The sequence below is a fragment of the Rhinolophus ferrumequinum genome, chromosome 18 (genome assembly GCF_004115265.2).
Source record: "Rhinolophus ferrumequinum isolate MPI-CBG mRhiFer1 chromosome 18, mRhiFer1_v1.p, whole genome shotgun sequence".
Lineage (NCBI taxonomy): Eukaryota > Metazoa > Chordata > Mammalia > Chiroptera > Rhinolophidae > Rhinolophus > Rhinolophus ferrumequinum.
In genome coordinates this window covers 55,956,458-56,028,546 of record NC_046301.1, presented here as the reverse complement: position 1 = coordinate 56,028,546, position 72,089 = coordinate 55,956,458, and the positions used below count along the sequence as shown (strand labels likewise).

Here is a 72,089-nt window from a genome sequence, read left to right as displayed (position 1 = left end):
TTATCACTACTTTCTAATTACTGACTGATTTGCCTAGTGTCTGTCCCTGTCACTAGAATGCCAGGCACAGACAGCACCCCTCTGTATCTCCAGTGCCTAGGACAGCACCTGGCACACAGTAGGTGCTTAATACCTATTTGTTGAGTGAATGAAAGAATGTGAACAATGTTGTTTAATTCTCACAACTTCCCTGAGAGGCAGGTTCTCCACGTATTGCCACAGAGACTCAGTGGTACAGTGTCCGGCCCAGGGTCACACAGCTGGTCTGGGTGGGTTTGGAGCCTGGGCAGCTGGACCTCAGGGCACAGTCTCTCGAGCCCTGAGATGTGGCCAGAGGTGTGGCAGGTCCTAACGGCACCTTGAGGCCAGGACACAGCTCCTGGCTCAAGACTCAGTGCCCATGGAGCTCCAGGGTCTCAGTCTCCCCCCCAGTGAAATGGGCCCAGGAGTGGGCTAAGAGAAGCAGCTTCTGGCCCTGGGAGCCCTGCGCCCCAGCCCAGGGGTGGCTGTCCCTCCCCATGTCCAAAACTGCACTCAAAGCTGGGGCACCCCACTTTCCCAGCCCCCACCACAAACCTGGAATGTGCCATGGTTCTTGGAGACGTCATGGGGCAGGGACTGAACCCTGTGACTTCTCTGGGTTCCCAAAATACACACTGTGTCATCAGAACCCTTTCTGGGTACCTGGCTCTGCCTGTGCTAAGCACTTTACAAACACTATCTGCTGGAGGGATCTTTTCACCACAAACTACGCCACTTACAGCTTAAAATCCTCACCAGACCAAGACCACATTCCTGCCCCACCCACAGGGCCCCACTTGGTCCGTATGGAGCTGGTCCCCTCCATGTTCCAGCCACCCGGGCCTTCCGACTGCGCAGACTCACCACGCAGCCTTTGCATGTGCAGTAATTTTACATTCACTGTGTATTAATGGACTAATATCTCTGTTACCCAGTGAGGCCAGGACGGTGTTTCTTCTCCCCCGTGAATCCCCACTGCAGGGCCTGGCACATAGTAGGTGCTTGATAAATCGTTGAATAAACAAGTGAGGGCACTGAATCCTGTCATCACCCCCAGGCCCCATTCTACAGGTGGGGAGACTGAGGCTAGCTCACCTGAGGGGCACAGGCTCCTGACTCCTGTGCACAGCCTGCCCCCACCACACTGCCCCAGGCTGCTCCCACCCACCCTCCAGCTTTAGGGCAGTGGTTCCAAATCCAGGGACGTTTGGTTGTCATAATGAGGGGAGGGTGGTCCTGGCATCTCGTGGGTAGAGGCCGGGGATGCTGCTCAGCCTCCTCCAGCGCCCAGGACACTGGGTCATCCAGCCCCAAATGTCGCTAGTGTGTGCCGGAGACACCGTGCTTTAGGGGAAGTGCCCACATCCCAGCCTGATTTGCAAAGACGTGCCCCACAGGTAGGCCTGCACCCAGCGGCTACTTGATCAGAAATGGTGGTGCTTGGAACCCTGGATCCCCAGGGCAGATCTCACCTGGACCCAGCTGCTGCTGTGTTAGCTGTAAAAAAAGGGGTGCCATCAAAATACACTATGCACAGAGTGAAAAGGCCCCCCACACAATGGGAGGAAATATGTGCAAATTGTATATCGGATAAGAGATTAACATCCAGAATATAGAGAGAATTTCTAAACCCAACAACAAAATGTGATTTAAAAATGGACACAGAATGCAAATAAAAACCACAATGAGATACCACCTCACCCCAGTCAGAATGGCTATCATCAACAAATCAACAAACAACAAGTGCTGGCGCGGATGTGGAGAAAAGGGAACGCTTGTGCACTGTTGGTGGGATTGCAGACTGGTGCAGCCGCTATGGAAAACAGTATGGAGGTATCTCAAAATTCTGAAAATGGAACTACCTTATGATCCAGTAATTCCACTCCTAGGTATTTATTCAGAGAAATCCAAAACTCCAATTCCAAAATCTTTATGCACTCCTATGTTTATTGCAGCAGTATACACAGTAGCTAAGACATGGAAACAACCAAAATGCCCATCGGTAGACGACTGGATTAAGAAACTGTGGTACATTTATACAATGGAGTATTATGCAGCCATAAAGAAGAAAGAAATCTTACCATTTGCAACAACATGGATGGACCTAGAGAACATTATGTTAAGTGAAATAAGTCAGACAGAGAAAGACAAATACCATATGATCTCACTTATATGTGGAATCTGAAGAAGAGAATAAGTGAATGAACTAATCAGAAACAGTTTTGGAGACATAGAGGAAAAACTGAGGGTTGGCTAGATGGGCGGGGGGGTGGGGGTGAAGGGGAAGGTGAGGGGATTAGAAAACAATCAGTAACCACAAGATGGCCACGGGGTTTTGAAAATTAATTTGGGGAACGTAATCAATAATGTTGTAAAGATTTTGTAGGGTATCCGATAGACACGTGTCCCATTTGGGAGACCATCTCAGGGAAGATGTAGATGCCTGATCACTGCACTGTACACCTGAAGCTGAACAATAATGAATGCCAACTGTAATATTTTATATATATATATATATATATGTATATATAGGTATGTATACATTTACAAGAGGCAGAGTACAACATTGGGAGTGGAGATAGTGGAAATGGGATGGCTCGGTGCGATGTCAGAGAGATAGTGGATGGGGGGTGGGCGGCCCACAGTGTGAGGGATATAAATGATAAACGTCTAAGTTAAAAAAAAAATTCATAGACACAGACAATAGTTTAGTGGTTACCAGAGGGTAAGGGGGGTGCAGGGGTGGGAGATGAGGGTAAAGGGGATCAAATATATGGTGATGGAAGGAGAACTGACTCTGGGTGGTGAGCACACAATGTAATTTATAGATGATGTGATACAGAATCGTACACCTGAAATCTATGTAATTTTACTAACAATTGTCACCCCAATAAATTAATAAAAAAAAATGGACACAGGACTTGAATAGACATTTCTCCAAAGAAAATATATGAATGGCCAGTAAGCACATGGAAAGACGCTCAATGTCACTAATCATTAGGGAAATGCAAATCAATACTACAAAGAGATACCACCTCACACTAGTGAGAATGACTAACAACAACAACAGCAAACGAAACAAAACACAACAAAAAACAGAAAATAACAAGTGCTGGCCAGGACGTGAGGAAGTTAGAACCCTATGAATTGCTAACGGGCACGTAGAATGGTGCAGCTGCTGTGGAAAACAGTCTGGCGTTTCCTCAAAAATTAAAAATGCAGCTAACGTATGATCCAGCAATCCCACTTCTGGGTGTGTACCCAAAAGAGTTGAAAGCAGGGCCTTATAAACCTATTTGTACACCTGTGTTCACAGCACCATGATTCACAATAGCCAGAACATGGACACAAACCAAGTGTCTATTGACAGATGAATGGACTAACACAGTGTGGTCCATCCACACAATGTAATATTACTCAGCCTTAAAAAGGAAGGGCATCCTGACACACACTGCACCGTGGATGAACCCTGAGGACATGATGCTCGGTGAGATAAGTCAGACACAAAAAGATTAATACTGTGTGATTCCCCTTATATGAGGTCCCCAGGGAGTCAGAGTCATAGAGACAGGAAGTAGGTGGTGGGGCCAGGGCCTGGGGGAGGGGAGGGGAGTGAGTGTTTCATGGGGACAGAGTGTCAGTTTGGGAAGACGGGAAAGTTCTGGAGATGATGGTGGGGATGGCGGCACAATGTGAGTCCACTTAATGCCACTGAGCTGCACACTTAAAAGTGGTTAAGATGGCAAATTTCATGTTGTATTTTATGACAATTTAAAAAATTGGATAAAAAAGAATGGTGGGACACCGTGTTGGTGGCCATGTCTGGAACATGGGCTAGCATTTAAGCAGAGCCCCACACAGTGTCCAGCCCCAGTGGCTCCCACCCACCCTCGGGGTAAAAGCCCAAGTCCTCCCCGCGGCCCACAAGGCCCTGTACACCCTGCCCCACCACCTCCCTGCCCTCGCCTCCTCCCTCTCTCCCCCAGTTCACTCTGCGCCAGCCACCTGGGCCTCCTCAATGTTCCTCCAACACACCAGGCCCAGTCCTGCCCCAGGGCCTTTGCACGCGCTGTTCCCTCTGCCTGAAATGCCTCCCATTTCAATATCTACATGACTGCTTCCCTCCCTTGAGGCCCAGAACTCTCTCTGCTCCCCCAGGAGAGAGGCCCTGCACCCACCCAAGCCCCTCAGCCTGGCCTCAGAATTGAAGTTTGGGGAACAAAGCCTGGCTGAGGCAGAGGGAATGGTCTTCGAGACACAAATCTCCAGCCTGTTGGCTCCCTGTGAACCAGTGATTCCCACCTCCATGCCCACCTTGGGTGGACGGGGGTGTCCCACCTCCTCTCACCTGAGCAGGGCCCAGAGGCCCCAGGCACCTGCTGCAGCCAGATGGCGGGCACAAAGTAAACGTCCGAATGAAAGTGCACTAAAGTGGGGACAAAGAGAGGTTGAGATGGAGAGAGACAGACAGGAGAGAAACGGACGGACAGAGAAAGAAACAGAGAAAGCAGGAAGGGCAGAGAGGGGAGGAGGGGAGAGAGAAAGAGAGAGAGAGAGAGAGAGAGAGAGAGAGAGAACGAGCTGATGGCCACTAATCCAGGAACTACAACCCCAGCAAACAACAGTGGAGGTCTGTCATCACTCATTGTAACAACCACTCACTTCCATCCTCCACGGCTGCTGGAACCTCACGGTGGTTATGCTGCACCCCAACCATCCCCAAATCTTCATGATAGCTGGACTCCCGCAACAGTCAGACCCCACAACAGATGGACCACAGGCCTGCACAGCATCTGGACCAGCTTCACCACCGGGTGGGTCCCAGAGCACAGCTGGGCTCCTTGGTGACAAATACAACAGAAAGCCCCCTAGAAGACCACACAACAGCCAGTCCTTCCTGGGTACCTAAACATTATCTTCTGAGACCCCCACCCTCAACCCCGTGCTCCACCTACACACCCATACCCACGCATCATGCACACACACACACACACACACACACACACTAATGTGTAGAGTCACACATAAGGGCCGACACTATTAGGTCGTTTTGGAGCTGCATGACGTCCCTGCTTTTTCATTCCATTAGTGCTGACAAGGTGACAACTGGCTAGAAGTCAGCCATCAGCAGCTATGTCATGTGGCAAAGAGGAACCAGTGTGGGGGAACACCCACAGAAAACGCAAAGACATAAGAGGTCAGGAGCCGGTGATGAGAGAGCAGGGAGCGAAGAGGAGAAGGCGGGCTGCGGGGAGAAGGTGGGCTGCGGGGAGAAGGCGGGCTGCGGGGAGAAGGTGGGCTGCGGGGAGAAGGCGGGCTGCGGGGAGAAGGTGGGCTGCGGGGAGAAGGTGGGCTGCGGGGAGAAGGCGGGCTGCGGGGAGAAGGCGGGCTGCAGAGGGAAGATAGGCTGTGGAGAGCAAGTAGGTGGCAGTGGTAAATGTGAGTGGTGGAGAGAGAAGGTGGCTGAAGGAGGGCCCCCCAAAATGGAAGTCAGCACTGGGGTTTGAAGCCTGATGCTCCCACAGATGGCTCTAGGGAGCCTGGACCTGAACGCTCTTCCCCACAGCCAGCCCTCCATGTCCCTTCCCCAGGGCAACGCCCTCTCCTCCTTCTCCCTCTTAGGGCAATGGTGTCAGAGGAGGCAGAACTCAAGGAGAGAGGGGGCCCTGGGGGGCCGAGAGAGGGGGAGAAGCCTGTATCCCCCACCCACTGTAGGGGTTGGATGGCGCAACAGAGATAGTGGCAGACAGAGACAAAGAGAGACACATAGGTAGGGAGACACAGAGCGAGAAACTCAGAGAGAGCCAGAGACCAACAGAGCCAGAGACACAGGGAGGGAGAGAGCTAAGACAGGGAGAGAGACACCGAGGCATAGACAGGGTGGGGAAGCTGTGAGAGAGCAAACACTCATGTGGGAGAGGGAAGGGACACTGTCCAGAGAGACAGAGAGTGGCTGGGATGGGCAGGGGGAGGCGGTCTGGGTGCGGGGTTCCCAAGGCCCCCCCAGTCCCCTGGAGCTTGGCCAGCCCAGCTGGGCCTCTACCTGCACGCGGGGCTCACCTCTGGGCCCCTGTTCCCCCAGCGAGTCCTGTGTGAGCCACATCAGCCTCTGTGTCTGGCCTCCAAGTCCTCTGCGGCAGAGGGAGTCACCACGCTTCTGTAAAGGTGACACCCTGGCCCCCAGCCTGTGGCTTTCCCTGCAGGGCTGTCCCCTCAGCTGGTGTCTGCTCAGGGAACAGGTGGTGTGGACTGGCCCAGGCTCGGGGGGTCACTGGGGAACAGAGAGCCTCACCAGGAAGGCACACAGGGAGGGGGATGTGTCACCCCTAGGGACCCAAGGAGGGGGTCTGGGCTGGTCAAAGCTACAGCCTCTCATTCCAACCCCAAAGCCCTTCTAGAAAGATCAAAGGGGCCCTTTCTCTCTGTACATGTGAGGTCACTCTCCTGCTCAAACACCCTCTGTGGCTCCCCACTCCCTCTCAGATTTCCTGACATCCCCTCTGTCCAACCTGCCCCTCAAAGGAAACTGAGGCACAAAGGAATTAAGTGGGCCGGCCCGCAGGCTCAGGCGGTTGGAGCTCCGTGCTCCTGACTCTGAAGGCTGCCGGTTCGATTCCCACATGGGTCAGTGGGCTCTCAACCACAATGTTGCTGGTTCAACTCCTTGACTCCCGCAAGGGATGGTGGGCTCTGCCCCCTGCTACTAAGATTGAACACGGCACCTTGAGCTGAAGCCCCAGATGGCTCAGTTGGCTGGAGCGCAGGCTCTCAACCACAAGTTTGCCGGTTCGATTCCTCGACTCCCACAAGGGATGGTGGGCTGCGCCCCCTGCAACTAGCAACAGCAACTGGACCTGGAGCTAAGCTGCGCCCTCCACAACTAAGACTGAAAGGACAACAACTTGACTTGGAAAAAAAGTCCTGGAAGTACACACTGTTCCCCAATAAAAAGTCCTGTTCCCCTTCCCCAACAAAATCTTTAATCTTTAAAAAAAAAAAAGAAAGAAAGAAATTAAGTAACGTGCCCTCAGGGGAAGGTGGGGCCAATCTTTTACTACAGGATGAGTTTTCTGAGTGGACATCAGTAAACTGGGGATGGAAGTTATTCCAGGCAGAGGGAACAGCATATGCAATGGCCCAGAGGTAAGGATAAGCATGGATCTGTTGAGGAAACCCTGGAAGGGGGTGTGGTTAGAGATGCTTGTAGGAAAGATGGTGCACGTGGCCCCGGGGTGAACAGACTGCAGGGGCAGGATGGGGGGGGGCCTGGAGGTGGGGAAGAGCCTGAGACCCGCACCCCATCCTGGAGGGGAGGGCTGAGGCCAGACCAGATTTGAGAAAGATTCACCCCTTGGTGGGACTAAGAGGACCTTGGTTTGGGAACAGCGTCCCCTGGTGGCCACATTGTGGAACTGTACCCTCCCTCATTCAACAGATACGCCATCCCAGCTGTGTCCCTGGTGTATTGAAATATTTTTAAAATTAATCTTCAGTAATAATCATGAAATTAAACAAATAATATTAATAGCCACAAAAGAAATGCAGATGGTTAAATTTTTATTAATATCTGATATAATATTTTATGTAAATAATTGTTCAGTAACTACGTGAATTTTAATAAAACTGAAATATCTGCAAATAGTAAACTTTGGGAAGCCACTAAGTTGTACCACTGATGGAACATCTTATTTTCTTGATTCACTCTTTAATGTTTAAACAAGGAACAATTTGAAAAGAATAAGTTTCGTACATTTTAAACACCTTACAATGTTATTTCTCAATTACAGCTCAATAAAACTGAAAAATAAAATAAAAAGAATGTTTTCATTTTAATGATTTTCAAATTTAGCACTATAGTTCACATATGAACTGATATTTACACTTGCCATTGAAAATTATTGTATCTCATGGTTTGCAGCACTTCATAGTTTTAATAAACACAAATAAAATCTCCAAGTGGCCACAGAAAAGCACAGAATAATAAAAATTATTATTATTTGCTGCCCACGTGACTACTAAGTGTCTGGCACTGTTCTAATCAATTTAGACATAATAACTTCCTTTATTCCTCACTGAAACCTGTGGGGCAGGTACTATTATTAATTACCTTATTTCACAGATGAGGAATTTGAAGCACAGAGGGACTAAGAAAATGGCCCAAGGTCACACAGCAAGGAAGTGATGGAACTGCATTTGGACCCAGGCCATCTGCTTGCAGGGCACATGTTCTTGATGTCTGGGCTCTACTGGCCTGGCCTCGGGTCAGAAAGAAGTTGATCAGGGACCACTGCCCAGAGCACATGGCGAGGTTACCCAGGAGGAGTAGAGGAAGGGCGTTTTAGGCAGAGGGAACAGCAGGAGCAAAGGCCCTGAGGTAGGAATAATTTTGACAAGTTGTAGGAATGGAGTGGAGGCCTGTGAAGTTGGAGCGAATGAGGAGTTGGAGGGGACAGCAGTGGGAGAGGAGGTGGGAGATGACAGCAAGGACTGCATTGTGCAGGGCTTCAGTGAGCCACTAAAGTTTCTAAGCAAGGGAGGAGTGACTCTAATTTTTTCTCTTCTGTTGTGTAGCCTCTGGTATCATCTGGAATCAGTCAGGTCCCCTTTGTATGTAAATGACAGAAGTAGGAGGTGGGATCTCACACAGAATGAGGGGTCCAGGCATCCTGACTCTGCCCACACCAGCTGTGTGGCCTTGGGCAGATTACTTTACCTCTCTGTGCCTCAGTTTCCTTATCTGTGCAGTGAGGATAATAACAGGTGTGCCTCAGAGGGTTGTTGGGAGAATTAAATAGGTTAACACATATCAAGTGATTAGAATAGGGTCTGGCAGATGGTAAAACTATGTAATATCACATATCATTATCTTCATTATTACAATAAATGTGGGCTCACATAGCTGAAAGCTGGACAGCTTCAGGTGAGGTTTGATCCAGGTGCTCACATGCTATCACAGAGGCTCTGGTGTCTTCCCTCTGTCATCACAGGTTTCCTGGGCTTTATGTTCTGGCTCCACACAGCAGATAAAGTCTCAGTCCCAACCCTGTGATCCACAAAACGGCCATTGCCATTTCTCTCATCCTTAAACCACAGCATCTAGGGCCAGGTTGAGGTGAGGAAGGGTCTCTTTCAGTTGCCCCAAAGGAAAATGTGCTGTCCAAGAATCCCCAGCAAGTCTCCTCTCATTGGCTCTGAGTGAGTTACATGCCCCCTCCTTAGCCAATGGCTGTGGCCCAAAAGATAAGGTAGTAGTTGGGAGTTGGTGCTGGGGCCAATCACAGCTGAGGATGGGGCAGCACCATCAGGAAAGACATGCAGGGATGTAGTTCCACTTTGCCTGGCCTCTTGGGTTCTGTACTGGAGTCACAAAGAGCCACCCACCTTGCTTCATTTTCCCCATTCTGCCCCAGTCCTTACACTCCACGTTAAGTTGATTCCAGAGTGGAGATGTGGGGAAACCAGCCTCACCTTCCCAGGGGTCACTGTTGTTGGGCCTTTATTCTCACTGACGCCCCCCACCCCCAATGACCCACCTGCCCTTTCCCGGCTCCCACCTCACCCCTTGCTCCTATTCCCAGGACAGATGAGGCAGCGCGCCAATATGACACCATACATAGTTATTACATTATTGACTATATTCCTTATGCTGTACCCTAATCCCCATGATTACTACGTAACAAGCAATCTGTACTTCTTAGTCTCTTCCCCTCCTTCACTCATCCCCAACCCCCCACCCCATCTGGCAACCATCAACATGTTCTCTGTATATATGAGTTTGTTTCTGTTTTGTTTGTTTATTTTGTTCTTCAGATTTCACGCATAAGCAAAATCGTATTGCATCTGTCTTCCTCTGTCTGACTCTCCACTCAGCAAAATTCCCTCCAGGTCCATCCATGCCACCACAGATGGCAAGAACCCATTCCCTTCCACAGCTGAGCAATATTCCATTGTATATATGTACCACCTCCTCTTTATCCATTCATTCATCGATGGACACCAAGGCTGCCTCCACATCTTGGCCATTGTAAACAATGCTGCAATGAACATACGGATGCACACATCTTCTTGAAGTAGCGTTTTGGGTTTCTTCAGATATATACCCAGAAGTGGGATTCCTGGGTCCTTCTTTGTCTTTTGTTATAGCCTTTATTTTAGAATCTATTTTGTCTGGTATAAGTATTGCTACCACAGCTTTTTTTTTTTTTCCCCATGAAATACCCTTTTCCATCCCTTTACTTTCCGTCTGTGTGTGTCTTTCAATCTGAAGTGAGTCTTTTGTAGGCAATATATGTAAGGGTCTTGTTTTCTGACCCATTCAGCCTTCCTCTGTCATTTGAGTGAAGCATTTAATTCATTCACATTGAAAGTAATTGTTGATAGATATATATAATAGCTACTGCCATTTTATTATTCATAATTTTGATTTTTTTTTTCCAGAGGGACCTCAAAAAGTCCCTCTGACCTTCCTTGTAATACTGCTTTGTTGATGATAAACTCCTTTAGATTTTTGTTGTCTGGGAAGCTCTTTATTTGTCCTTCAATTCTAAATGATAGCTTTACTGGGTAGAGCAATATTGGTTGTAGGTCCTTGCTTTTCATCACGTTGAATATTTTGTGCCAATCCCTTTTGGCCTGCAAAGTTTCTGTTGAGAAGTCAGCTGACAATCTTATGAGAGCTCCTTTATAAGGTACTAGCCTTTCTCTTACTGCTTTTAGGAGTCTCTCTTTGTCTTTAACCTTTGCCATTCTAAGTATAATGTGTCTTGGTGTGGACCTGTTTGGGTTCATCTTGTTTGGGACTCTCTGAGCTTCCTGGACTTGTATATCTAGTTCCTTCACCAAGTTAGGAAAGTTTTCAGTCATTATTTCTTCAAATAGGTTCTCAATCCCTTGCTTTCTCTCTTCTCATTCTGGCACCCCAACGATGTGAATCTTGTTAGGCTTGATGTTGTCCCAGAGGTCTCTTAAACTATCCTCACTTTTTTGGATTTTTTTTTTTTCTTTTTGCTGTTCTGATTGGGCATTTTCTGCTACCTTGTCTTCCACAATGTTGATCTGATCCTCTGCTTCATCTAGTCTGCTTGTGATTCCTTCTAGTTCATTCTTCATTTCAGTTACTGTGTTCTTCATTCCTGACTAGTTATTTTGCATGGTTTCTATGTCCTTTTTTATGCTTGCTATCTCTTTGTTAAAGTTCTTACTAAGTTTCTTAAGCATTCTTATAACTGTTGTTTTGAACTCTGTATCTGGTAGGTTGCTTGCCTCCATTTTGTTTAGCTCTTTTTCTGGAGTTTTCTCCTGTTCTTTCATTTGGAATGCATTTCTTTGTTTTCTCATTTTGGCTGCCTTTCTGTTTCTATGTATCAGGTAGATCTGCTATGTCCCATAGCCTTGGCCAAGTGGCCTTATATAGTAGGTGTCCTGTGGGGCCCAGTAGCACAGTCTCCCTGGTCACCTGAGCCAGGTGCTCCAGGAGTGCCCCTTGTGTGTGTTGTGTGTGCCCTCCCATTATAGCTGAACCTTGGTTGCTATTGGCAGATCAGTAGGTGGGATTGACCCTCAGACTGGTTGGCTGTGGGGTTTGGCCACATCTACAGCTTGTGGCTGCTGTGTGGGAGGCTTACTGTGTGATTCGTTCCAGTGGACTCTGGTGCCTATTGAGACCACCCTTTGTGTGTGCCACTTGTGGGGCTAATTAGGTGGTGCTCTTCTGTGGTCTGAAGCCGACCTTCAGGTATGTTCATTCTGGAGCCTCTTGTGAGGGGCTTCAGTGCAGGCCCAGGTCTCCCACTGCCTGTGACCAGCTGGGGACTACCTGGTAGGAGCTACAAAGCAATCCACAGTTGTTCGCTGCCTGGAGACACATTGGAGAGGCCACGCTGCAAACTGAGGATGTCTGTCACCAGTACTGGGCCTGAGGGAACTCTACAAAATGCTAGGACACCCCAAGGCCTGCTGCCACCTTCCAGCTCCCTTAAGGTTTAGCCTCGTGTGGTACACAAGTTGAGTGAGGCGAGGTCTCAGGAAGTCACTAGAGTGGGAAGAATTATGGTCAACAGGTTAATGTAGACTCTGGTTTGGTGCTGGTGCTGAGCCTGGAGCTACTCAACAAAAGTCTCAGAGCCCACCAAGGCTAGTCACTGCCCATGTGGGGCCCGTGGACTCCAATAGTTTTCCAAGAAAGAATGCAATTCGGGCAGAGCTGGCTACTCATGGAGAAAGTGTCTCCAGTGTTGGAGGAGTTGGGTGGGGCAGGTTCTCAATGGATCAGCAGGGTGGAGCATCGGCACTCACCAGGCCAGTCAAATTCAAATTTGGTCTGTGAGGGAGGGCTCAACACAGGAAAGATGGTGCCAGCCTGCCAGCTGCATGGGAGAAGGACCCCTCACAGAGAAAATGGCCACTGTCCTCCAGCCCTCTCTGAGAAGCCACAGCTGTATGTCTCCAACCCCACCCCCACCCCAAGTCACTGTCCCTCTGCTGGAGCCCAAGGTGAGTGCCTGCAAGTGAGAGAATCTGTGGCTGGGCTGTTTAAGAGGATATCTGGGTTTCCCACAGCCTTTCGTCCCACCCAGATGATTGGAATCCTCACTGTTTATCACAGTCAGATGTGAGGGCTCTTCTTCCCAGCACCAGTACTCCAGGCTGTGGTTCCTCGCTCCTCCAGGGGGAACCTCTGCAGCTGAGCTATCCCTCCCGGTTCTCAACTGCCACATGGAGATTTTGGGCTAGCCCATTTCGCGTCTACACCCCTCCTACCAATCTCCACATGGCTTCTTTATATTCTTAGTTATAAAACTCCTGTTCAGCTAGACTTCAGATGGTTCTCTAGGTTGATTGTTCTATAGTTTAGTTGTAATTTTAATGTGTTCACAGAAGGAAGCATGTACAATGTTTACCTACTCCGCCATCTTGGATCGCCTCTGTTGTTGTTTTTAATCATGGATATAGCTCTTCCTCTGTCTCCCCTGCCACCTCTCTCTCTCTCTGTCCTCATCTCTGAGAGATTAACGTCCTCATGGACCTTCCCCATCTGGACACCCCTGAGTTCTGGGTGGGGTAAGAAGGGATGGGCACAGATTCAGTAAGTCCTAGGGGTGAGATGGATGGAAAATTTGGAACACTGAAGGCCACTTTCCTAATGTGCCCCAACTAAGGACACCCTTGGGAAGCTGTGGGTTTGTGATTCTTTTGTGGTGAAGGGGCTGAGGTGGGGTGGGGTAAGGAATCAAGATTAGCAAAAGTTCTATATCTGGTACAGGGAGGCTCTCTGTAAACTTTTATTCAAAGAATGTGAGGGCATGAGACATCCTAACTACGTGTTTCTGCTGCCCCTGCATGTCTCGGCTCGGAACTGCATGAATTCAGCATGTCCAGATCAGCACCAATGTCCAGCTCTGAGAATGCCCTCAACATCCTGTGACACCTTGAGTCCATCTGCCTAAAAATATGGCAGCTAGGAGGTTGTCGGTGTGTCAGGCAGCCTCTAAGATGGCTAAGATCCCAAATGTTTACTCTTGTGTAATCCTCTCTCTTCAAATGTGGGCTGGACATGTGACTTGCTTACAATAAATGGAATACAACAAAAATGATAAGAAGACATTTTGATATTAGGTTGTAAAGACTGTGGCTTCCATCTTGTTTGCACCCTCCTCTCTAATTCCTTCCTCCTTCCCCTCTTCTCTCTTTTCCTCCTTGCCTGCTTCTCTCTCCCTCTCCCAAAGATTGACTTTGGTCAATCTTGCTCAAGCAGCAGTTCGCCGTAATCAGATGTGTCTGGATGCCGATGGTAACCACTTTGAGCACCTCCTGTAATTGCAGAAGTCAAACATGACTTGTATTCATATTTTGTTATCATATTTTGTATTCATATTTTGCTATATATAAAGTATTACAATTTTAATACAGTTTTTTTCCTTCCTTAAAATGTGTGTACATTTTTTTGTCACCCTCTGCATGTACCACATCTGTATCCAACTGTCCACTGAAAGATACTTAGATTGTTTCCATATCTTGGCTGTTGTGAACATAGGAGTACACATATTTTTACAAATAAGTGTTTTCAAAAATTTTAAGTAGATACCCAGGAAAGAGATTGCTGGGCAGTACTACTTTTCTTAATTTTTTGAGGAACCTCCATACTATTTTCCATAGCAATTGCACCAATTTACCTTCCCACCAACAATGTGCGAGGGTCCCTTTTTATCCACATCCTCTCCAACACTTGTTATTACTTGTTTTGTTGATAATAGCATTCTATCAGGTGTGAAGTGGTATCTGAGTTGTGGTTTTAATGTGCATTTTCTTTTGCTATTGAAGTTGAGCATCTTTTCATATATCTGTTGGCCATTTGTATGTCTTCTTGGAAAAACTGTTCAGGTCCTCTGCCCATTTTTTTAAGCTGGATTGTTTGTCTTTTCATTGTTGAGTTGTATGAACTCTTTCTATATTTTGGACATTAGCCCCTATTGGTGGTGTTGTTTGCAAATATCTTCTCCCATTCAGTTGTTTGCCTTTTTGCTTTGTTGATGGTTCCTTTTGCTGTACTGATCATTGTTTTAACGTGACTTATCTGTTAGATTTATAATGTTTGCAGGATTTTGTTCCAAGATTGAGAAAGGAACAAATACATAATAGATAGATAGATAGATAGATAGATAGATAGATAGATAGATAGATAGACGTGGAAAACTCTTTAGATAGATATGGAAAACTCTTTAAAACTTATTTAAATACTGACTTGTTCCTGACTTTGCATGTGCAGTTCCTTTCTTCTGGCACCCGGTTCCCATCTTCTTCACAAATACTTCCTTCTAGGCCTGATTCAGAGCTCAGCTCAGAAGTCACCTTAACAGAGACTGTTGCCCTTAGTCCCCAGATTGAAATACCTCCCTTCTGTCCCTGTCACATCACCCTTCAGTATGTCTTTGAAGTCCTTACCATTAGTCCTTCTTAGCATTACTATCTGACGCATTATTTCTTTTTTTTAATTGTTGTTTTCCCTGATGGATTGAAAATGGTTGCTTTGTTTTCTATTGTTAAATTTTAATATTTAAATTCATAGCAGTGAACTTAACTTTTTTTGTGTGGTATATGGTATTTAGAATTTTATCCCATGTATAGATTTGTGGGATCCGGGGAGGAAGCTCACTATTTAAATTTCTGGCACCTTCAATATCATTGCTCTGATATCAGGACAGAACAAATCCACCCAAAAAAACCTCCCTCGTACGTAAAACTTTGTGCACAGAAAAGGACTTTTATTCCTCAATTGCTGACTGCCCTATTGCCAGTGCTTAGCTACCATAGAGTAGGCACTTGGTAAATATTTGTTGAATGAATGATTGAATGAATGAAACATAGATAGGTGCCAACGAATATTGAAAGTTGATATTGTAAAGGCTACCAGAACAAATCGCTCCTGGAGTTGTGGCCTTAACTTTTTAACACAAAACAAGACAGAGATAGTTCAGCTGACAGAATCTTAAAAAATTTTTATTGGTGCGAGGCATCGCTCATTGCATAGGGGAGGAGGGGAACTCAATAAGTGCTTCAGCCCAAGTTGGACACAGAGAGAAAGGCTTTCACAAAATTCTATGAGGCCCCAAGTTCTATTACCTTCCCAAGTCTCTGGCCATCCCAACCCTTTGCCATCATCACAGTAACTACTTGCACGCATATGGATGGAGAATGAAGGGAACTTATCAGGAGAGAGAGCTGTGGTTCAGCCTTCACCTGATTTTTGGTTATTCCAAAAAAGTCCTGACCAAACTCATGTGTGTTTCCCATGGCAAACTCCAACCTTCTTAAATTATGGGTTTTAGTCACCAGAATATTCCCCAGAAAGCATCATCTTTTCAACCAACAACAGGGCCAGGCCTGGAGGTCTTTTTGTTCAACTGAGAAATTCCAATTTACTTCTCTGAGAAGGAAAGTAACATAAGCAAATTAGATGGATTCAAAGCCTTCTTGCTTAAGATGATGCCAACTCCTTAGCACCATTTGAAAAATTTTGGGCCCCATTGCAAGTCCCTGGGCATTCCATCTTAGTTGTAAATTTCCATAGGAGTATGAGGATTACTCCACAACAGACATAAGTATAATCTGTTGCCTTCATAGGGACTTTAGAATGATGAAATGAAACAGTGCAAGGAGATGTAGTGTGGTGTGTGGCATGAGACAGACTCATAACTAAGAGGTCTCATTTCTGTTATAAAAAGTGTTACTACCTAAATGCATCCCATAGACATATATGGCAAGTGGGATAGGCCTCACTTCTGATTTAGAGTCATGGTCCAGTTGATTGGTGTTACCCTGCATAACCTTTGGCTATGAAGATACATGCCATCCCGTGGTGAGTCCTCACTTTCTTTCTGCCTGCGTTGAGTCTCTTTCTCCCTGTGCTTTCCACACTTTTTCCCCTGCACACTCCATCTCACCTCCTGAGAAGATAGGATAGGAGTGAGGGTAGAGGGGGCATGCATGACATCCACATGCTCCCTGACTTTGGTCCCTGGAAGTCACATTAACTGCCCAGTTCTCAGGAGAAAGGCCGAACTCTTGGATTGATCCGAAAGCGCTTTTGGACGTGGCATTTGCCAAATCATTCATCATGGCTGGATTTTCCACTTCAGAAATGCATTCTTCTCTCTCTTTCTCTTGCTCTCTCACATTTCACATACTATTTTCTTTGTCCAAGGCACTCTTTACTTACTCCTCCTACTTGCCTCAACATCCTTTGGGATAAGATGCTACACTCCAGACTCTGTCAGGTATTCCTGCTGTATCCTATTCTTCCCCATAGGTATATATTCCATTCTGGTGTAATTACATGTCCAGTGTCTTCTCCCACCCTCAATTATAGGGATCTTCCAAACTAAATGTATTGTGTCTCTCCTGCTCACCAGGCTATGACCAGCACCTACGTCAAGCCCAGAATACACGTGTTCGTTGAGTGCTAAATGGATTCTGAGCCACGGTAAACCCAATCTGGTAAGACTAGACTGGTTTTTCTAGGAATACAGCATAAGACATACACAAAAGGACTCTTAGTGGTCCCAGTCATTGAGAAAATAGTGACACGGTCATCTTGAGGTTTCCTTTTAAACTTCTGCAATTCCAAGTTCAAAGTGGTGACTCTCCCAGCTGTGCAATTCCAGATGTTTTGCCCAAGAACCCAGATATTTACATCTTATTCCCTGGGAACTCCCAGGTGTCCGGCTGGTCAGGAAGATGGGGTGTTTTTTCTATTGATGAGCTTCCTCAGGGCTCCCTGCAGGTCTTTGTTTCTCAGGCTATAGATAAAGGGATTCAGCATGGGCGTGACTGCAGTGTACATGACAGCAGAGGCTTTCTCCTTCACGGCTGTGCGGACAGATGAGGGACACAGATAAACCCCAATGGTGGTCCCATAAAAGAGGGCAACCACAGAGAGGTGGGAGCTACAGGTCGAAAAAGCTTTCTTCCTGCCACCTGCCGAGGGGACCTGCATGACGGCCACGATGATGCGAGCATAGGAGGCCAGGATGCAGATGAAAGGTGTGGCTATCACCATCCCGGCCACAATGAGCACAAAGATCTTGTTCACAGAGGTGTCCGTGCAAGAAAGCCTGAGAAGGGGAGTGAGGTCGCAGAAGTAGTGAGGAATCTGGTTGCCACAGAAAACCAGGCGCGCCATCAGGAGGGTGTGTGTGAGGGAAATGAAGCAGGAAAACCCCCATGGACCACCAGCCAGCAAGCCACAAAGGCGTGGGCTCATGATGGTGGTATAGTGTAAGGGGTGGCATATAGCCACAAACCTGTCATAAGCCATCACAGCTATTAAGACACTGTCAACGATGCCAAAAAAATGGAAAAAGTACATTTGGGTCAGGCAGCAAGGATAAGAGATGGACTTGCTCTTCGTTTGGATGTTCACCAGCATCTTGGGGACAGTGTTGGTGGCCAGGCAGAAATCAACCAAGGACAAGTTGGCCAGGAAGAAGTACATGGGCGTGTGCAGGTGGGAGTCAGAGCTGATGGCCAGGACGATGAGCAGGTTCCCCAGCACAGTGACCAGGTACATGCCAAGGAACAGAGCAAAGAGAAGAGTCTCCTGCTCCGGTTTTTCTGAAAGTCCCAGGAGGATGAATTCGGAGGCACTGGTTTCATTCCTTCCTTCCATGGGTATAATTCCTCTGGAAGTATTGAAAGGGGAAGTTATATGAATGCTATGGAGATGATTCTGGAAGTTTAGATGAGTTTAATCCCAATTTCTTACCTGTGCTAATTACAACATTAGCTTTATATATGTTGTGCACCTTGAACTGGTGGTAAAGTGCAGTGCCACAGATTTCAAGACTCATTTCAAGGGACCTTGACTGAATATTCCCATTTCAGGGCAAGATTGAGAGAGTATACTGTGCATGGATCTTTGCTGAAAGAACCACAAGAAGATATACTTTAGGCTGAAATACACTGAATCCAGACAGAGTGAGTGATATCCGAGAAGCAATGATTAAGTAAGAAACTGATATATGTGTAGGAAAAATTTTAACAAAACACTGTCTGTAAAAAGTAAAACTGCAAAATGTGGGTAAACAAGGTGGATTAAAATACTAGGTAGCAATAACAGAGAATAAAAGAAAGGTAATCAGAATTTAAAGAAATAAGGTTCTTGTATTGATTTGCAGAATAGATATATGGAGTATTTTGGACCTTCGATGTCAAGCATATATGATAAAAGATTATGTGTAACCACTAAAATAATGGACATTGAATATATAACGTCTAAACGGTGCTATAGGTACACTAGAAATAACACAATTTTGATCATACCACTTGGAACAATAAAGGTGTGTTAAAGTTGGCTCATGTTAACTCACAAGAACAGATTCTTAAACTTTCATAAATTTTGTGTAAATGTTGGTAGTTTGAAACTGATCATTATGAGAAGACTTACACCATGGAATTCAGCAACTGGTATTAGCCAGGGTGTAAAAGCTGGCCCACTACAGAGTTAGAAGGAACACAGCCCACAAGACTGTCTTTACGTTTGACACCAACTGCACATTTGGGGGGATCTCATAACAACTCATGATTTGAGAATTCACTAGAAAGAGACACAGCGGTTATACTCACAGTTAAAGCTGTTATACTCATGGTCAAAGTTTATTACAACTAAAGGGTACAAACTAAAATCAGCCCACAGAAGAAGCACATAGAGCAAAGCCCAAGAAGGTACCCAGTGTGACGCCTCTGTTGTCATCTCTCCCTGGAGTCATAGACAGAATTACTGTCAATACACAGAGTATTGTCATCCAGGGAAACTCTCCTACACCTCAGTGTCCAGAATTTTTACGGAGGTTTGATCATATGGGCATCATTGATTGCCCACATCACACATATCCGTTTCCAAGCTCCAGTCCTAAAGGTCCACTGATACCATGTGACCCAAACCTCTCACCTGAAATCACATTATTACTATCTGTTGTGGCCATTTCCTTCCTACGATAATGTGGCATGACCAATATCCACCCCAGGACGCACCTAGTGAGACGCATGGCCTCCAGGCAAACGTTCTTATCAAGCATGATATTCCAGAGGCTTAGAGATCACCTCCTAGAAGCTTTTTGAGTAAGGATAAGTTGTTTATCACGGAGGCTGTCTTAGAATAAAATGATCGTATGGTGCTACCAGTGTGCATTAGGGATAGATACAAAGAAGCAATTAACTTATACCATAAAGCCATTACATCTATTTTTGTATTTTTGTCCTTTGATTTACTTCTACTTATATATTAGGATAAATGTGTACAGAATTATTTAGCATAGAAAGTAACTGATGGTTAGCTAAATTCAGCTCTTCCTCAGGCCAATCATTTTCCGTTGGTGTTACATAATGAGGAGATTTCAGCTCCATTTCCCAACACATTAGACCATCATTGTCGGTATTATAATCTCACCAACAATGCCAGTGTTATACCATATTGCAGTGTGGACGTAGATGTAACCTGAAAAACGAGTCAAAGACACTGGAAACATTATTAGAGTCCCACTCAGTCATTATCATATCGTATGACCAAAATGTCACCCAGGGCAATGCCACTCAGAGTTGCAGGCTTCCATTTAACTTGGTCAGGTTCCAAAAGCAGGGTGGTCTCAGTAGCCCATGCTTTTACTCTTTCAGGCAACGGGTTTCACTGAGCTAAGAGACAACGTCATCCTTCGCTCACCGCCTCTCTTGAGGCACCAGTGTAATATTGGGTTCCCTCACGGCCTGATCTATTTATTTGTTCCTTTACCCTCAACTACTATGCCTCCTTTTCTCCGTTTATTATTTCTTTTCACTCGATCTTTTATTTGTTTGTTTGTTTGTTTATTTATGGTAAGTGTGTTTTTCCAGGACCCATCAGCTCCAAGTCAAGTAGTTGTTTTTCAATTTAGTTGTGCAGGGCGCAGCTCACACTGACCCATGCGGGGATTGAACCGGCAACCCTGGTGTTACGAGCACCGCGCTCTAACCAACTGAGCTAACCGGCCGCCCCTTCACTCGATCTTTTATGCCTTTGTTCTGTCACGCGGATGGTCAAGGTGGTGGGCAGAAATTGTAAGCAATTAAGTGCTTTCCTCTCAGACTGCTTCCATTTGTATATCTCGACTAGTGGCTATCTCGACTACTGGGGGATAGAACTGCACTCACTGTTAACCCCAACTTTGCTGGATGGGGTGAAGGCAAAATCCAAGTCACCAGGCTCTTAGGAATTCTGACATAAAGTTTTAAAAGTATAGTTACAAATTCTTGATTGGGGACCATTCGTACACCCAGCACCCACAGTTGCAGCACTGGTCCTGGGACCATTGCATTGGGCAAGAAAAAATAACGTTTAACTGATGTGAGGAAGACTTGGATAGTCATACCACCATCCTCCCCAAAACTCCCATCCCCAGATCCCCCAGAAAGTGGAAGAATCTAGCTAGTGGAGACATTCCCTGAGGCCCCTCGTGTTGAGTATGAATTCACACCTGTGAGGGTGTGTAAGCCAGCACTTCATGCCTTTATATCCCCACCGTTTTAGACAACAACTGTTCCAATGCTCTTCCTAGTGTGTTTCTCAGTCTTCCGTGACTCAGTGGTCCCCATGGGTAAGACATCTTCTGGTTCAGTCCTTCTCTAGTATTTTGAGCAATTTTATCTGTCACCAAGTATGGAAAGCCCAGTCCAGAGTGAGTGTCTCTTCCCATCGGAACCTATTTAGAGCCTCTATCTGCTTTGCCAGCTCTGAGTGCAGATTTCGCTCCAGCCAGATCCAAGCTTGAGCCCTATACTGCTCCAATATGTCCTTCACCTACACTTTAGCAGTTACAGACAACAACAGCTAAGTGATTGCATTGAAACCCTCAGGAGTTGGATTTTAAATTTCTCAATTCTGTTGATAATTTTCACCTCCCGTAAAAGTTGCAATTCCTTACCATGCGTGACCCTGAGGCCAACCAGGAACCAAAGGTTCACCATACTGCACCTGTTCCTTCTTCCACTTCCCAAGCCACATTTTTAAGTGATTTGGGGGTCCTCCTAGTGAACCTTACTTCTGACACCAACTATAGAGAACTGGCTCACTACAAAATTAAGGGAGGACACAGTTCATAAGATCATCACCACTTCTGACACCAACTGTAAGTTTTGGGAGGTCCCCAAACCCCCTGAGGCTCAATAATTTGCTAGAAAGAATCAGAGAACTTACTGAAAGCTTTTATATTCATGGTCATGGTTCATTATAACTATAAGATATTTTTAAATCATCCAGGTTTGATTATAATCAGCTAAGAAGCGTAAGAGTCCAAAACTGCAATGCAGGAGACCCCAGTCTCTCTATCCCCCATGAAGATCAACAATTAGATACTACGTACAAAGAAAAACAGCTCTGGCAGAGCTCTAGTGTCCACTTAAGAAATTTTAGCAACACAGTGCAACACAAAACCTGAGAATAATCACCCGAGAAGAGAAGAAAGACAGCTTCATTTTGCCTGCATCCTCTTATCCCTCGAGCCAGCATAGTTGAGCACCAAGAGGGAAGTTCCCAGCTAGAAAGACTTCCTCTTGCCAGGAAAGGAGGAGTGGGGTGAGCGACTAGCTTTCCCAGTCTCTCAGGGCACCGCATGAAGGACCCTCTTAGGTTTTACCGCACGCCGACTGGCAGAGGTGAGATGTATAGAGACAGCTAAAGTCAAGGAAGAAAAGCAAGTACGATGTCCAGTGGTCTGCTCTGCAGACAAACCCAGCAGATTTCACCACTGAGGAAAGAACCAGGGTCAGCACAGCTGCCAGGACCACCTGCAGATTTCACCAGCTTTGCCTCACAGGTATTCCCATTCATGGAAGCCAGATGCCTGAGTCCCTCCCTGCCCCAGCAAGAGCCCAGGGAACCTCAGTGGCAGCCAGGTAAGGCCTCTAGAGCTGTGAGTGCAAGATGCCAGCCCAGACCCTCCCAGCACACCCCCACAATCATGCACACGCTCAGGGCTAGGTACTCCAGCTGTGCACCTGCATGCTTCCGCCCCCCCGCCCCACCCTTACACAACGGTCTCCCCTGCAGTGTGCATGCCTGGGAGGAGAGTGAGCAGCCACAAAAGGACATACCACGAGCAAGGGCCAGGGCCCCTGCAGCTGCTTGTGGACCCAGATCAGGCCCTGTTTTCTGTCACTGGCCAGCACCGCTATGCTCACCTGGAGTGAGCACATCCAGCTGCGCACCTGCCCGCTCCTGGCCAGACCCGTGTCACTGGCCTCCACTGCAGTGCACGTGCTCGGAGAGAGAATAAGCAACCACAGGTGAGCACACCTATAGTGGCCAGTGAGGCCATAGCTGGCCCAGCCCTCGCTGCCTGCCCTGGCCCCCAACACTACATGAGTATTTGCAACCAGCCCCTGCCACTATGTAGGCGCCTGCAGCTGTTCCCCGTGGCCAAGTGTGTGCACACCCCTGGCCCCAGCCACCACTGCTGCCAGCCCTGGTCCCCAGCCGATGGACCTGGAGGCACCACTAATGACCCCAACAATCTTTGCAGCCACTGTGAACCCCCTGAAGTGCTCACCAAAAACCGCACGGTTATCGATGCTGTGGATCCCAGCAGCCTGAGCCTAAGAAACCTTACACTTCCCCGGGCCAGGTGCCACCACAAGCCCCCGCACCTGGAGTTCTGCACCACGAGGCCCAGGCTCACAGCATGCTCCAGGGTGCCCCTACCCGTGAGTGAAATCTCCACTTACCAAACTCAGTCCATCAAGTCTAGAAGAGGCGACTGCTTTTTCAAAAGCACAGACTCATGCTAATCTATACTTCTTGCTTTATTTACTACTGCCCTCCTAAAATTATGTTTTATACCTACTTTTGGGGAGCAATATGCCAATCCCCCTTACAACCCACCTTTCCCAGTCATTTCCTGTCTCCATGCTTCCTCATATTTCATATTATTTACTAAATTCCTAATATGTGCCAAGCACTGAAGTAGGCACTTTACATATATGACATATTCTAACAACAAACTATGAGGCAGGGATTTTGATCCCCTTTCAACGGATGAGATGACTGAGGCTCAAAGAAGAGTAAGGAGGTGCAGCTCCCACAGCTATTAAGTGGTCAGCATGTGGTGGTTATGTATGGACCCAGTTTAGTACATAGTCCTTCATTGTGACCTTGAGTTTACTGGAAGAAGAAAAGGATAAAAATTATTGAGAAATACCCTGGCTATATTAAAAACATATGTAAGGAATTAAAATTATGGGAAGATATTGGCAAAAAGAATGCAGTGAAAAGATCTCCCAGGTTTCTACAGGAAATAAGGCCAAACACCAACAACGTCCGCCATGGCACTCCCAGGCTGTATGAGTATGACGTCATGAAGAAGCAAAAGCCCACTTTAAGAGACAATTTGATGGAAATAAGAAGTCCTTTGCCCAGAGTCAAAACGAATATACCTAGATTTAAACAATGACAAAGAGATGGTTTGTTAAGGAAGAAAAGCTAAGGAGAGAAGATAATGAATTTGGGTGCTAGTTGCTAAGAAAGTTAATTTCACCTTTCTCCACCTTTCATTTTCCCCCCCTATTCCATTTAAACATGGATGTTACAACTTCCAGCTTTACCAGCAGATTTCAGAATTTCTGCAGGGCAAGACCTCTGAATTTGAATTACTCAAGGCTATTCAAAGACAAACTCAGGGTCTCAAATCTCCCTTCATTACATTCAGAAGATGAGGTTTATTCAGAAGTCCAATAACAGAGTACCATGAAATTAGATCCTGTACTCTAGAAACTCAGGACGTTTTATTACCAGGTTAAAATTGGAAAGAGTTAGCTCCTGAGTACCAGATAAAAAGTGAATCTCCACATCGTAACTCAGTTTGTATAGTCAATTTCTACAGTCTGATTGTCCCATCCCATAAGTCCTTTTACCTCCATAAAATGTAACCATTCCATCTCCCCAGGACCTTGCTCTCTCAAGAAATCTAACAGCACTTACCATATGGAAATCATTTCGAATATACTCTTAATCTTGCTTCTATCATTTTGTACTTACTGTTGTTTCATATGTAACAAATTAATTTCAAGTAGGGTAGAATCCATCATTTACATTTTGGGGACTTGTTTTTGCCTATTAAAAAGGTAGATTTATTTTTGACCCAATTTTTGAAATATAAATAGGAGTTCATTTACTGTTACAAAGCTAACCCACTTCATTTCTCCAGTTTAACTTGAATCTCTTAAAATTGTGTTAGCACTTTTCATCTGATTTATAAAATACTTGTATTAAGATCTGATTTAATGTAATATAAGCGTGGTAGATTGCTTGTCACAACCATCGATCGATCAATTTTATAATTATATAAATAAAGACATATTTATGTCTTCACATAAAAGAAAATGGTGAGCTTGGTTGCAAACGTGTGTCTGCCTGAGTCCAAAGCTCACAGCCTCTCCACTGAGCCACACTGCCCTCTGCATTTCTCTTACTGGAGTTCCTTGGACTCCTTACCACCTCCCACCAGATTCTACCTCTACGGATCCCACATGTCAAAGGAGTTTTCTTATTCTGTGTCCTGACATCAGGTTAGATACCACTTAGCGGTACTGACAACATTCTACCTCCTAGTTTCATCATTTGACTAAAAGACTTAGATTTTTCTTAATCCAAAAAGTGCCTATGAGTACCTCGTTGACTAAATTACTAACGGAATCGATGAGCTCATTTCAAACATCATCCTGCCCTGAACACCTAAACTTCCACCCGCGTGCTCTCTCACCCCTCATGCTCCCACTGTTCTTGGGAAAATTTACATCCCAGTAAATGGGAGACTCCTGTGAAGCTCAACTCAAGGAGGTACCTCTCCTACCCCAGATGAATCCCTGGACTCTGTTCCCAGGCTCACTCAGCCTGGGAAGATCAGGAAGTCCAAGGACTTTAGAGACTCGGTGATGGGAATAACACAAACTTCTGCCTACAGAGGTTTTGTGGGAACATCTCTGTTCTTCCAGGTGCTCGAGTGGGCTGGGAAAAGCAGGTCCAGATACCAAGAACTGGCTTACAAATCACGAGCTTTAGAAAGGGCTTGCGAGCCTCACAGCTGGACAAGGTTGAACTGGGTGGATGTGCGATTATTGGATTCTGGGCTGGGCCCTGGGTGCTGAATGGAGCCAAGTAGTTCTCTGAGAACACAGAAGTCTGCCACCTCCTTGTTCTGCCAACATTTGTCCATTCAGTCTCAACCTCTCTCTCTCTCTCTCTCTCTCTCTCTCTCTCTCTCTCTCTCTCTCTCTCTCTCCCCGCCCCCCATATTTAAACAATGACAAGGAGATGGTTGTTTAAGGAAGCAAAGCTGAGGAGATAAGATAATGAATTTGGATGCTAGTTACTAAGAAAGTTAATTTCACCTTTCTCCACCTTCCATTTTTTCCCTTCTTTCCTCTCCCCCACCCACCTTCCTCCCTCTCGCCCTGTCCCTTACTCTCTCTTTCAAATTACATACTGGGCTGTCTCTCCTCTTCTTGACATCATCACTGAGGCATGAGACAAATTTGACTCAGTTCCCTCCCTGGTAATGAACAATAAGATGCTCACTCTGCTTCCAGGAAAGAACAAGGGTGATGAGGTGAGATCTCGGAGACAGAAAGATGTCTCGTGCAGGCACAGGTAGATGTCCTCCCGGCCCAAAGAAGAAAAACTGGGGTGAAGGATAAATTGTAGGACCTCAGGGAATAGTTACAATTTCTGGGCGAATGAGAAGTCAATTCTCAAAGCTCCTTGTTAGACAAATTGTCCAATTTTACCTCTATTCCCTAAATAGTTCAGATTCCTATGGGGCTGGGACATAGCAGTAAGAAGCTTAGACTAACCATTTTGGGTCTTCGGAGGCAACTTGGGACAAGCTGTGTGTTTCCCAACTTGCTCTGCACCCTCTTCTCAGGGAAAATGCTCTCCTAGTCTCCTGAACTCTGTCTTTCCAAGGTCCATAGCTTCTCATACAGAAAGTTTCCATTCTTCTTCCACACAGTGTCCTCATCACTGGAAGAACCAAGAAATAATTTCCTACTTTCACCCTGTGACGTCACACCAAGGAGCAGGACTGCTTCCAACCCACTTCCCCTCAAGAGGGCAACTAAGTAAAGACATCACGGCTTCCTTTCAGTTCTGCTAATGGAGCGAGTAGAAGCTAACCTGATGGGCTTACACAAAGAGAGGCTGGCCGAGTGGGTCTGCAGCCCGGCCCTCACTCTGAGTATTGGTCCTGGGGTGGCAGCGGTGATAGCCGCTACCTTTGCAGTTTTAAGAATTCAGTTTTATGAGGTCACTGCTAGATTATCAGGGCATGTGTCCACTCAGTAAACACCCATGGAACTGATCGATGCATTAAGTTCCAGCCTGTAAAAACCTTCAGTTATGGAAATATCCAACCATAGACAAAAGGAGAGAATATAGTCTGAGTTATATGAAACTACCAATATTCTACTATTTTTAACCAACTAAACTGGCAACTTTTCAACTGGCAACATGCTTGTTGCTCGAGTGGTTGGGCAGGTAGGTCTGGGGCCTGGGGGTCACAGGTAGGCAGGTTTGGTGTTTGGGTACATGGAGACCTAAGCCTGCTGTGGAGGGCCTGGGACCTGGGTCTACATGAGTGGGCCTGTGTCCATGGGGGCCAACCAGGCACCCTGGCGTTTGGCGTGGCGTTTGGGCTTAGGGTAGCTGAACTGGAGCCCAGGACTGCAGGCGTGGACCTGGCTCTGGGAACCCACCTGGAAGCTGGGTCCACAGGAGCCCACCTGGAGCCTACGCCCACAGGCGTCAGCCTGGTTCTGGGGCAGACTTGGAGCCTGGGGCCATGGGGGCCAGTCCAGTGCCAGAATGGCCTGGGAGTCTGGCTCCTTGGCAGCTGGTGTAGATTCTAGATCCACAGAAGCAGGCCTGGCCCTCGGGTAGGTCAGGAGTCTGGGCCATAAGATTCAGCCCAGTGTTGGGCGAGCCAGAGTCCTGGGGTCCTGAGCCAGCCTGGTCCTGAGGTGAGCAGGAACCTGTGTCTGCTGTCACTGGCCTGGTGCTGAGCCTGGCCAGGAGCTTGGATCTGTGGGAGCCAGACTGGTGATGGATAGGCCAGGAGCCTGGGACCACGAGGGCATACCAGGAGCTGGTGTAGCCAGTGCTGGCATCTACAATGAAGTCCCATGCTCACCTCCCCCCAACCTCTACCCTGGCTCCTTGGACTGGGCTGCCTTGGCTTGGTGCAAAGTTGAAAGGGATAGCACAAAACCATCTTGCCTTCCTTCTCAGAGGCATCTTTTCTGATTTCTGTGCTCCACTCTGGTGCTGTAATCCCTCACCTGGAATACCTTAACTCTGGTGAAGGTATTTTTTGTGCCTGAGAAGCTGTTTAATTGAATGTGTCTGGGAGGAAAGAAGCTCAGGAAACTCCTGTACTTCTGTTACTGGAACCCCAGTAACCCCAGTGTTTCTCCTTGGGTCTGTCTGTCTGCTCACATTGGCCCAAAGAAATACATGAGCTTGCAACATAGAAAGAAAAAATAGTTTAATATTGAATTGGTAAAGGTAAAGCTGACCAAATCCCTTCCCCATGACTGCCACATGAATTTAGGTAAATGTCAGAAAATTTTTTTAACAGTCATCATGTTTGGGAAGGGGCAGATTTCTGTTCAGGAGAAAAATAAGTTCTGTTATTTTTTAGACAGATTAGGAGAACAGCAGAGTGAGAAAAAAATGAGTATCGATACAAACATACATGGGAAGTTGTTAACAAGAATACAGTTAGGCAGAGTCCCTGGAACACTTGGTTCTGATCATTTTATGTATGTGTGATCAAAAAATATGGTGAATACTGCTGCCACGTGCCACCCAACGGAAAGGCAGGGATCTTCAATATTGAAGCAGCGCGTCGAACCTTAGGAATAGTGTGTGACAAGTTTCAACTTGTTCAGTGCAGTCAGTTGGGTGTGAGCCACGGTTGAGAGAAGCTGTGTTTTAAAGTGTGCCACAAATCATCCTCCATCATGACAACACTCCATGTCACACATCACATCTAGTATATGGCAATTTACATCAAATAAAAACTTTACGGTGTATACTCATCCACCTTATTCACCAGATCTGGCACCATGTGACTTCTGACTCTTCCCCAAAGTCAAAATGATTCAGGACATCGAGGCAGCCATGACAGCACAGCTAAAGACACGAAAGAGGACTTCCAGCACTGCTTCAGAAAGTGGCAAGAATGATGGGATAAGTGTGTTTGAAATGAGGGGGAGTATTTTGAGGGGGATTAATGGCAATGTGTCTTCTACTGTAATAAAATTTTTTTAAACATTCACCATATTGTTTGATCACAACTTGTACTTTCCTCAATGCTTCTCCTGGATGAAACTGTATACTTGAATATTACTAAGAGAGTAGGTTTTAAATGTTCTCACCACAAAAAGAAATGACAATTCTGTGGCAGGATGGAGCTTTAACTATGCTATGGTGATAATCATTTTGCAATATACAAGTATATAAAATTAACACATCGTACACCTTAATCTTACACAATATTATGTACAATTATATCTCAAAAAAGCTGGAAATATTGATCAAATACTAGAAATCAAACACTGGCTGCATCAAGCCAATTTCTGTTGCCATGGTTACATTACCTCCTACTTTTCTCTGTCATTTCCATGTCTGTCTATCTTCTATAAGTATACACATAATTATATTTAGGGCCTATGCAGATAACCTGGGATAGCTCCTCCTCTGCAAAGACCCTAATTCTAAGTAACTAAAATTCACCTTTTTCTCATATAATAAGTTAGGAGACATAGGCTGTAGACGTATCATTTTAAGGGCCATTGTTGAGCCCACTACAGAAATATCTTTGGTTGACCATGGAAAATTCTATACAAGTATTCAAATCAAAGAAGGACAGTCAGAATTATATCTCTGGGAATCATGTTGTAATGACATCTTCATCTGCTGCCACCCCCTGGTGACTCTGCAGAGAACCACTTCCAAGACTAGACAACACATGAAGGATGGAATGAATCCTTCCTCCCCTGTCCCTATGCATTTCCTACCTCTAAAGTCCTTGTGATGAAAGCTAACTCTCTTTATTGTTTGGGCACATTCGAGTTCGAGATTCTTTTCTTTTCAGGACTGAAGGCTTCACACTGTTGAGGTTCAAACACTTCACAGTCCTCTCAAACCACTCAGATAATCTAACCATGCAAATGTCATAGATAATGAATCCACGTATAGTAGACGCTAATGTTCCTCCGAAAATGTGGTTTACCAGTGAACAATCGTATTAATTACTAAATAGGTGTGTGGAAGGTCAGTTCCCTTATTGCACTACAGGTCTAATGTCAGGGAGCAATTGGTATGACCCGACCATGGGATCAGGTGGAAGCGTGTCTCCAGGAATGACCACAGTCTTGCTTCAATACTTTCCATCCCATCCACCTCCTGAAACTTTTGTTTTTTTGAGATTGATTTAAAAAAAAACAACAACACTAAAACTACAACTAGAATCCTTGCCAAAGGCTCTGTTTCTGTAGAACCTGAGCAAAGAAATTAAATTTAGAAAACTGAAATCAAGTGTCAAACATCATAGAGCTAGACAATGAGTAAAATCAAGTTTCAGCCCCAAGTTAAAATTAACTTGGTCATTATGGCATTATGTTGTCTAGCCATTTTAGAAAAATTTGGTGATGGAAGAATCAAGCACTGTGGCTCACCCAGGATTCCTAACAGTTTGCTTCATTCTAGAAACCACAGCCCAAAGTAAATGGCACAAAATCAGAAAAGAAAATACGTATTCTACCAATTAGTTTTCCTAAGGCTTCTTTCATGTCCCTGTTCCTCAAGCTGTAGATAAAAGGGTTCATCATTTGAGGAACCACAATGTACATCACTGAAGCCACTGCAGTCTTCCTGGGAGAGTCAGTCACTGTAGATGTAATATACACCCCAAAAGCGGTTCCATAGAACAAGGACACAACTGACAGGTGCGACCCACAGGTGGAAAAAGCTTTGACCTTCCCCGCAACTGACGGCATTCTCAAAATGGAGGAGACAATTTGAGTATAAGAGAAAATGATTCCACACAGAGGAATACCACCAAATAGGCTAGCCACAAAATATATCAGGAAGTTATGGATGAAGATATCAGAACAGGCGAGCTTGATGATGTGCGCAAGTTCACAGAAGAAGTGGGGGATTTCCAGGTCCCCGCAGAAGGACAGCTGCAGTGCCATCAGACTGTGCAGCAGGGCGACCACAGTGCTAAGGAGCAGGGAGAGTACAATCAGCAGAACACAGAGGCGGACGGTCATGACAACCATGTACTGTAAGGGGTGACAAATGGCCACATAGCGGTCATAGGCCATTGCTGCAAGGAGGAAATTCTCAAATCCACCCCAAAACAGGACAAAGCCAATCTGGGTGAGGCAGCCGACAAAAGTGATGCTCTGATTCTGTGTCTGGATGTTCACCAGCATCTTTGGGATGGTGGTTGTGCTTATACAGATGTCAGTGAAGGACAGGTGGGAGAGGAAGAAGTACATGGGCGTGTGCAGGTGGGAGTCTGAGCTGATGGCCAGGATGATGAGCAGGTTCCCCAGCACGGTGACCAGGTACATGGACAGGAAGAGCCCAAAGAGGAGGGGCTGCAGGTCTGGGTCATCTGTCAATCCCAGGAGTAGCAATTCTGAAACATCTGTTTGGTTTCTAGGTTCCATGTTGTTGATGAACCTGGTGGAAAGATGGGATGAAAATAAAATAAAATGAATGGTCCCCAGGCATCGAACGGGAACGTGACACAAATGTAAACTCTTGGTACCACTTCAGACTTACGGCTGGTACCCTCTGGGGGTGACCACCAGCAATCTATGTTTTATCAAGCCCTCCAGATGAATGTCATATATGCTAAAGTTTCAGAACCTGTGCTTAAATAAAAACAAAAAAATAACTCTATGTATATTGTGAAACCTAGAGACTATTCAAATCTTTCCCTCTGCTAATTTGTCCTGCCATCATCATCTCTCAGTCTTTCTCTTCCCTCTACTCCCTTTACTGGTCCAAATATTTATTGGTCGCCAGCTCTGTTTCCCACCATGTGTCCAGTGCTGAGACTGAAATGAAGAATAAGACATGGTACTTCCTTCATGAACAATCAGAATTGTGAGAACGGAGTTATAAATCTGTCTTGTAGAGAACCAAACTTTGATATACTCAGTCAGAATCATTGGATGGGCTTGTCAAATTATGGATGAGTTAGATCATACGATCAGCCGTTTCCCCACGGGGACACTTAGATAGAGTGAGGTTACGTTACGGACACAAAGAACACAGTAGGAGGCAAAGACAAGGTCTCAGTGCATGTTGTCTGCTTGCCCAATCATCGCTAATGCCTCTGGATAACAGAGAACGTGCATTCCTCAGTCATCACTCACATTTCATAAGCTCCCTTACAATTTTTAATATATTCATCTTGAACAATAATCCAAGTCTTTTCTTTTCCCTACAAGGTACATTCACCTCAAAGTAAGGTATGCAGATCATGTATTTATCTAAGTATGTGCTCTGGACCTGAGCATAGATTTAAAACAGTTGCCTATAAATTTGAAGCTCATCAAACTCTCCCATGGAAACGCTACTCATCTGCATCAGTTATTAATTCTAAGAGGCTGGGCAAACATCAATGGCATTCTCTGTCTTATCCTAAAGGGATTTCGCCACCTAAGATGATAGGTAGCCTATTATTTAATAATAAAAAAATCAACAGCTAGATAATGAAAGAAAGAATAGGCTCCCCCAAAATCGATGAAAATAACAACAATTCTTGGTACTTGGAAGACAGACATATGATACTTATAAAATAATTAAGCATCCCAACACAGTGTCCCCATGAAGGTAGTGGCTTTCCGTGCCTTAGGGAGACAGAAGTGGCCGTGACAGCCTTCATCACTTGGTGTATCACTTAGAATCAAACGAGGAATTCAACCCAGAGAGGCACTGTCGTTGTGAGACGGGGCACGTCGTTGACCTTCATGAAAAGCCTGGTATTCTTATTTGTATAATGGGAAGTATCATAAAATCTTATGGGGATGTGGCAATAATGAGAAATGAATGGAAGAAAAGCATCTAACACAGCACTCAGCGTATGATACCCTTGTATGGACGTTTCTTATTGTATTATTGTTTCTCTGCCATGAACAATGAATGGCACCTTGCACATTTCACTCCTCGCAAGGAAGTACGTGGTTGAGGCAAGTTAAAGTAAGACAAGCGTAAGACAGAATATCCCTAGCATGATAACTACAAATTTCAGGGAGAGGACTGTGAACTGAAACTCCAGCTGGGAACATGTATCCTGCACAAAAGGAGTCAAGGTATCATCAGTGACACCAATATTCATTTGATATGGACATATGATAAAATTTGCAGCAATTCAAATGAATTAAGTAATAAAGTGAAGTAGACATACCAAGAATGAAAACCCCTAAGAAATACTTTTGAAAGACATCAAGTGTATATCATTAGAAAATGTTAGATACATTTTGAACCTTCATAAGCAATGGTCCATAATAAAAATAAAACCGTGTAGGTTTAATTTACCATGAATTATTCAAGCAAAAAAAAAAAAAACATGCAGAGATAACAATGAAAGACCGGGTACCCACCAATCAAGTATCAGATGCACACACTTCATCCTCTTCATTGTAGGTGTTTTGATTGCAACAAATAATACAGGTACAGGTGAGGTCCCCACATCATGTATTGGCACAATGTGGATTCTTTTCCTTCCTCAGGAGAACCAAGACATGAACTTCTTATATGTCATCCACCTGCAGTTTTTACTCTAATTAGTACTATCGTTCTATAACTTATTGCACTATTTTGCATTTTGAAAGCTTTATATAAAAGAACTATGCAGTACTTGCCACTTACGTTTGGCGTTCTTATTTAACGTATATTTTCTTTATGTTGATATACTTATCCCACTTCATTAATTTTAATTATGGGAGAATATTCCAATATATTGTTTCATCATGGTTTATTTCTCCATTCCCTAACTGATATACCTGTGGTGTATACCTTATGGTTACTGCCTTTTATCTTACCTATGTTTATGAGTACATAGATAATATAAAGCAATGTAGGGGGGTATTATCACATTCTCGAAGATGTTGTCTCTAGGAAAGGGAGAGAAAGAACTGAAGGGGATACAAAAGAGATGCCTCCTGTATGAGTATTATTTTTTTACTTTATAAAAAAGACCTGAAGGTGACGTAGCAGAATGTCAGCATTTGTTAATCCTGGAATGAGTTGATGGTGGTCATATATTTTTTGATTTACTGTACTATCTCTGCTGTTCTTATGTAAAATACTTAATTTTATAAAAAGAAACAGGTGTACTAGGAAGGCAGCTGGCTTTCTCTGTGTCTCCACTCCCCCTGCCCCCTGAGTTTTTACAGCCCAGCTTCAGAGGTAACACAAACACTTTTCTGTACAATGGTGTATCATAAAACCAGGAATGGAAATCAAAGGTAAACATGACACCTTCCCCATGACCACCACCACAATTCAAGTCAATGTCGGAAAGTTTTCTAACAGTCATTATGTTTTAGAAGGGGCAGATTTCTGTTCAGGAGGATGATGGGTTTTTCCACTTTATAGAGAAAATGGGAGAACAGCAGATTGAGAACTGGCTGAGTATCAGTACACAGGTACATGGGAACTTGTTAACAAGAAGATAGCTGGGCCGGAAGCTCATGAGACACTGTGTTCTGATCATTTCTTGCATATACTCTCCTAAAATGCTTCCCCTGGATGACACTGTAGTAAACCACCTGCGCCCTCATTTCCAAATCATTAACTGAGGGAGTTTAATTACCTGGCTGGCATCGGTGTGGAATAATGCTTGACCTGACATCTGGGTATTCTGATGAGCTCTGTCCACAGGAAAGGCAGAGAGACCAAGTGCGGTAATGGGTGCCGGGTCAAGACGGATCGTGTCTGGGAGGAAGCTCAGGGGTGCTGCTTCCTGACTAGGAACGGGCTGTTGAGTGAGGTGGTCACAGGCTGCCTCTTTACAGTTTTTATATCCCGAGGGATCAATATCCAAAGCTCCTCATTAGACAAACATTTTTAGTGTCATTCTGATCCCTGGGCACTGCAAATCCTTGAAGACCGACACAACGAGAGAAAGAACTTCATGATAGCTAATCCCTGACCCTGTTGGGCCAGGTTTTCTCCCCACCTGTTCATGCCCACCTCCACTTCACATACCTTGGGCACAAGTACACACACTTCTTTGCTGATAAATTCTAGGCTTTCTTTTTTTTTTTTAAGTTACATACAAAGGCATCTCTTTCTAGTTAACGGTATCAGGAAGTTTGATTCCAATTTGAAGTGTGAAAACATAGTGTATGTATTGGGTATGAATAATATTTTATAAATATAGCTAAATATTGCAAAATTCAAGCACTTAGGGGTATTTTGTCTTTAGAGTCATTGACTGTGTCCTGTACTTTAATTTCTGTTCTCCATATCTTATACAACAGAATCTAATCTAGTCTCTGTGATTAGTTGTGACTATGATCACTATAGAGAGAGTTCATAGTCCTTTTCTAGACTTTCATAACCATACTTTCCAATTTCCATAAAATAGATTCAGGGCATATTTTGTTTCACTTTGGGGAACTATTGATTGTATTGTGATTCTTCATTTTGTTTATTTATTTATTTCTAATTGTTTTTTTTCCAGTTACAGTTGACAATCAATATTATTTTATATTAGTTTCAAGTGTTCAGCATAGTGGTTAGACATTTATATAATTTATGCAGTGATCCCCCAATTCATCTAGTACCCATCTGGCACTATAAATAGTTGTTGCAACATTATTGACTGTTTTCTCTATGCTGTACTTTACATCCCTGTGACTATTTTCTAACTACCTATTTGTATTTCTTAATCTCTTCACCTTTCTCACCCAGCCCTCAACCCCGGCCCCTTTGGAAACCATCAGTTAGTTCTCTGTATCTATGAGTCTCTTTCTGTTTTGTTTGTTTATTTTGTTTATTAGGTTCAACATAAAAGTGAGATCATATGATGTTTGTCTTTCTCAGTCTGACTTATTTCACTCAGCATAATAATCTCTAGGTCCATCCATGTTGTTGTAAATGGTAAGATTTCATTCTTTTTTTATGGCAGAGTAATACTCCATTGTATAAATATACACAATTTCTTTATCCAATCATGTATTGATCGGCATTTTAGTTGTTTTCATATCTTGGCTATTGTGAATAGTGCTGCAGTAAACACAGGGGTGCATATGTCTTTTCAAATTAGTATTTTGGATTTTGTTAGATAGATACCAGGGGGTGGAATTGCTGGGTCATAAGGTAGTTGCTTTTTTAATATTTTAAGAAACCTCCATACTGTTTTCCATAGTGGCTGCACCATTTTGTTTTTTGTTTGTTTGCTTGTTTTATTAGTTTCAGGTGTACAAAACAATGTGATAGTTAAGATATTTATCATTTATATCCCTCACACAGTGATAGTCCCCCTCGCCCCATCTACTACCCCTCTGACATCGCACACAGCCATTACATTTCCACTATCTCTATTCCTAATGCTCTACTCCACTTCTTGTAACTATATATATATATATATATATATATATATATATATATATATATATAATTAAAATTGTAGCTGACATTCATTATTGCTCATTTTCAGCTTCAGGTGTACAGTGCTGCACCAATTTGTAATCCCACCAATAGTCACAACGGTTCCCTTTTGTCCACAGGTTCACCAACACTTGTTGTGTATTGATTTATTGACGACGGCCATTCTGACAGGTGTGAGGTGGTATCTCATTGTGATTTTTATTTGCATTTCTATGATGATTAGTGATGTTGAGCATCTTTTCATACGTTTACTGGTAAACTGTATGTCCTCTTTTGAGAAATATCTATTCAGGTTCACTTTTTAAATTGGATTGTTTGGGGTTTTTTTGTGTTGAGTTGTATGATATTTTATTATAAATTTTGGATATTAGCCCCTTATTAGATATATCAGTGGCAAATATTTCTCCCATTCAGTAAGATGTCTTTGTTTTGTTGACGGTTTTCTTTGTTGTGCAAAAACTTTTTAGCTTGATATAGTCTCATTTATTTATATGTTTTCTTTTGTTTCCCTTGCCTGAGGAAATACATCAGTAAAAATAATACTAAGGGTAATGTCTGAGAGTTTACTGCCTATATTTTCTTCTAGGAGTTTTACGGCTTCAGGTCTTACATTTAATTCTATAATTTATTTTGCCATACACAAGAATAAATTGTGTATGGCATAAGAATGTTTCATTTTTTTGCATGTATCTCTCCAGTTTTCCCAGCACCATATATTGAATAGACTGTCTTTACCCCAATGTATATTCTTACTTCCTTTGTCATAGATTAAATGACCAAAAGGCATGGATTTATTTCTGGGCTTTCTATTCTGTTGCATTGATCTGTGTGTCCGTTTTTATGTCAATACAATATGCTGTGTTGATTACTATAGTCTTGTAGTAAAGATTGATATCAGGTAGCATGATACCTCTAGCTTTGTTCTTCTTTATCAAGATTACCATGGCTATTCAAGGTCTTTTATGGTTTCATATAAATTTTAGGATTACTCCTTCTAGTTCTATGAAAAATGCCATTGGTATTTTGATAAGGATTGAATCTATATATTGCTTTGGGTAGTATAGACATTTTAACTATATTAATTCTTCCTATCCATGAGCATGGTATATGTTTCCATTTATTGGTATCCTCTTTAATTTCTCTCTTCAATGTCTTATAATTTTCTGAATACAGGTCTTTTACTTCCTTGGTTAAATTTATTCCTAAGTATTTTTTCACTTGATGCAATTGTAAATGGGATTGTTTTCTTAATTTCGCTTTCTGATAGTTCATTATTGGTGTATAAAATGCAACCGATATCTGAATATTAATATTAATACTTTACTAAATTCATTTATAAGTTCTGATAGTTTTTTGGTGGAATCTTTGGGGTTCTTTATATATAGTATCATGTCATCTGCAAAAAAAAAAAATGAGTTTTACTTCTTCCTTTCCAATTTGGATGTCTTTTATTTCTTTTTCTTGTCTGATTGCTGTGGCACATGAACATATTAAATTCATTGATGAAAAGTATACAATTAAGTATTAACACTGAGCACCATCTTCACCTATTAAATTAGGGTTGAAATCTCACTCATTCTTCTGAGAATATGAATGAACTGGCAATTCTATTGCTCTGAAAGTGATATTGAAATTTCTCATAACTCTATTAAAAACCAAGTGTCATCACAGAATTGTACACTTGAAACCTATGTAATTTTACTAACCATTGTCACCCCAACAATTTTTTTTACACTTTTGCCTTTCTTTTTAAATTAGTTTTAGGTGCACAAAACAATAGTAGATACCTGACCATTGTGCTGTACCCCTGAAGCTGAATAATATTGAATGTCAACTACAATTTTATATATATACATATATATGTATATAAATGTATATGTATGTATAGTCATGGGATGTGGAGTACAGCATAGGGAATAGAGTCAATGGAATTGTAACCCCAATAAATTTTAATTAAAAAAATTAAAAAGTATACAATTCTTAATATAGCATCTATATATAACATTGTGTGTTTACCACCCAGATTTTTACACTTGAAATCTATGTAATTTTACTAACCATTGTCACCCCAACACATTTTATTTAATAAAAAAGTAAAAAAATATATACACAGCATCAAAAAAAAAGAAAATTAAAAATTTTTTAAAAACCCAAATGTCATAATTTCAACCTATGATCCCCTAGTGTGAAAAAAAAAATTGTACACTGACACTATTGTGATAAAATTGGGGAAGGCATTTATAAAATTCTAAAGTCTGTCTATATTGATCATGCTCAGATTTATTTACAGACTATAGGTTAAAACGTGCTGTACAAATACACAGAAAGAAGATTAAGTTTCAGGAAATAGTGATTCAGAAAGAAACATCTCTGAGTGGCTGAATTTTTATAATAGCTTATCTACATTTATAAATATATTTTTATACCCATATAGTTAAACTAGGTTTTCACACTTGAAGTTAGAATCCAGTTTCCTGATATCATTAATTAGATAGACATGCCATTGCTTATACCGAAAAAATGAAGACTAGAGTTCAGTTAGAGAAGGATGGTGTATCCATGTGTACAAGGTAGATGAAACAGAAGTGAGAAAAATAGGTAAGGAGAACGGGATGGTGAACACCTAGCCTCACAGTATCAATGAACCAGCCATCTTGAACTTCTCCCTTCTATACTCTTGGTCTTTGGGGCTTTACAGTCTCCTGGGGTCCAAATAACAAAGTGTTTGTTTAATGAGGAGCTTTTGATATTAAACCCCCAGGGATGCAGAAACTGCAGATAGTCTCTCTGTGACCACTGCACTCAACAGTCCTGCCCATTCAGGAAGCAACACCTGTGCCTCCTCCCAGAGATGATCCCTGTTGCCCAGAAACCTGGGCCTTCACTCGGTTTCTCTGACCTTCTCAGCGACAGATCTTCTATCTCCATCATTCAGTATCTGAGAAGATGTCAAGTATCATCCCACAGTGATGCCAGCCAGGTAACCTAAGGTCCCGTAGACAATGCTTTGGGCACGAGGGTCGGTGTTTACTACAGTTTCATCCCTGCACAGCTGTGAGGAGAGTCCATGCCTAAGATGGTCGATACTAAATCCCCTGTACGACTCACGCCTGTCTGTCAGTATCATGACACCTTCTTTGCAATGACACGTACGTTTTTATCTTTATCATGACACGTACGTTTGCAATGATACCCAGCTCTCATCCTGGTAGTCTTCGAATGGCAGGAACCATTTTGCTCTGAGCCGAAATCTTCCCCTTCTCAGACATGATGACTGATAGAAAGTTCTCTGACATTTGCTTGCATCCCTGCGGTGGTGAAGGGAAGAGATGTTAGCGTCCCCTTAACCTACCATACATCTTCTAAGAAAAACTTAGTGTTATTTTTGTTGAGTGGCTGTGAGGACTCTGGAAAGGGAAGTGTGGACCCAGACAGACAGAGCAGGCTCCTTCCTTTGTCCACTTTATAAAAGTACTGAATAGTTTAAATGACAAGAACAGCATTGATATTATAATAATATTTTTAAAATATTAATACAACTATCCACCCTTTTCCAGAATTAACAAATGTTGGCATTGTGCTATATTCATGCATTTTTAAAAATAAAGGAACAAAATAATATATGTACAGATGGAACCCCATTTTGTCTTCCCTTCGTTTCTTTACAGAGGCAACATTAGTGTGATGGTATCCCAAAGGCATGGTTTCATATTTTATATGCATTCATAAATCCATATATATGTACATATAACAGTTATATGTATAATAAAATATTTAATAACTGTAAACAGCATAGTATCTCTCAACTAGGAAATTAGCACATGAATTGTGACGTAACAATAAAGTAGAATATTCTATGGTAGTTAGATAAATGAAGTAAAACAATGTATCAACATTAATAAAAATGTATTAACTGCCATAGCCAATTATAAAATGGCAGGTACTCTACTTAGTTACAGCACTTTAAAATGAAAAAAAAAAAACAGTGCATTTGCTGATGGAAAAATACCAAATATAAGAAAAAGTATAGCAGTATAATGAATATCAAGTTAATGTACTGGTTCCCTCAGGGAAGGAAAAGAATCAATTTGTACAAAGACCTGAGGTGGGACCCTTCAAAAATACCTATTATTTATTTCAATGAAAATACCTAAAGAAGAGATGGTGGAATCTGTGAATTTGATAACATTGAGTGATGGATATCCAGTCGTTCATTATTATCCTCTATACTTTTTGTTATGCTTGAATACTCCAAAATAAATATAAACATACCTAGGTAGGTTTTAAAATATTTTAAAATATCTCATGCTGTAGACTTTGTATCAAACAACTTTTTCTCTTGTAGGTTTTCATTGCTTGTATTGATGCATATAACTAATTTATGTTATTATTTAATTCATTTTGGTTGCTTTATGTCTACATTAAATGAATATTAATATCACTGATATTTTCTTCCTTTCCCCCATACATGACCAAGATTCCCAGAGGGAATTTCAGCACATAAACCCATCGATGAAATTTGCAGTTATCATGCTAAGAATGTTCTCTTTTTCTTTCCTGTTTCCTCAGCTTGCCCTACCCTGGCAGTTTCCTCCATGAAACATGTCATGGAGGAGTGAAACATGTCATGTACCCATAGTCAGCAAAAAAAAATAAAAAAAAAAAATTACGATATGAAATGTCATTATGAGGGTTCCATATGCTGAGCACAGACCTGGCTGCTGAAAGCCTACTCAATTTTCATCATTGAAATAACCCAATAAAGTGTTATGATCGTTCCCAATACACAAGTGAGAACACTGGGCTTCTCATACAATTGCAGAGCTTTCCCATTCAAAAGGCAAGTGCTGAAGCTGTATTAAACTCAGAGTGCCTGAGTCTAAGATTTACACCAAATAATTGATTCTCTGATGGCCACTTCTGCGTCCCGTAGGAGAGGTAAAACCACTACTGCACGGGGACATGGCTTGTGAGATGCCTGGTGATAGTGTTATCTGAAAAGCCTCTGTCTTCTGACGACCAAAATGTTTTGTTACTTTATGCCTTTTTAGGATCCTATGCATTTCATCCTTTTTCTCATTCAGCCATCGTTCTTTTAATCATATATCACTTATCACGTTAGAGAAAGAACATCCCTAAAGATGAGATCTTGGAATTTTATTCTTATATTTCTGTTTGTTTGAAGGTGTGAAATGATTCTGAAGGAATAAAGCCATGTCTTCTGTATTCCATTCTAAAGACTTGCCACAATGTGTTACATAGTCATTACTCCATATAATTTTGGGCTATTAAGTGAATAGAGGGAAAAGGAGGAGGGAGAGAAAAAGAATGGAGGGAAGAATAAGCGGGGTTAAAGATTCGAATAGTCACATGGGTTCACAGCACAGATGAGCGTTTTGCTGGAGCAATGGCTCTCAAACTATAGCATACGTCAGAATCATCTGGAGAGATTGTGCAAGCAGATTGCTGGTCATCACCCCTGGATCTTATCGCCAGTAAGTCTGGAAGGGGGCCCTATAATTGGTGTTTCTAACAAAGACTGCTGTGCTGGAGAGGGACCATACATTTATTTTCTTGTTACTCAATGTTTTACATCAGATTCACAAACAACATGGAACCCAGAAACCAAACAGATGTTTCAGAATTTATTCTCCTGGGATTGACAGATGATCCAGACCTGCAGCCCCTCCTCTTTGGGCTCTTCCTGTCCATGTACCTGGTCACCGTGCTGGGGAACCTGCTCATCATCCTGGCCATCAGCTCGGACTCCCACCTGCACACGCCCATGTACTTCTTCCTCTCCCACCTGTCCTTCACTGACATCTGTATAAGCACAACCACCATCCCAAAGATGCTGGTGAACATCCAGACACAGAATCAGCACATCCGTTACACAGGTTGCCTCACCCAGATCTGCTTTGTTCTGATTTTTGTTGGCATGGAAAACTTTCTCCTTACAGCCATGGCGTATGACCGCTATGTGGCCATTTGTCACCCTTTGATGTACACGGTCATTATGAGCCCCCACCTCTGCGGGCTGTTGATTCTCCTCTCCCTGCTAATTAGCATTGTGGCTGCGCTGCTGCACACTCTGATGGCCCTGCGGCTGTCCTTCTGCAGGGATCTGGAAATCCCTCACTTCTTCTGTGAACTTGTTCAGGTCGTCAAGCTCGCCTGTTCTGATTCCCTCATCAACACCCTCCTGGCTAACTTTATGGCTAGTATATTCGGTGGTCTTTCTCTCACTGGGATTATTTGCTCTTACGCTCAAATTGCCTCTTCTCTTTTGAGAATTCCATTAGCTGGCAGAAAATATAAAGCTTTTTCGACCTGTGGGTCTCATCTCTTAGTTGTCTTCTTATTCTACGGTACAGGTTTTGGGGTGTACATCGGTTCTGCAGTTACTGACTATTCCAGGAAGACTGCAGTGGCCTCAATGTTGTACATTGTGGTTCCTCAAATGTTAAACCCCTTTATTTACAGCCTGAGGAACAGAGATCTGAAGGGAGCCTTGAGAAAAATAATTAGTAGGATAACTTTTCTTCAGTGATCATGTCATCCCATTTGGCCAGGTTTCTAAAGTGAGTCAAAGTGCAAATTATTCCATTGTTTCAAAAACCTAACACTTCTCTCACCAAGGTCTCCTAAAATGATTGATAACATGATGACTAAGTCCACTTCAAATTAGCTTTGAAATCTGATTTTGCTCTTTGTCTAGCTCTATGGTGTTTGACAAAGGATTTCAACTGTCCAAACTCAGATTTCGGGGTCACGTCCATAGAAATAGAGCCTGAGCGCTGGGATCTTGTTATAGTAATTTTGGGGTCGTACGTTCTCATGTAAGTGTACGAGAAGGTAGATAGGACAGGGAAAGGATTTAAGCAAGCCCACGGTTATAACCACAGACTAGCTTCCCACCGAATCCTGTGGTTAGGACCACGTGAGTTTCACCTCTGATTTAAGCCTTCTGTGAGGCAAGGAAGCGGACCTCTCTTACCCCAACAGCAATTCCTGAGAGTTGTCTCTATGAAACTGTATCTCTTTGGAGCAATACCAGAACCCACCATACTCAGGTTCATTAGCTATAACATTGGTATAATTAGATTAAGTCTGTCGTTTCAGATGATTGTGAAATATTTGAACTTCAAGCTGAAGTCTTCAGTTCTGATAATTTCTGATAAGAAAAAGAAACCCCAACTCTAATATTCACATAGAAGAGAGTTATCTTCCATTACAGGTACTTCAGGTATAGGAAATATACAAGAACAAGAGAGTAGGGAGTCATCAGTCCTCCATGAGGTGCTTCTTCCCAGGACTAGTGGTCGTAGTAGAGGCAGGTGTCATGTTCAGACATGATGCCCAGAGACAGAAAATTGACTGTCCTTCCCTGAGTCAGTTGACACTTGACCTGTTCATGGCATCATCCAGAAGACATCCCCTTCAGTCTCATCACTGAAAATAGCATCATCTAGCCCTTCTAAACCTACTTACGAGCATGGAGGAAAATGATTACTACGAAAGCCTTAGACTGACCTCCTAGGGCTAATTCCTTTTCGGGCAGTCAACTCTTATAACCACTAAGTACTTACCACAATGCCTGACTATAGTGGTATTCATAACACTTAACAGGTACAATGGTTTTCCATACCTTGCCTATATTCTTACATGTTATAATCCTGTTTCACTCACATATTTTTACCACCTGCTTCATCATTTCTATTTTGTTTACATTGTAATATCTATCAGCAGTTTTTCCGGTCTGAGTAATATAATCAAATCATTAATTATTGGATAGGCAGCATAATGGTCATCGATCTTTTCTGATACTTTATTTGCTTTGATTTCTTTGGGCTGGTTATTGATAAGAATCTATTTGCATTTTTTCTTTATCTCTTTAGTTACCTCTTCTTGCTGTATTTTTTACTCATCTCTGGTGGAGTCCACACAGAGAAGCATGGTTGCATAAAATCAATTGACTGCCAAGCCTTGAAGAGTTGGCTCCATAATTAGGGCTGTCATGCAAATTTGATAATGTGTGTTTATGAGGAACACAGTTTTTCTATGCAGGAGACATTGAAAGAAAAATGCAACAAGAGAAAAGAGAAGCTGGAAGAGTTAGGGGCCATCATTCTTCCACAACTTCAAATATGTGGGGTCATCAGACAGACGTATCATTTTGGATGTGTGTGGGAGGACAGGAGGAGTAGGATGGAGGTCTCACAGGAGAATCAAGGGAGCACCCCTTATCTGTGGAAGGGGAGGTATTGTGTCAGCACTCCAATGGGAAGACAGCTCCCTGCCTGACACCCAGGGTGTCTTCTGGTGCAGAGCTTCCTCCACTGACATCCACAGAACACCTTCAGAGATGAGTCACCTGAGGCCTTTGCAGGTTTCCGGATCTCACCTGGGAACTACTGACTTTGAATCTTTAGGGAGACATCCAAAGGTTGAGTTTTATAGATAAGCACTTTGTGAGTTTCTGATACATTCTGAAGTCTGAGAAACATGACTTGGATGTTCAAAGAACATGGGGGAATGTATTTGTATGAAAGGTTTTTAACCTCAATTTTACTTCTTAAAATATCATATACGAAATGGTGTACAAAATGTATCTATAGTTCTTAAAGAGTAGTAATACGATCAAAGCACATATACCTATTTAAAGTTAAGAATAAATCATAGACTATGCTTGAAGAGTTTCCCAGTCAATCATCTCACCATCCCTGTGGTAACCACTATTCTGATTCTATGTTTATCATTTATCTTGATGCTTTACTATGTCAAATATTGTGTCGAATACTGTGAAATTGCCAGTATTTGATCGAATGCTGTGAAATTTCCAGTATTTGATCAGGTTTGCTGTACACACTGACATTTTCATAGAATTCAACTGCATCTTTTTATCAGCACTGTATGTATCCCTATACAATCTATCAGTCATGTTTTAAAAATAAATTTGCCTGATTTTGAACTTGCTAGAAGTTTAATCTTAAAGTTTGAATTCTATGTCTCACCTATTTTTTTGCACCATTATGCTTTTGGGATTTAAACTTTTTGTTGGGTGCATCACTAATTAATTCACTTTCTATGCCATACAATTTTACCTTGTGTATGTTGATATCAAAAACAGTTATTTTTCTGTGATGTGGATGGAAATTTTAGTAGCTGGTTTTCTGCTATTACGAATATCTCTGTTTGAATAATTTCATACATGTTTCCTGGAAGAAGTGAGAAAAAGTTTCATATTAGGATTGGAGTTATTAGGGCATATGGGAATGCCAAAACTCTTTTGAGTAGTTCCAAAGAGTATTCCTAAGTGGTTGAACCAATTTTAATTCCCATGAAAAGTTTCTTGAGATCCACATCATATCCAACACATTTTCATTTACTCTGACAACTTCATGGATATAAAATATTATTTAATTAATATACATTTCTCTTATGACATTGAGAGTCTTCTCACATACTAGCCACCTATTTTTTTCCTATTTTATAAAATATTTTTTATGGCATTTCTATTGAGCTGCTTTTTTTCTAACTAGTTCATAACATTTATTTAATTGGAATGGTAATCTCTATCAGGTACATGCATTGAAAATTTCATCTGGTGTGTGGTCTGTTTTGTACATCATTTGTAACATTTTTGGATGAACATAAATGCTTAGTTTTTGTGTGTTTCTTTTGGTTTTGACCCTTATCTTACACCACACACCAAAAATCAACTCAAAATGGATTAAAAACTTAGCTGTATAACTTGAAACCATAAAACTCCTAGAAGACATTGCTGTATTATTTACAATAACCAAGATATGGAGGTAACCTGGGTGTCCATCAGTGGATAAATGGATAAAGAAGAGGTGGTACATACATACAATGAAATATTACTCAATCATAAGAAAGAATAAAATGTTGCTATCTGCAACAACATTGATGGTCCTAGAGGGTATTGTGCTGAGTGGAGTAAATCAGATAGAGAAAAGACAGATGTCATATGATTTCACTTACATGTGGAATCTAGAGAACAGGATAAATGAACAAACAGAAAGAAGCTCATAGATACAGAGAGATATAGATGGTTCCCAGTTGGGAGGAGAGTTGAGGGGGTGGGTGAAGGGGGAAGGGGATTAACAGGTACAAATTGGGGGCTGGCCTGGTGGCTCAGGCGGTTGGAGCTCCGTGCTCCTAACTCCGAAGGCTGCCGGTTCGATTCCCACATGGGCCAGTGGGCTCTCAACCACAAGGTTGCTGGTTCAACTCCTCGACTCCCACAAGGGATGGTGGGCTCCGCCCCCTGCAACTAAGATTAAACACGGCACCTTGAGCTGAGCTGCCGCTGAGCTCCTGGATGGCTCAGTTGGTTGGAGTGTGTCCTCTCAACCACAAGGTTGCCGGTTCGACTCCCGCAAGGGATGGTGGGCTGTGCCCCCTGCAACTAGAAAACAGCAACTGGACCTGGAGCTGAGCTGCGCCCTCCACAACTAAGACTGAAAGGACAACAACTTGTAGCTGAACGGCACCCTCCACAACTAAGATCGAAAGGACAACAACTTGATTTGGAAAAAAAGACCTGGAAGTACACACTGTTCCCCAATAAAAGTCCTGTTCCTCTTCCCCAATAAAAAAAAAAAGAAAAAAAGAGGTACAAATTGGTAGTTACAAAATAGTCATGGGGAGCAGGATATAGCATGGACTATATAGTCAATAATATTATAATAACTATGGTGTCAGTTGGGGTGACCATGTCATGTTAGAAAATGGAGGAGGAGGAGGAGGAGGGGTGGGAGGGGGTCCGTGGCGCCTACAGAAAAAGCTCATAACTAGCTTTGATTAACTGCCTCCAGCCTTGTATCTGTTTTTAAAACAACAGATGACAAGAGGCAGTCTAGAGATAAGGATCTGAGTCAACAGACCTCCACCCATCTTAGGAGGTCATGCCTTCCCATGGAAGAGCATGCACCACCTATTCCTGCCAAATCAATGTGTAACTCCCTGTCCCCACCCAGAAAACTGTAAGTCCTTGAGACAAGAACTCCCTTTTTGTGCCAGCTCCCTCACCCACGCATTCTTTGTCTCTCTCTCTCTTCCTTTCCCCCCCTCCCCGCTCCCATTTTGCTAGACCCGTTCTCTTCCTGGGCAATGCTTAGTTTTAATAAAGTTGAATTTGTCAATATTTTCTTTAATGGTTTATTCTCAATAGGTCTTCTTTCTGTCACCCATACTTACATCAAGTTAAGGGATTTATAGTTTGGCCTTTTACGTTTGAGGCATGAACCCACTAAAGTTTATTTCAAAACTTGGTGTAAGACAGGAATCCATATAATTTTATGTCCCTGCACCTATTAATTAATTCGTGCATTCACAGTAATCTCACTTCTGTAATAAATAAACTGTCAGTTTATGTCTTGGTTTTTCTCTGGGCTCTCACTTCTGATCAATAAGTCTATTGTATCTCTCCGTGTCTTAATGATTGTATCGTAATAATCAGCTAAAATAAAATTTGTTCTTAAACAAGTCCCAAATCTCACGGTTACATCTTCAAAGGTACATCAGCTTGACTGCTACTCTGATCATTTGTAATTTACTGCAACAATATTGATAACCAAGAAGCATATCAACCCATCGTGCATTATGTGTAAAAACGTATATTGAAGCTACTGATATTGAGAAAATTTGCTAGTAAAATTTAAAAAGAGAATAAAATACCTGTTACATTTGAGTATACAGAATATATTAGAAACTGCTAAGTATAATATGCATAAGTAGAATCAACATTCAATGAGTCATACATAAAATTAGCCCATAGTGTCTGTATTTTTAGGATACAGTCACTATAATATTACATGTATTTATACAGGTAACATGTATCTATCCACATAAAGAAACCAAATTTATGAGCTTAAATATGCATAGATCTACCTTATGACCTAGAAATTCCATTCCTAAATATTGATCCAAAGAAATCAAAAAAATATTAATTCAAAAAAAATATGCACCCCTATGTCTACTACAGTGCTATAAGGAAACAACAGAAATGCCCATCAATAGACGGTTGGATAAAGAAATTGTGGTACATTTATACAATGGAGTATTACTCTGCTGTAAAAAAGAATGAAAGCTTACTATTTGCAACAACACGGATGGACCTAGAGGATATTATGCTAAGTGATAGAAGTCAGACTGAGAAAGACAAATAGCATTTGATCTCACTTATATGTGGAATCGAAAGAACAGAATAAACATGCAAACAGAACATAAATAGACTCATAGATACAGAGAACAAACTGAGGGATGGGAGGGAGCCTGGGGGATGGGGGAGAAGGTGAAGGGATTAGGAAGTACACACTGGTAATCACAAAATAGTCACAGGGATGTGAAATACAGTATGGAGAATATAATCAATAATGTTGTAGAGACTATTTAGGGTGTCAGGTGGGCACGGGACTTATCAGGGGGATCACTTCATAGATTATATAAATGCCTCACTACTGTGCTGTCCACCTGAAACTAATATATAATATTGAATGTCAACTATAATTTAATAGTCACAGGACGTAAAGCACAGCATAAGGAATATAGTGGTATTGTGACAGCTATATACCATGTCAGATGGGCTGTGGACTTGGTGGGGTTGTCACTTTGTGAGGGGTGTAAATGTCTAATCATTCTGTTGTTTTCTACGCCTGAAACTAAAAAAGAAGTTGGTGAGGTTTTCTGGATCTCAAAATAATTGATTCCTCTGTGTCATATTCCAGTAGTGCAAGCCCAGCGCTGCTGACCCATCAACGGAACGATGATATCCTAGAGATGAGTTTCCTCAAAGCCCCCATCATGTCCTTGTTCCTCAGACTGTAGATAAAGGGGTTCAGCATAGGTGTCACCACTGTGTATATCACCGATACTACTGCACTTTTCCTGGAAGAGTGAGTAGCTGCAGAAGTAAGGTACACCCCAAAACCTGTCCCATAGAACAAGGAAACAACTATTAAGTGTGACCCACAGATGGAAAACGCCTTATACTTTCCACCAGCTGATGGAATTTTCAGGATGGAGGAGACAATGCGAATGTAAGAGAAAATTATCCCAGTGAGGGGAACAACCCCCAACAGGCTGGTCACGACATACACACAGACGTTATTGATGAAGATATCAGAACAGGCGAGCTTAAGAAGATGAGCTAATTCACAGAAGAAGTGGGGGATTTCCAGGTCGGTGCAGAAGGACAGCCGCAGGGCCATCAGAGTGTGCAGCAGGGCGTCCAGAACACTGAGAAGGAAGGACAGCAAAACCATCAGCCCACAGAGTCTGGGGGTCATGACGACATTGTACCTCAGTGGGTGACAGATGGCCACAAATCGATCATAGGCCATCATTGTCAGAATTCCGTTTTCCAATCCAGCAAAAGTCAAGACAAAGCAGATCTGGGTGAGGCAGCCCGGGTAGCTGATGTGTTTTCTCTGTGTCTGGATGTTCACTAGTATCTTTGGGATCGTGGTTGTGGTGAAACAAATGTCAACAAAAGACAAGTTAGAGAGGAAGAAGTACATGGGCGTGTGGAGGTGGGAGTCAGAGCTGATGGCCAGGATGATGAGCAGGTTCCCTAGCACGGTGACCAAGTACATGGACAGGAAGAGCCCAAAGAGGAGGGGCTGCAATTCGGGGTCCTCTGACAGTCCCAGGAGGAGGAAGTCTGCAGTTTCGGAGAGGTTTCCTGATTTCAAGTTATGGATGGTCCTGATAGAAAAGATGGAGGTGACAAGAAAACAAAACTTCAGAGAAACTTCCTTAAACTTGTCTATATTTTGAGACCACATCAGTTACAGGTCTTTTCTCCTGCTTTCTTCTCTCCCTTCTCTCCCTTCTTCTCCTTTCCTCGCCTTATATTCCCACAAAACATGCCCCCACACACACACCAGCCTCTGTCCCAAGATTTTATTTTCCATCTATTCTTTGTTGAGAAGTACTTAGTGAGAAAAAATAGGAATGAAACATTGTCCTCTCCCGTAAGATGCCCACAGGCAAATAATAATTCCAGAAGAAAATTACTGAGGCTGTATCTTAAAATATACTTTGGGGAAATACAGCTTGTGGGCAAAAATCCTGCCTGGCCCTTATTTTTGTAAACCAAGGTTTACTGGAACAAAGTCTTTTCTTTATGTATTGTGCATGGTGGCTGTCAGGCTACAACAGCCGAGTGGAGTACTTGTGAGAAACACCATACAGTCCACAAAACCTAAATTATTTACTATCTGGCTCTTCACTGAAAAACGTCTGCCTACCTCTAGTCTAGAAGCTTGATTAGATTTAGATTCAATACTTGGCAAACATCCTTAAGTATTTTCATAAGGAAACACATACTGTCTTCTTGCCTTATTTCTTGTAATAATTATTGCCTGGATCCATTAATTCATCAGGAGTTACAAAATGCTGACATCCTAATTCTTTGTTTACTTATTGGCTGAAATACTTCCATAAAGAGGAACTTTCCCTGATCAAATGCTAGGTGATCGCCCTGAGGTAGTTTCTATGAAAAAGGCGGAATACATCTGGATTCCTGTACTCATCACTTTTAAAAATAATAAATTGGTTTTAAGCATTATCCAGATATGAATATTGTATCATCATGAGCTCCTAGATTTTAAATGCACTTGATATATTTTAATTCATTGCAATTATTCATATTGATTCCCAAATTGTCCCATGATTGGCCAGTGAAAACCCTCTCAACTTGCTTCCTGAGTCCTTCTGAAATGAACCTGGCAGTCGCATATTGCTCCTAATTTTGGCATGAAAGATGGTCTATGCCCACCTTATGCGTTTCCAGTTCCAGAGCTGGAACCAGCCATTTCTCCAGGACCCGGGTCCTTTCGAGTGATAAATGGTATCTAGAGACCACAATCTGGCCACTGAGGGGTTCTCAGAGCTACTGGATTGGTCATTGCTTTTAACAAATGGGCAGTCAGAAAATAACTATTTTTAAACATTAGCTCACTTAATTCTGTCATAAAACCTGAAGATTAGGTAGCGCTCACTCATTTATATTTGACGAAACTAGGCAAGAGGATATTTGGATACAGCTAATAGGTGTATACAAAGATACAGCTAATGGGTGGTAGAGTCAGGAATTGGCTTCAGGAAGTTAGAGCCCAGAGCTGGCATACTTCACTGTGATGTGGTACTGCCTGGAACACTCCACAATTCTGCCTCCTATGAAATCACTCTGACTCCGTCATTTCCCTTTCAAAAACTTGAATGACATCCTAGCATATAAAATCCTAAACATATTCCTTGGTCTTCAGTCTCCCGTTCTCCTATGAGCCATATATATAGTTAGTGTGTATTGATGGACACCACCAAAATAGGGCACATCTGCAAGACCTGAGGTCAAGATTAGAAAATGCTGCCTGATCAAATAAAGGCTTGTACTGATCTGTCATGGGTCAGGTTTGACAATTAAGTTTGTGAAATCATACTAGACAAAGTGCTACATACCTCATTGCTGAATATCACTACGGTCACCTTTGAAGTACTCCCCTTGGTAAGCTATGCACTGATGCCAGCGCCTGGTCCACCCTTCAAAGCAATTTTGGAACTCTTTTTATGGAATGGCCATCAGAGCTGTCATTGTATTACCCTTCATATCCTGAATGTCATCAGAATGTCTTCCTTTCAATACTTCCTTCATCTTCAGGTAAAGAAAGAAGTCATTGGGGGTCAGATCAGGTAAGTAGGGAGGGTGCTCCAGTACAGTTATTTGGACCATTTTTGCACACACCTTTCTCATGCCAAGATTTTCAGTTAAGATTTTCCTAACTGTTTCTCTATCAATGTTTACTTGGTCTGCTATGCTTCTCACAGTCAGCCAACAATTTTAACACACAATTCAATAAATTTTTGCAATGTTTTAGTCAGTTCTGCCCATTACTGGCCGCCCTGACCTCTCTTCATCAGTGACGTGTTCTCTCCCCTCAGAAAACATTTAACACATTTGCACACTGCCATTTTCTTCATGGCATTATCCCCATAAACTTGGACAAATATGTCCCTGATTTCACTTCCACTCCTGCCAAATGTAACAAAAAATTTAATGTTTGTTCGTTGCTCTAATTCAAGCTGACATTTTTGCGACAGCACACAAAAACACGCAACAAGAGGGAGAACGTCATAGGAATGGCGGCAGCGGGGCGCACTTTTTGAGTTCTCCTCCGTATCTTATCACAAACGGGACATCTATAACCCATCAAAGGACTCTCTGCTCATCACACAGAACAGCTAAAAGACTCGTGCAAGGGTTACTTGAAGGTGGGCAAATTGGGCGAGCAGGGAAAGAGGGACGGGAGTAGAGTGGAAACACGGTTTGCATCTGTGGCTGTGGAGACACGGATGACATCCGCAGCTGCAGAGATGCAGGGGATCCCAGGACGGAACAGAGAACACAAAAGCCAGGAGGTGGGCTCTTTCCCTGCATCCCACAGCTGATCTCTCCTGCCGAGGGGGCAGTATATCCAGCATTTGAGGCAATAACCTCAGCTGAGATCTCCAGCTGGGCCCTACAGACAAAGGACACAAACTCCATACTTGAGCCACTCCCCCCACTCCTGCAATCCTACCCCAGCCCTTCCAGAGACTTAAACTGGACCCTGAATTGAGGAGTAGTGTCAGATTACAGAGGAGCCGTAGTGTTCAGGCTCTGGGAAGACGGGCGTGCAGCTCTGACCCAGGGAAGAGGCCGGGAAGAGTGTGATTTTTGCTCAGCTAGGAGAGGAGAGACTCCTCCACCCCCAGCCACCACCTTTTCTGGCCTGCGGGAAGAGTGTGACACGGCTGGGCTGGGAGAGAGAAGACCCCTCAATCCCCAGTCCCCACCCTTTCTGGCCTGCCTAGGGCAGGGCAATTACAACTGAGGAGGCACTCCCAGGGATCAGCAGTAGGCGGCAGACGCAGCTCTGGGCTTTCAGCAGCTCAGAAATCTCCCGCCCGTCACACACACACACACACACACACACACACACACACACACACACGCGGAAGAAGTGCCCTAAGACTCAGGAGAACTGGGCACAGGGCTCTCAGTGTGCATATGTGCAGGCAAGAGCAGAAACTGCACTGACTTTGTAGAAACTACCCTCCAGACCCCTCAGCCCCACGCATCTAAATCTGCAGTCCCAACGTCCCTCTGGGCACCAGATGACCGGCTCTGCCTGCACAATACACAAAGGACTCTTTGGTACAGCAGAGGACAACCTGGAGATTACTTGGTGGGCTTAAGCCAAGACTGGCGCTGCTTTTTTCATTGTTTGTTTTGTTTTGTCTTTATATCTTTGATATCTTTGCTTGTGTTGAGTGTGGGTTGTCGGTTGTTTTTACATGTGAATGTGTTTGATTTTTTTCTTTGTTGTTGTTGTTGTGTTTGGTGATTTGCTTTGTTCTGAAATTGCCCTACCAGAGCCCAGCTTAAGAGGCACAAAATTCAACACACCCAGAAGCCAACTCCAGACCAAACCAGAGTACTACCGGGTTTGACCTACAAGTGACACACCCAGAGGGAATTCTCTACAGGCACAAGAGCCCATAGAGGCCAAACCACATTTAAGTGGTCAACCCTCAGGCAGCAGAACACCCTGCGGTGGGCAGAGCCAAGTCTCACAACGAATCAGCCTAGGAGTTAACCCCACCTACTCACAAGCGAAAAGCAATTAAAGATCTTCTTTAACAGGACAATATACACAACACAAGAGTCACCTTTGGAGCACACGCAGAGGAGAAGAAGGAAGTAGTGCAAGTCAAATATAAAGGACACATACTACATAAGGTAACCCAGCAAGAACTAAGAACTCTAGGGGATCTACCTAATATATCAAAACAAACACAGAGAGTCAGCAAGAATGGGGAAACAAAGAAACATGTCCCAAATAAAAGAACAGAAGGAACCTCCAGAAATGGAACCAAATGAAACAGAGGTAACCAATCTATCAGAGACAGAGTTCAGAACACTGATGATAAGAATGTTTAAGGAGCTTAGAGATGACATAAAGAAGGATAGAGAAATCACAATGAACAACCAGTTAGAACTAAAGAACACAATTACTGAAATAAAGAACTCACTTGAAGGAATTAACAGCAGGTTAGATGAAGCAGAGGATCGAATCAGCGACTTAGAAGACAAGGTAGCAGAGATCACCCAAACGGAACAGAAAGAAAAAAGAATAAAAAACAATGAAGATCGTTTAAGAGGCCTCTGGGATAACATCAAGAGCAACAACATGTGCGTCATAGGAATACCAGAAGGTGAAGAGAGGAAGCAAGGGATCGAGAACATATTTGAAGTAATAATGTCCGAAAACTTCCCCAACCTGATGAAGGAAACCAACATACAAGCCCAGGAAGTGCAGAGAGTTCCAACCAGGATAAACCCAAACAGGTCCACACCAAGACACATTATAGTTAAAATGGCAAATGTTAAAGACAAAGAGAGAATCCTAAAAGCAGCAAGAGAAAGACAGAGTGTTACATACAAGGGAACTCCCATAAGACTATCAAATGACTTTTCTACAGAAACATTGAAGGCCAGGAGGGAGTGGCAGGAGATACTCAAAGTGATGGAAAACAAAGGCCTACAACCTAGATTGCTTTATCCAGCAAGGCTATCTTTTAAAGTTGATGGAGAGATAAAGAGCTTCCCAGAAAAGAATAAGCTAAAGGAATTTATCACCACCAAGCCAGCATTGCAAGAAATACTAAAAGGACTTCTGTAAATAGAAGAAAGATCAAAACAATCTAAATACAAATTTAAAAATGGCAATAACTATGTACCTATCAATAATCACTTTAAATGTAAACGGATTAAATGCTCCAATCAAGAGACATAGGGTGGATGAGTGAATAAGAAAGCAAGACCCTTGTATATGCTGTATACAAGAGACTCACCTCAGATCAAAAGACACACAAGCTGAAAGTGAAGAGTTGGAGTAAGATATTTCATGCAAATGGAAATGAGAAAAAAGCTGGAGTTGCAATACTTATATCTGACAAAATAGACTTTAAAATGAAGAACATATTAAAAGACAAAGATGGGCACTATATAATAATAAAGGGATTGATCCGACAAGAGGACATAACCCTAGTAAACATCTATGCACCCAATATAGGAGCACCTAAATATATAAAACAGATATTGACTGACATAAAGACAGAGAACAACAGTAACACTATCATAGTAGGGGACTTGAACACAACTCTGACAACAAGGGACAGCTCTTCCAGACAGAAAATCAAAATGGAAACAGCAGCCTTAAATGACACATTGGACGACTTGGATTTAATCAATATTTTCAGAGCATTTCACCCCAAAGCTGCAGAATACACATTCTTCTCAAGTGCACATGGAACATTTTCCAAGATAGACCATATGTTAGGCCACAAAGCAAGTCTTCATAAATTTAAGAAAACTGAAATCATACCAGTTGTCTTCTCTGACCAAAGTGCTATGAAATTAGAAATGAACTACAGGAAAAATAACTGGAAGACACACCAATTCATGGAGGCTGAATAACATGTTACTAAATAATGAATGGGTCAACCAGGAGATCAAGGAAGAAATCAAAAGATATCTTGAGACAAATGAAAATGAAAACACGACGACCCAAAAATCTATGGGATGCAGCAAAAGCAGTTCTAAGAGGGAAATTCATAGCATTGCAGGCCTACCTAAAGAAACAAGAAAAATCACTAATCAACAGTTTATCTTCACACTTAAGGAATCTGGAAAAAGAACAGCAAAATAAGCCCAAAGGGCATACAAGGAAGGAGAAAATAAATATCAAAGGGGAAATAAATGAAATAGAAACCAGAAAAACAATACAAAAGATCAATGAATCCAAGAGTTGGTTCTTAGAGAAGATAAACAAAATCGACAAACATTTAGCCAGACTCATTAAAAAAAAGAGAGGACCCAAATTAATAAAATCAGAAATGAAAGAGGAGACGTGACAACAGACACCACAGAAATACAAAAAATTTTAAGAAATTACTATGAGCAACTATATGCCAACAAATTTGACAATCTGGAAAATTGTCAATGGAAAAATTTTCTAGAGGCATACAACCTTCCAAGGCTAACTAAAGAAGAAACAGAAAACCTGAATAGACTGATTACCACCAGGGAAATTGAATCAGTAATCAACAAACTCCCAACAAACAAAAGCCCTGGACCAGATGGCTTTACAGGTGAATTTTACAAAACGTTCAAAAAAGAATTATCACCTATTCTCTTCAAGCTCTTCCAAAAAATCCAGAAGGAAGGAAGGCTCCCAAACACTTTTTATGAAGCCACTATCACCCTGATCCCAAATTCAGACAAAGACACCACAAAAAAAGAAAACTACAGGCCAATATCTCTAATGAACATAGATGCAAAAATCCTCAACAAAATATTAGCGAACAGAATTCAGCAATACATTAAAAAGATCATACACCATGATAAGTGGCATTCATTCCTGGTATGCAAGGGTGGTTCAACATCCACAAATCAATTAATGTGATACACCACATTAACAAAATGAAAAATAAAAATCACATGGTCATATCAATAGATGCAGAAAAAACATTTGATAAAATCCAGCAGCCATTTATGATAAAAACCCCTAAGAAAGTGGCAATAGAGGGATCATATCTCAACATAATAAAGGCCATATATGATAAACCCACACCTAACATCATACTCAATGGGGAAAAGCTAAAACCATTCCCTTAAGATCAGGAACAAGGCAAGGTTGCCCACTTTCTCCACTTCTATTCAACATAGTGCTTGAAGTTCTAGCCACAGCAATCAGACAAGAAAAAGAAATAAAAGGCATCCAAATTGGTAAGGAGGAAGTAAAATTGTCATTATATGCAGATAACATGATACTATTTATAGAGAACCCTAAAGACTCCACCAAGAAACTATTAGAGCTGATAGATGAATTTAGTAAAGTAGCAGGATACAAAATTAATATTCAGAAATCATTTGCATTTGTATATACCAACAATAAAACATCAGAAGGAGAAATTAAAAAAACAATTACATTTACAATTGCTTCAAAGACTATAAAATACCTGGGAATAAATTTAACCAAAGAAGTAAAAGATCTGTACTCAGAAAATTATAAGACACTGAAGAAAGAAATGAAAGAAGATATAAATATATATCTTGGAAACATATACCATGTTCATGGATAGGAAGAATTACTATAGTTAAAATGTCCATACTGCCTAAGGCAATATACATATTCAACGCAATTCCTATCAAACTACCAACAACAGTTTTCACAGAAATAGAACATATAATCTTAAAATTTATATGGAACCATAAAAGACCCGGATAGCCTCAGCAATCTTGAGAAATAAAAACAAAGTGGGAGGTATAACGATACCTGACATCAAATTATACTACAAGGCTACAGTAATTAAAACAGCATGGTACTGGCATAAAAACATAGATCAATGGAACAGAATAGAGAGTCCAGAAATAAATCCATGCCTATATGGCCATTTAATCTACGACAATGGAAGCAAGAATGTACGATGGGGTAAAGACAGTCTATTCAATAAATGGTGCTGGGAAACCTGGACAGATACATGCAAAACCATGAAGCTGGACCACCTCCTTACACCATATACAAAAACAAATTCAAAATGGCTTAAAGACTTAAATGCAAGATCTGAAACCATAAAATTCCTAGAAGAAAATATAGGAAGAAACTTCACAGACATTACCCGGAGTAAGATTTTTACTGATATATCCCCTTGCACAAGGGAAGTAAGAGAAAAAATAAACATGTGGGATTATATCAAACTAAAAAGTTTTTTCACAGCAAAGGAAACCATCAATAAAACAAAAAGGGATCCTACTGAATGGGAAAAGATATTTGCCAGTGATATATCTGATAAGGTGTTAATATCACAAATTTATAAAAAAAACACTCAACTCAACTCCAAAAAAACAAAAAAAAAACAATTAAAAAATAGGGAAAAGGACATGAAGAGAAATTTTTCTAAAAAGGACATACAGATGGCAAACAGACATATGAAAAAATGCTCAACCTCACTAACCATCAGAGAAATGCAAATAAAAACCACAATGAGATACCACCTTACCCCAGTCAAAATGGCTATCATTAATAAATCAACAAACAACAAGTGCTGGCGAGGATGTGGAGAAAAGGGAACCCTTGTGCACTGTTGGTGGGATTGCAGACTGGTGCAGCCACTATGAAAAACAGTATGGAGGTATCTCAAAAATCTGAAAATGGAACTACCTTATGATCCAGCAATTCCACTCCTAGGTATCTATCCGGAGAAATCCAAAACTCTAATTCAAAAAACTTTATGCACCCTTATGTTTATTGCAGCACTACACACAATAGCCAAGACATGGAAACAACTGAAATGCCCATCGGTAGATGACTGGATTAAGAAACTGTGGTACATTTATACAATGGAGTATTACGCAGCCATAAAGAAGAAAGACATCTTAACCATTTGCAACAACATGGATGGACCTAGAGAACATTATGTTAAGTGAAATAAGTGAGACAGAGAAAGACAAATACCATATGATCTCACTTATATGTGGAATCTAAAGAAAAGGATAAGTGAATGAACTAATCAGAAACAGTTTTGGAGACAAAGAGGAAAAACTGTGGGTTGCTAGATGGGCGGGGGGTGGGGGTGAAGGGGAAGGTGAGGGGATTGGAGGGCAGTCGGTGACCACAGGATGGCCACGGGGTTTGAAAATTAATTTGGGGAACGTAATAAATAATGTTGTAAAGATTTTGTAGGGTATCTGATAGACACTGGTCTCATTAGGGAGACCACCTCAGGGATGATGTAGATGCCTGATCACTGCACTGTACACCTGAAGCTGAAGCTGAACAATAATGAATGTCAACTACAAGCTTGTGTGTGTGTGTGTCTGTGTGTGTATGTATGTATATGTATATACTTACAAGAAGCGGAGTACAGCATTAGGAATAGAGACGGTGGAAATGTAATGGCTGTGTGCGATGTCAGAGGGATAGTGGATGGGGGAGAGGGGTTCACACAGTGTGAGGGAAATAAAGGATAAACGTCTAAGTATTACTTTGTCTTGTGCACCTGAAACTAATAAAAAAAAAACACACGCAACAATAATGAACGCCACTCAACAAGACCCCATCACACGTCGACACGAACACAGCTGTGAGACACTGATATACCAAGGTTATGAAACCTCACCGAGCTGTTTGTACAGTGCTGCCAATGTAAGTGCACCGTGGCAAGTTCATGAACTTCATTGTCAGACCTTCATGCAACGACAGCTCTGGTGGCCATTCGAGTTCCAAAATTGCTTTGAAGGGTGGACTAGGTGCTGGCATTGGTGCATAGCTTCCCAAGGGGAGGACTTCGAAGGTGACTGTAGTGATATTCAGCAATGAGGTATGTAGCGCTCAGGATGAGTTCATGAGCTTAATTGTCAGACCTCATATATTTCTCTTTGCTCTTCATAATTTGAAGGCTAAAATGTCCCTTCTGAAGCTATGATGAAGCATTTCTTTTTCCATAATAGAATAGTGGGAAACAGAATAATACATAAGGGGTCCTGAGCAAATAAAATAAGTGTGTCACCCTCAGAGTCCTAGAGAGAAAGTATCTCTTAATTAGCTAACGCTGATATCCAAGCCACTTAAGTTAGGTCCCCAGAAAGACTGGTGAAGAAGAAGGGAAATAGCAGTAAATACACCCGAATAATTATACTTTCAGGGTAATGATGCAACTTACAACAATAAATGCAGGGTTTGACATAGTATAATATATGCAAACAGTAAAACTTCAGTACGTGTACCTATCTTTTTGTTTGAGAGAGAAAATATGACTCTTGATTTTGGAAGTTCCTGACTGGAATTTCTAAAATAAACACACATGATCTGTTCTGCTTAATGGTCTTTTGAACACATGAATGAAGGGGAAAGGAAGGAAGGGAGGGATGGAGGGAGAAAAGGAGGGAGGGAGGGGCAAGAAAGAAGAAAAAGAGGAAGAAAAGAAAGGGAAATAATTGTACAAATATTCAAATGTCAATGGAGTCATTACATCTTATCTCTCTGCATATTTTAATAGTCTAGATACATCTATTTGCCCTTTCCTTCCTTCACAGATATCTCATCATTGATCTTTCTCTCCCATCATTTTCCCTTTCATATTGCAGTTTAAAACTAAAAATTAATCTCTTTATCCAGGAGCATAGGTCCCTCCCTCTATTTTTGTCTTAACCCATGTCTTTCATTTTTATCATAGATAATATATAAAAGAAAATGTCATCTTAAAAGTTCTCATTACAAGGAAAAAATGTAATTATATATGGTGATAGATGCTAACTACTTATTCTGATAATCATTTCACAAAATATACGTATATCTAATCATTATATTGTACACCCAAAACTAATACAATGTTATATATTGATTATATCTCGATTTTAAAAACAAGAAAATGTTAAGAATAAGCCATAGATCAGCAAACACCCCCCGCCGCCCTCCCCTCAGCCCCCATCCCGCCCCCCATCCCCTCCCGCCCCCATTATTCCTGATTCAGGAGAGGAGTCCTCAGTGGACCAACTCAGGACCAGCTCCAGGCTTTCTGACCCCCTTATCCAGATGCCTGAGAAATTGATTCTGGAGTTCCGTGTTAACGAGCAAACACGTGAGGCCAAAAATGGCATCACTTGTGTTAAAGCTCATGATACCCAACCTAGATGTCTAATACCTAATTGTTAGCGAAGGCGGAGGCAGCGGTTGCGATTCGGAGCCGTTGAGACGCCTCTGCGGCAGCTGGTGGCGCAGGCGGCTTGCGTGGACGCGGGCAGAGGCGGCCCACCCGCCACTGCAGCCTCAGCGCCCCCGCTGCCCCAGCAGGCGCGTCGGGACACCCCGAGGCATCCTCCGGTTACTGCCGCCCCCCCAGAGCTTCGGCTCCGGTTCGTCCGCCTTCATCCCCCCTGCCGTCCCTATCACCGCACCTCCTCCCTGGGCTTCGTACCCCCTGGCATCGCCCCTCGCGAAACACGACTCACTATTTCAAACCTGGAGACCTCATCTTCGCCAAGATGAAAGGTTATCCTCATTGGCCAGCTCGAGTAGGTGAAGTTCCTGATGGAGCTGTAAAGCCACCCACAAACAAACTACCCATTTTCTTTTTTGGAACTCACGAGGCCGCTTTTTTAGGCCCAAAGGATATATTTCCTTACTCAGAAAACAAGGAAAAGTACGGAAAACCAAATAAACAAAAAGGCTTTCATGAAGGTTTATGGGTGTTAATAATACGAAAGTGAAATTTTCAAGTCAACAGGCATCAGCTAAACAATCAAATGCATCACCTTATGTAGAAGTTGAAAAAAAAGACACTAGTGTTTCAAAGGAAGATACTGACCATGAAGAAAAAGCCAGCAATGAGGATGTGACTGAAGCAATTGACATAACGACTCCAAAAGCTGCCAGAAGAGGGAGAAAGAGAAAGGCAGAAAAGCAAATAGAAACCAAGGAGGCAGGGGTAATGACAACAGCAGCAGCATCTGCTAGTGGAAACGTGAGTCCTAGAAGACGACGACCTGCAGCTTCGGAAACCAAGATTCCAAAACCAAGAGGCAGACCCAAAATGGTAAAACAGACCTGTCCTTCAGAGAGTGACATGGTAACTGAAGAAGACAAAAGTAAGAAAAGGGCAAGAGGAAAAACAACCTAAAAAGCAGCTTTAAAAGGATGAAGAAGGCCAGAAGGAAGAAGATAAGCCAAGAAAAGAGCCTGACAAAAGAGGGGAAGAAAGAATTTTGAATCATAAAGGAAGAATTTAGCAAAAACAGGGGTTACATCAACCTCTGATTCTGAAGATGAAGATGATCAAGAAGGTGAAAAGAAGAGAAAAGGTGGGAGAAACTTTCAGACTGCTCACAGAAGGAATTTGTTGAAAGGCCAACATTGAGAAAGAAGCAGCAGATAGAAAACGCAAGCAAGAGGAACAAACGGAAACTGAGCAGACTCAAAGCATTAATCCAGTTACTGAAAAGAAAATACAAGTGGAGCAAACAAAAGATGAAGATCTTGAGACAGACTCATTGGACTGAATGCCCGCCTCCCCCCCTTTGATGGAAGAACGTTCCAGATTCTAAATTGAGGACTTCATTAATGGCATTATTACTCTGTTATGATTGTTATAAAAAATTTCCTGTAAGGTACACATTACATACTAAGGTTGGCCATCATTCTTAAGTTTTTTCCAAGCTTAAAATGAAGCGTTGTGTTTGAAAATCAGAATAAACTCAGATGAAGATGATGGTTGTACATTAATTCATTTAGAAAATATAAAAGTTAATTTTGTTTTGAAGTTAGGTGTTAAACTGGAATAGCTATTATACCCCAGAGAATGGGGCAGTTGTGCCCTTCCCTTGACATTCCTTTGTTGTTTAATTCTTTAGAATCTTAATTGTTTGTTTTGTTTTTTTATCCTGAGAGATTAAACATAACCTTAAGAAAACAAAAACGAAATTGTAACCAAAATTTTAAAAGTTTTTTTTAAAAAAACCTGAAAAAAAAAACCCACCTAAGTGTTGTTTCAGCTTTTCCCAGACACATAATTTGAATCAAGCAGTCTGGAATTTTCTGGTCAATACCGATGTAGCAATCTATCACATGGGCCTCTCCATCCTGTTGCCTTACAGCTGCCAAACCGTTTGTTCCCCCGCGCTCTTCCCAGGATTTCACAAGGGAGTGCCTCGGCAAACTGAGGCCCGATGGAGAGAGATCAGAAAAGCTCCTTTGAGGGGACATCTCAGCAAACTGGATGGAATTATATCGGTCCCTCCCCTTCAATGGAGTCCTTGGAGATGTGTGTGCGAAGGCAAAGTACAAGCTGGAACACAATGGGAACTTTCGGAAAGACAGCCAGCAGGCTACTAACACACAGATCTTGAGATTAACAATCATTACCTCTTTAGAAGTTTACCAATAAAAACTACACGTTGGTCCTATTCGGGGTTCAGTCCTTGAGGCTTGAGACCCTTGGCCCCGCTTGCACCCTATTCTTGACTACTGTCTTTTCTTAGCCCTGCGCCGCCCTTCTCGTTTCTCACAGCTCGTGTTGTGCTGGATGTGACACTATCCCACCATCCTCCATAGGAAGAGGAGGCAACCTGCATGGCAAAAACCCTTGCCATTCCCTTCACCCCAAAATAAGATGTCCCGGTCTAAAAATCATCCTTTATGTTCTTTTGTCAATAGCATCTTCGCCCCCACGCTTCTTTCTATAAAACCTTCCTTTTTATACAACCCCTCAGAGCACCCTTCTAGCTGCTAGATGGGATGCTGCCCAATTCATGAATCACTTAATAAAGGCAATATATCTTCAAATTTACTCAGTTAAATTTTGATGTTTAACACTCCAAAAGAAGCAATAAAAGGTTGGCACGTGCTGTCAGTGTCAAAGCATCTGTCTACTGTTCTTATGAACTAATGAGTTAAAGGAATTTCTGTAATGGTGTCTCAGCCAATACATCATCGAATCACAATGTGTAGAGCTGAATGGTATGATGAGCCCACTTAATCCAAGCTCTTTGCCTCACAAATCGAGGTCCTGAGCAGAGTTTACTTTTCCCAGAGAAAGACAAGTGATCACAAGAACACCAACCATGTAGGGATAGAACTTGAACTTGACATTCCTTGGTTCAATCATGAATCCCCCAATTGTGACATGGATCTGTGACATGGGAAGGTCCCCGACCTTTCTGAGCATTCAATTTTCTTATTTCTGTAATGGGAACTACTATAACAAAATGTACAGGGGTGTTGCAGAGATGAGAAATGAATACAAATCAAGCAGTGGTCAGCATAGGGGGCTCTGCAATGACTTTTCCTACCATTTTTTATTTTAGCTGTAGACAAGTCCTGAGGGCGAGGCAGGGTGAAAGAGGAAGGAGGTGAAAGGGAGGACACCCCAAGAATAATGTCTCAGGGCTGAGAAAGGAGGGATTTGCTCGATTACCACTGGGAACCCTCTTAGTATAATGAAGTAGGGGGAGGAAATAACCTAAACAAACATGACTACGAGAATAGACACACGAGTTATGGCATAGCCACGTTGTGGAATGTTACTGTAAAACTATTTCACACTATTTCATCATACTTAATGTTTTAAATGTTCAGCATATTATTTCAAACATCAAAAATATTTGCATATTGTTATATATACAAATTAAACTGAAAAATTAAGAGAAAAGCAATTTATACAATGATAGCTATCACACGTTGATATTTATGTAACTATAAATACCCCTTAGAATTGTTTATTTTTATAATGTCTGTTATAGTTCAAGCATCTAAAAAACTATAGTGACAATGAAGGGCTTAAGGCCACCAGCCAGCATGATCAAATATATGCATTTGCTTCACTTTAAAAAAAAATAAATAAAACAATGCAGATCTTCTTGAAGCTCCAGCATATTCCTGCACAATCTCAATACTGACCGTTCCTCCCCAGGGAAAACTAAGACACTGAACTTCATGTGTGTCATTCCCCTGAAGTGTTTCACATGAGGAACAATGACTCCATAAAGATTCTATTTATGTGACATTATATGTTCACATTTGTGACACAAGGTATCATATTCCATATTTTAATTCAGCAACTGTTTTTGGCTTAACATGGTATTTCTTATGTTTATCAAGATTAATACAAGCAGGTGTGGTTCATTAATTTTAACATACATTCTCACATCAATAGCTTTTGCTTTTTTTTGTTTTTCTCCATATAGTAGAGAAGTATTTAAGAAGACACATTCACATATAATAGTATTAAAGTAAGCATGGCAAATACCCACCAAATTCTTCAGACTGGCAACCTCTGAGAGGGAAGGAGGGGAATAAATAATAACAAAGATGACTTTTCCATGACATAGTTCTCCCTGATGTCAACAAGCGTGTTTCCCCGAAAATAAAACCTAGCCGGACAATCAGCTCTAATGCATCTTTTGGAGCAAAAATTAATATAACACCCGGCCTTATGTTATATTATATAAGACCAGGTCTTATATTACAGTAAAATAAGACCGGGTCTTATATTAATTTTTGCTCCAAAAGATGCATTAGAGCTGATTGTCCAGTTAGGTCTTATTTTGGGGGAAACACGGTATGTTAAAGAGCTTCCCATTCCAAAATTGAAAAAAAAAAACCTATCCTTGTTTGGAGGCAAAGAAAGGACTTTCATTGGATTTTGAATGTCTGAAACTCAGTTAAAAGCAACAGAGTTTATGTGTATGTGTAATACTTTTATTATTTTTAAAAGGTGTCTGAAACCAATATGGCAAAATTTCAGCATTAATTCTAGAAAGTGGTTGCATGGCTGTTATATTTCCCTGCTTACTTGTGCGGTTGTGATGGTTTAAGATATTTCATGTTTTGTTTTGGGGGTTTTCAAAGAAAGATTGGTAAGATAGGCTAGCGGATTTGTCTCCAATCCCACAGTCCTCACAGTTAAGAGACAGGGATAATATTTGAATTCTCTAAAGATGAAATTTGGAACCAGATATGGGAAAATTGTGAAAGCCAAACTCACCCCACCCTAGCCCCACTCATTCTCCCCAAAAATGAGGGAAATCAGAAAGTTGTAGAATATCTGATTTTTGAAGGGGCTAATTCATGCTCGAGTGGGGAAATAGTCCCTGGAATTTAGAAGACAGAGTAGGAGTCAGAAATGATGAAAACTGATTATAAATTGATTGAAAAAGAGAAAGCAAATATATCAAGAGGAGGGTCAAAAATTAGTTTCGAATTTCACTTATAACTTAATACTACTGAGATCGCTTACCTCTTGGATGTCCTCCAGATAGACTGGCTTAAAAAAAAAAAACTGTTCAATATCTTACAGCATTTACTGGGGCATTTCAGATAACCTTGGAGCCATCAATGAGTAATTCACCTTTCCTCTGGATATTGAAGTGTGGAAATGGGAAATCTGTCCCCCAGAAAGGCAGGTGGACCAAGTAAGGCAACTGGACACCTGGGAAAGAAGGATCATCTCAGGAGACTCAGGTGTGCTGTTTCCTAACCCAAATAGGGTTACTGAGTAAGGTGGTAACAGGTAGACTGTTTTCGGTCCCTGTTGCCTTGGGGTGCCAATTTCCAAAGCTCCTCATTAGCACAACATGTACTGTTATTTCTTCCCCAAGGCAGTTCAAATCCTTAAGAAGCACAGCTCTTAGAAGAGAATTCCTGGATGACTTATACGTCATTCCCTTGCTACATGTCTCCTCTTACATCCAGAGAATCTCATTCTTGAATTCTTGGGTCTGACCTTAGGGAACCGGTGGGCTTCCCCTTAGACTAATTCCTCAGCTTTCTCTGAGTCAGATTATCACGAAAGGACTAGAGAACCAGAGTGGTGCATGTCCCCACAGAAACAGAGACTCAAAGATGCAGAGAATGTATCATGGAATCATCTCCAAAAAGTCACTAAGAAAATTTTCTCTTTTCTTAAAGCCCCTTCATGAATGACAGTACTATTGCAGAAAAGCGGTAGCAAAGAAACCAATTTACTAGTTACTTGGACAGGCTTTTAGAGAATGCCTGAAAGACAGACACCAAAACCAGCACTCTTAAAAGAGATCACAATAAAAGCACGAACCGTAAAGGAAGCAATTGATCAATTGACTGCATTAACATTGGGAAACAGGAATATACAGGAACTCTCCATATTATTATTTTAACTTTTCTGTAAGTGTAAAAGTAGCTCAATAAAGTTTTACAAAGGAGAACTGACTCTGGGTGGTGAACACACAATGGGATTTATAGATGATGCAATACAGAATTGTACACCTGAAATCTATGTAACTTTACTAACAATTGTCACCCCAAACTTTAAAAAAAAAAAAGGAAAAGAAAATCCGTCCCAGAGAACTAAAAAAAATAATAATAAAAGTTTTACAAAATCAAAAAATAAAAATCAAGTTTAAATTAAGATATGGTACCACTACACACTCATCAAAATGACCAAAATGGAAAAGACAATGTAAAATATTGGCAGGATAGCAGATATGTATATTGGTTGGTTTCCAAACTTTGGAAAAATTGTTTAGTAGGACTGAGTAAATATGACCATGTATCCTCTGTGACTCATAAATTGCACTTCTAAATATATATCCAACAAAAATATGCACAATTGTGAACCAAAATACACGGACAAGAATGTTCATAGCAGAACTACTTGTAAACTATCCCAGCTATAAATGAAAAAAGTTAAGTGAATAAAATGTGCTATTGACACAAGGGAAAACTATGCAGCAATGACAATAAACTCCTGCTAAATGGAACAACAAAGATGGATCCTGTAAATATGTTGAACAAAGACTGAAACAAATATCTAAAAACCATTGAATTTTACACTTCAAAAGGGTGACCTTTATGGTATGCAAATGATACCTCAAGAAACTGTTAAAAATGCATGGTTCACAGAGTACTTATATTCTGGTAGCAGGAATCAGGGTCATTCGTGATTGAAAGGGAGCATTAAAGGATGATTCTCGGGTACTGATAATTTATTTTCTGATCAGTGTGTTGTGGTCAATACAGTTGTGTTCTATGTTGTAAAAGTTCATGGAGTTATACATTTTTGTACATGTTAAATGTAAACAACAAAGTATGTTTTAAGAAGTTCAGAATCCCAAAAATTTAAACATCCACAATGTTCATGGGAAGATTCATTATGGACCTTATGTCAGGAAATGACAGGTCAAGAGACATGAAACGTGTATATAGATGATTTGTAAACACAGTTCAGAATCTGTATTTATATGTAAACATCTATTAAACACATACCCCTTAAAACAAACAAGTCTTGGAGATGTAATATACAGCACAGGATATATAGTAAATAATATTGTGATAACATGGTACAGTGTCAGATGTTCTCTGGACTTATCGTGGTGATCACTTCTCTAGGATAGGGAATATAATCAATAATGTGGTAGTAACTCTGTATAATGTCAAGTGGGTACTGTTGAATTACTATGATGTACACCTAAAACTAATATATTGTATGTTAGCTACATTTTAAAAATCTTTTTAAAAAGCACATCCCTATACCAAATAATTATTCAATTTTTTAAAACCATATATATATATATGGTAAACATATACATATGTATGTATATATTTAAACTGGCCTGCCATAGCTTATATTGGTTAGTGATTGCCATCAGTTGGGAATAAAAGAAACAACCTTCCTCCCACGGCCAAAACACACACACACAAACACAGAAAACCTAGTGGTTTCATACATTAGGTGTTTATTTCTCTCAAGTAACAAGTCTATTAAAAGTTTTTCTCTTCAGTGTTGAGCTGTCACATATCTTCTAAGGAATGAAGAATGAATAAAGGATTTTTCATGGTCATTGCACAACTAAGGGTTCTCCTACATAATGTGTTATTCAGAGGCTTTCACACATTCTTTACGTCTAGTTTTTCTCTTCGTTAGCACTTGTTTGTATGTCTTGAAGATTGAGTTCACTGAATGCTGTTCTACATGGACGTCATTAGGAGCTTTACCCATTGTGAGTTATCTCATGACACCGGAGGTACACGAGTTTACTGAAAGCGCGCCCACAAACATTGCATTTGTAGGGTTTTTCTCCTGTATGTACTCTTGTGTGCACAGTAAGATTACACCTCACACTGAAGGTTTTCCCACACTGGTTACACTCATAGGGCTTCTCTCCTGTGTGAGTTCTTATGTGTATTGTAAGAGAGACGTGCCTCCGAAAGGCTTTTCCACACTCACTACACTTGAAGGGTTTCATTTCCCTGGTATGGCTTTTCATATGTCTCCTATGTGACAAGAAGCCGCTGAAAACTTTCCCACATTCCTTACATTCATATTGTTTCATTCTTATGTGAACTTTCTTGTGAAAAATGAGGGAAGATTTTACTCTGAAAGCTTTTCCACATTCATTACACATGAAGGGCTTTTCTCCAGTGTGAATTCTCACATGTTCTTTAAGGCAAGAGCGATCCCTAAAGGATTTCCCACAGTCATCACACTTACATGGTTTCTCTCCAGTGTGAATTTTCTTGTGCACAGTAAGATTAGAGCTGATCCTAAAAGTTCTCCCACACTGATCACATCTGTAAGGTTTCTCTCCAGTATGTATGCCCACGTGTGTCTTAAGAGATGATTGACTACCTAGTACTTTTCCACAGTGGCTACATTCAAAGGATTTCTCTCTAGTGTGGATTCTCTTATGTCTTTTAAGGTATGCAAGAATACTAAAGGCTTTCCCACAATCATTGCATTCATAGGGTTTCTCTCCATTATGTATTGTCTTGTGCATGGTAAGCCTGCATCTCCTAGAGAAGGTTTTGCTGCATTGATTACATTTGTAGGGTTTTTCTCTTAAGTGAACTCCTTTATGTTGTTTGAGAAGTGAGCTATCTCTGAAGGTTTTCCCACAGTCACGGCATTCATAGGGCTTCTCCCCAGTATGAATTCTCTTATGTCGCGTAAGGTAAGAACTTGAGCTGTATGCTTTCCCGCATTGATTACACATAAAAGGTTTTTCCCCAGTGTGGGTTCTCATGTGCAACTTAATGGATGAGTGGCTTTGAAATAATTTACCACACTGACTACATTCAAAAGATTTCTTTCTAATGTGAGTTTTTTCATGCTGCTTAAGGTGTAAGATTGAACTTAAGACTTTCCCACAGTCACTGCATTCATAGGATTTGTCTTTTGTATGTTGTCTCTTATTCATGGTTAAGTAAGAGCTCCTGATGAAGGCATTTTCATCTTTTTTATTCTCCTGGGACTTTTCCCCAGAAAGAATTCTTTCACATGGCTTAAGAGGTGAGCAATCTCTGAGGGTTTTTCCAGAGTCAAGGCTTTGATGGGGTTTCTCTCCAGGATGAATTCTCTTATTCCGAGGAATTCTCTTATTCTGAGGAATGCTAGATTTCTTGCTCAAGGCTTTAACAATTTCATTCCTTTCAATGAGTTTGCCTTCATGAGTTTGCTCCTATTGATTAAAATATGAGTTACGATCACAAAACTTACCATATTTACCATATTAATTGAGAATCTCCCCCCACATAAATTCTGACATATCTCACAAGCACTTTATTGGCATTAGAATCTATTTAGTATTTCCTTGGAGAATATACGGTTTCTGACTGCTTGTGTTTATCAACTTTGATTAAGCTAAACGCTATACCAGATGACTGCATCTGGGTCTCTTCAACAGAGTTTTAACATGTAATTGCTTTAGAGCGAATTCTATTTTAAACATTTAATATCTAATCTCCATTATGAAAATATTTATTTTGGAGATTCTCTAGAACCATTTTTGGAGTTAGGTTGTATGTTTCCTTCAAAGTAATGATATTTAGAAAATATATTTGGTTGTGTTTTTTTTTTGTAAATCTCTTTAATATTGGCATGACCTAATAAAGATGCATGTGGCTACCACAAGATTTATACAATGCTAAATATTTTTAGATTGATTTCAATAAGAGAGATTGGAGAACACTGCTTCACAAGTCTCAGGAGAACCATTTTAACATATTTGATAAAGATCTCTATGCACACAATAAACAACCTCAAACGTAATAGCATTTGAACATTTAATCTAGTTACCTTTTAACCTTCACAAAAAATCTGCTTTCTTTTGGTGAAACAAATGTGATTTCATTGCCTCAAATTACCTTCTAGTTCATGTGCTCCTTTTCTATCATTCTGGGCTTCTAATATGCAAGATAAAAAATCATTGCACGTATATCTTACCTTATTCTTGCCATTGAGTGTTTCTTTCTCCAAAATATCTTGTTTATGTTGTAATTGTTTGGTTTTCAGGAGAATCATCCCATCTGAACAAATTGGGGAAAAGTTAAGTTTTAGAAAAGACATGGTGACATATGTTGACAAAAGCAGGTAAAGCTCAAACCCAATCTTTAACAACTGGGAAACATAAACTCAAATGGTGGGATGATAATGACAAAAACGAGAGGCCCATGTGGATTTTTCTTCAAATACTGACCCAAACTTAGGAAGCAATGTGAAGGAAAATTGCATTCATGATCAAAGGAATGATACTTACCTGGTTTAATACTTTATGTAATTTACTAAGGAATGGTTCTGTCATGATTGAAAAATATGTTGACAGGCAAAAGGTATTATTATATATGCAAAATGGGAAGAATTAAACAATTATTCCCAATGTTAATATTAAAAAGCAAGACATAGAGCACAGAGAGTAAGAAATGACGTAAGGGTGACATGGTATCTTCTATTTTGAGATTTAAACCTCTAGTGTAATTTGATTTAATGGTGTAGTTTCTCTTGGGATTTTTGAAAGTTTTTATTTTTCTTTGCCTCCCTCCTCTCCTGCCAAACCTTAATGTTTCTGTTTACTATACGTTTACTCTGCATACCAGTTTCAATGCTTCTGTTTACTCCAGACCATATGCACACCAGGCTCAATGACCCAGTTTCCTCAAGGAAACCTCCAGGACAGAAAGAGGTTTTTACATCTGCATAAGATCCACTCCTATCCCTGAAATAAATCAGTCTCTGGGAAGCACTTTTTCAATGACTCTATTTACTCCAGGCCAACAACTCCCCACACACACACCTTTCCTTTGTTCTGCCTCTTCTTACCTGCTTATAATACCTTTTGCCCCAGCTGAGAGAGGGAGGATGGCCTTCAGACAGGAGTCTGCCATCCTCCCAGAATGCCAGAATCTTGAATAAACCTGCTTTTTTTCCTATCAAACTCACCCCTTTGAGTTTCGGCTTTTGTGCAGCGAGC

At 41.8% G+C, this 72,089-nt stretch overlaps 5 protein-coding genes, 1 non-coding gene and 1 pseudogene across 6 annotated transcripts in view; 2 read left to right on the top strand and 5 right to left on the bottom strand.

The window, feature by feature from the left end:
• Nucleotides 1-17,245: 17,245 nt before the first annotated feature.
• LOC117037847 (olfactory receptor 24) lies at nucleotides 17,246-18,184 on the bottom strand. Its single transcript, XM_033134351.1, has one exon. The coding sequence runs from the start codon at nucleotides 18,182-18,184 to the stop codon at nucleotides 17,246-17,248; it is 939 nt and encodes a 312-aa protein (XP_032990242.1).
• Nucleotides 18,185-20,466: 2,282 nt separating this feature from the next.
• On the bottom strand, nucleotides 20,467-20,540 carry TRNAT-CGU (transfer RNA threonine (anticodon CGU)). The gene has a single exon. It is a non-coding gene; the product is annotated as a tRNA-Thr (tRNA).
• A 9,763-nt stretch (nucleotides 20,541-30,303) lies between these two features.
• On the bottom strand, nucleotides 30,304-31,281 carry LOC117038508 (olfactory receptor 7G2-like). The gene has a single exon (XM_033135466.1). It carries the CDS (start codon nucleotides 31,276-31,278, stop codon nucleotides 30,304-30,306), a length of 975 nt encoding a protein of 324 aa, XP_032991357.1. The 5' UTR covers nucleotides 31,279-31,281.
• Nucleotides 31,282-39,089: 7,808 nt separating this feature from the next.
• On the top strand, nucleotides 39,090-42,788 carry LOC117038507 (olfactory receptor 7G2-like). Its single transcript, XM_033135465.1, is given in 3 exon segments — nucleotides 39,090-39,218; nucleotides 41,777-41,851; nucleotides 41,853-42,788. Coding segments are annotated over 3 exon segments (1,140 nt in total).
• A 6,229-nt stretch (nucleotides 42,789-49,017) lies between these two features.
• LOC117037849 (olfactory receptor 7G3-like) lies at nucleotides 49,018-49,857 on the bottom strand. Its single transcript, XM_033134353.1, has one exon. The coding sequence runs from the start codon at nucleotides 49,855-49,857 to the stop codon at nucleotides 49,018-49,020; it is 840 nt and encodes a 279-aa protein (XP_032990244.1).
• Nucleotides 49,858-60,906: 11,049 nt separating this feature from the next.
• LOC117038506 (PC4 and SFRS1-interacting protein-like) lies at nucleotides 60,907-62,369 on the top strand (annotated as a pseudogene).
• Nucleotides 62,370-68,834: 6,465 nt separating this feature from the next.
• The window catches only part of LOC117038505 (zinc finger protein 883-like), a 12,475-nt gene continuing 9,220 nt past the window's right edge, over nucleotides 68,835-72,089 (bottom strand). The window contains exons 6-8 of the mRNA XM_033135464.1: nucleotides 71,066-71,148; nucleotides 69,183-70,301; nucleotides 68,835-69,023 (exon numbers count right to left, since the gene is read on the bottom strand). Of these exons, the coding sequence (XP_032991355.1) occupies nucleotides 68,835-69,023; nucleotides 69,183-70,301; nucleotides 71,066-71,148 (1,391 nt within the window). The remainder of the gene's footprint in view (nucleotides 69,024-69,182; nucleotides 70,302-71,065; nucleotides 71,149-72,089) is intronic.

Bases quoted from the DNA above. Each gene is read 5' to 3' on its own strand.
- LOC117037847 (XM_033134351.1), bottom strand. From the start codon at position 18,184: ATGGAAGGAAGGAATGAAACCAGTGCCTCCGAATTCATCCTCCTGGGA.
- LOC117038508 (XM_033135466.1), bottom strand. From the start codon at position 31,278: ATGGAACCTAGAAACCAAACAGATGTTTCAGAATTGCTACTCCTGGGA.
- LOC117037849 (XM_033134353.1), bottom strand. From the start codon at position 49,857: ATGTACTTGGTCACCGTGCTAGGGAACCTGCTCATCATCCTGGCCATC.